Source organism: Myxocyprinus asiaticus, chromosome 1 (assembly GCF_019703515.2).
Source record: "Myxocyprinus asiaticus isolate MX2 ecotype Aquarium Trade chromosome 1, UBuf_Myxa_2, whole genome shotgun sequence".
NCBI lineage: Eukaryota > Metazoa > Chordata > Actinopteri > Cypriniformes > Catostomidae > Myxocyprinus > Myxocyprinus asiaticus.
Genome location: NC_059344.1, coordinates 62,714,829 through 62,786,917, shown reverse-complemented (window position 1 = coordinate 62,786,917; position 72,089 = coordinate 62,714,829). Strand labels below are relative to the sequence as shown.

Here is a 72,089-nt window from a genome sequence, read left to right as displayed (position 1 = left end):
TTCTAATAATAGTGGAAGGTGGGTGTTTTAACCGTGACGGCAGCACCATTAGCTACAACATTAAATCAGTTTTTCTACTGCAAGTATTTTGTTCCTGTTCCACCGACTCATTTTTAATATACAATATATACTCATTTTTAATATACAATATACAGTGTGTGTGTGTGTGTATATATATATATATATATATATATATATATATATATATATATATATATATATATATATAAAATACTACTACAAATATAAAATAACATTTTAAGATAAAAATTACTATTTGAACAAAAATAAATCAGGCACAAAGCGATTACGTGTACTCATACAGTATTATTGTATGCTGTATGTATACATATATAGTCTTGTTTTTAAAGTACATAAAGTGTATTTTAATTGCATACTTTAGACAATTTATTTTGCTTTCTCAGTTTTTGTTCAGTTTACTAATGATTGGAATTCCATTTAATGTCAAGTATATTTTGACTGATACACTGAGAGGCACATTTAAATGAGTTATTTATTTAAGGTATGCCACAATACATTTTGTGCTATTTAAAGTACAAAAGTGAAAATACAGGGGTTTGTCTAGCATGTTATATATAAATATTTCCTGATGTTTTACACAGGTGAAAAAATAAGTTACTGGCTTATTTCCTAAATGCAACATTCAAAATTGACACTGACCTATTACCACTTTTAGTATCCTCAGATGATGCCGAATTGCTTTATTATTACAGCTCAACAATAACTGCAGACACACAACAGTACTATTTAGCAAGCAGATGAACATTTTAGTACTATGAGAATCTGCTCTTCTAATAATTTAAATATAAAATGTCATGTCTAGAATGATACTGACCAACAAAATCTAGCTCTATTTACATATTCTTTGCATTTGATGTTTGCATGCTTTCAGGCATTCATTTTTAAAGTAACATCTTGGGATAACAATGGACAGTTTTGTTGTTTACAAGTATTGCCATAATATGCATAGGATTAAAGTGATCAGTTTTTGTGATTTCATCAGTTTTTCTTTCCTCAATTACTAAATCCATATAAACTTGATGAGAAATTTAATCCATAGGACACTGTTATTATAACCGTATAGACTGAATCACTTAAAAAATAAATACATTTAGCTACATTCAAAGCTTTGTACAATTTTAGTAATATAGAGTAAAGTCTGTCTACACAGATTTGGAAATGGATCTTAACTGCAAGATACAGTGAAAAACCAATTATTCACATTGATGTGAAAATGGCCCACCCACTGTTCCCAACACCAACATCATCTGTTTTTGAATCAGATGAAATGTAATCAGGATACTGATCTCCCAGAGTATTCCTCACATTTTTCCTTTTGCTCTGTAAAATTGCAATAAACATTGGTGAGACACTGGCTATGTTTGGTGAGACTGTTCTGAGACTGGAAGTGGCAAAGTTATTTTGTGTTTTGGTGTGCAAGTTCTCACCCTGCAGGAGTAGTTCCACTTCCTCGTTGTCCTCTACAGCTACTGGCCTGAGGATCATGGCGAAGAAAATTGCCACAAATATCACCTGTCATACACAACAACAAGTAGAAAAGAAAAATCACAAATAAGATCTCTTTAATATCCCAGTTGTTTGGCCTAAACAGTAATGAGAATAAATTGAGAACAAAATGAAATAGTTCACCCAAAATAAAAGAATAATTCTGCTGTCATTTTCTCACCCTTATGTCATTCCAAACCCACCTGACATTCTTTCTTCCATTTTTTTTTTTTTTTTTTTTTTTTTGTGTATAACTTTTCATTCGAGCACTTTTAATCCAATTCAAATTCAAGTCAAATTTAGCACATCACGTTCGGTGACATAACATGCAAGAACCAATGCCGTTTCGTGATATTGACATCAAACTTGACGCAACACATCTTGACAAGTCAATTTTGAATATGCATATGCAGAATGCACAGAGGAGATTTGAGAGCTACAAAGAGTTCAAAGCTTTCATATGACTCTGTTGTTATTATTCTTGGGGATTTTAACAAAGCGAACCTCACACGTGAACTGCCCAAATACAAACAGCACATTACATGCTCAACCAGAGACAGAAATATACTGGGTCACTGCTACCCAACAATAAAGGATGAATATCGCTCTGTTCCAAGAGCAGCTTTGGGACTATTTGATCACTGTCTGGTTCATCTTCTTCCAACCTACAGACAGAAATTAAAATCTGCTAAGCCTGTAGTAAGGACTGTAAAGATATGGGCCGACGAAGCAAAGCTGGAACTACAAGCCTGCTTTGACTGCACTGATTGGAGTGTTTTTGAGGCTGCAGCCACAGACCTGGAAGATCTCACAGATACTGTTACATCATATATCAGTTTCTGTGAGGATATGTGAATTCCTACTAGGACTTATTTAACATTTAACAATGACAAACCGTGCTTTACAGCGGAACTCAGGCAGCTTCGTCAGGCCAAAGAGGATGCTTACAGGGTTGGGGATAAAGTCTTGTACAATCAGGCCAGGAACACACTGAATAAGGGAATCAGAATGGCTAAAAGAAGATACTCTGAGAAGCTGAAAAACAAGTTTTCAGCTAACGACCCTGCATCAGTGTGGAGTGGCATGAAACAACTTATGAATTATAGGACTCCTACCCCCAACCCTGTGGTGGACCAACAACTGGCTGATGACCTGAATATGTTCTACAGTAGATTTGAAAGGCCCAATCTCACACCCCACTCCCACTCTGACCTTCACTTCACACAAACACCAACACTTCCTGCAACCCCCGATCTCCGCCCTCCTGCTACTCAAACTGCACTTAAGATCTGTGAAGATGATGTGAGCCGCGTCTTTCGAAAACAAAGGATAAGGAAAGCACAGTGCCCAGATGGCGTTTCACCTGCATGTCTTAGATCCTGTGCTAACCAGCTGGCCCCCATCTTCACACAGATCTTCAATAGATCACTGGAGCAGTGTGAAGTCCCATGCTGCTTTAAACGTTCCACTATCATCCCCATCCCAAAGAAGCCAAAAATCACAGGACTTAATGACTACAGACCTGTCGCCCTGACGTCTGTGGTCATGAAGTCATTTGAGAGACTGGTGTTGGCCTGAAGGACATCACTGGACCCTTTCTAGATCCCCTTCAATTTGCTTATCGATCTGTGGATGATGCAGTCAACATGGGATTGCATCATATCCTGCAACATCTGGACAGACCAGGGATATATGCAAGGATCCTTTTTGTGGTCTTCAGTTTGGCATTCAACACCACCATCCCAGCTATTCTCCGGACTAAATTACACCAACTCTCTGTTCCCATGTCTATCTGTCAGTGGATTACCAGTTTTCTGACAGACAGGCTTGTGAGACAGGGGAAATTCACTTCCAGCACCTGTACAGTCAGCACTGGTGCCCCCCAGGGATGTGTGCTCTCCCACTACTCTTCTCCCTCTACACCAACGACTGCATCACCAAGGACCCCTCTGTCAAGCTCCTGAAGTTTGCAGACAACACCACTGTCATCGGCCTCATCCGAGATGACGATGAGTCTGCATACAGAAGGGAGGTTAAACAGCTGGCTGTCTGGTGCAGTCAAAACAATCTTGAGCTGAACACGCTCAAAACGGTGGAAATGATTGTGAACCCCCCAACACTGTCCCCCCTCACCATTCTAAACAGCACTGTGGCAGCAGTGGAGTCATTCAGGTTCCTGGGCACTACCATCTCACAGGACCTGAAGTGGGAGACCCACATTGACTCCATTGTGAAAAAGGCCCAGCAGAGGTTGTACTTCCTTCGCCAGCTGAGGAAATTCAACCTGCCACAGGCGCTGCTGATACAGTTCTACTCAGCAGTCATTGAGTCTGTCCTCTGCACTTCAATAACTGTCTGGTTTGGTTCAGCTACGAAATCAGACATCAGAAGACTACAAAGGACAGTTCGGACTGCTGAGAGGATTATTGGTTGCCCCCTGCCCCCCCTTCAAGAACTATACACTTCCAGAATGAGGAAAAAGGCTGGAAAAATCACTCTGGACCCCACTCACCCTGCCCGCTACCTTTTTGAACTGTTGCCTTCTGGCCGACGCTTCAGAGCTCTGAGCACCAGAACCGTCAGGCACAGGAACAGTTTTCTCACCCAGGCTATCCATCTCATGAACAGTTAAAACTGCCCCATTGAGCAATGATTAATGTGCAATACACAGTTTAGTCTTTTTATATTATCCAACACATCCTACCTCTTCTGCCATTACATTCCCTTGCACTCTACATAACCGATTTGTATTTAGATTTGCACTACGTATGTGTATATGTATGTACACTATATTGCCAAAAGTATTCGCTCATCTGCCTTTAGACGCATATGAACTTAAGTGACATCCCATTCTTAATCCATAGGGTTTAATATCAGATTGCCAGATGGAGAAGCGTGAATCGTCACTCCAGAGAACACGTCTCCACTGCTCTAGAGTCCAGTGGCGGCGTGCTTTACACCACTGCATCCGACGCTTTGCATTGTACTTGGTGATGTATGGCTTGGATGCAGCTGCTCGGCCATGGAAGCCCATTCCATGAAGCTCTCTACGCACTGTTCTTGAGCTAATTTTAAGGCCACATGAACTTTGGAGGTCTGTAGCGATTGACTCTGCAGAAAGTTGGCGACCTCTGCGCACTATGCGCCTCAGCATCCGCTGACCCCGCTCTGTCATTTTACATGGACTACCACTTCGTGGCTGAGTTGCTGTCATTCCCAATCGCTTCCACTTTGTTATAATACCACTGACAGTTGACTGTGGAATATTTAGTAGTGAGGAAATTTCAAAACTGGACTTGTTGCACAGGTGGCATCCTATCACAGTACCACGCTGGAATTCACTGAGCTCCTGAGAGCGGCCCATTCTTTCACAAATGTTTGTAGAAGCAGTCTGCATGCCTAGGTGCTTCATTTTATACACCTGTGGTCATGGAAGTGATTGGAACACCTGAATTCAATTATTTGGATGGGTGAGCGAATACTTTTGGCAATATAGTGTATATGTACGTATATACAGTGCATCCGGAAAGTATTCACAGCGCTTCACTTTTTCCACATTTTGTTATGTTACAGCCTTATTCCAAAATGGATTAAATTCATTATTTTCCTCAAAATTCTACAAACAATACCCCATAATGACAACGTGAAAGAAGTTTGTTTGAAATCTTTGCAAATGTATTAAAAATAAAAAACGAATAAAATCACATGTACATAAGTATTCACAGCCTTTGCTCAATACTTTGTTGAAGCACCTTTGGCACCAATTACAGCCTCAAGTCTTTTTGAGTATGTTGCTACAAGCTTGGCACACCTATTTTTAGGCAGTTTCTCCCATTCTTCTTTGCAGGACCTCTAAAGCTCCATCAGGTTGGATGGGGAGCGTCGGTGCACAGCCATTTTCAGATCTCTCCAGAGATGTTCAGTCAGGTTCAAGTCTGGGCTCTGGCTGGGCCACTCAAGGACATTCACAGAGTTGTCCCGGAGCCACTCCTTTGTTATCTTGGCTGTGTGCTTAGGGTCGTTGTCCTGTTGGAAGATGAACCTTCGCCCCAGTCTGAGGTCCAGAGCGCTCTGGAGCAGGTTTTCATCAAGGATGTCTCTGTACATTGCTGCATTCATCTTTCCCTCGATCCTGACTAGTCTCCCAGTTCCTGCAGCTGAAAAACATCCCCACAGCATGATGCTGCCACCACCATGCTTCACTGTAGGGATGGTATTGGCCAGGTGATGAGCGGTGCCTGGTTTCCTCCAGACATGACGCTTGCCATTCAGGCCAAAGAGTTCAATCTTTGTTTCTCATGGTCTGAGAGTCCTTCAGGTGCCTTTTGGCAAACTCCAGGCGGGCTGTCATGTGCCTTTTACTGAGGAGTGGCTTCCGACTGGCCACTCTACCATACAGACCTGATTGGTGGAGTGCTGCAGAGATGGTTGTTCTTCTGGAAGTTTCTCCTCTCTCCACAGAGAAACGCTGGAGCTCTGTCAGAGTGACCATCGGGTTCTTGGTCACCTCCCTGACTAAGGCCCTTCTCCCCTGATCGCTCAGTTTGGCCAGGCGGCCAGCTCTAGGAAGAGTCCTGGTGGTTCCAAACTTCTTCCATTTACGGATGATGGAGGCCACTGTGCTCACTGGGACCTTCAATGCAGCAGAAATTTTTCTGTACCATTCCCCAGATCTGTGCCTCTATACAATCCTGTCTGTGAGGTCTACAGACAATTCCTTGGACTTCATGGCTTGGTTTGTGCTCTGACATGCACTGTTAACTGTGGGACCTTATATAGACAGGTGTGTGCCTTTCCAAATCATGTCCAATCAACTGAATTTACCACAGGTGGACTCCAATCAAGTTGTAGAAACATCTCAAGGATGATCAGTGGAAACAGGATGCACCTGAGCTCAATTTTGAGTGTCAAGGCAAAGGCTGTGAATACTTATGTACATGTGATTTTTTTTTTCATTTTTTATTTTTAATAAATTTGCAAAGATTCAAACAAACTTCTTTCACGTTGTCATTATGGGGTATTGTTTGTAGAATTTTGAGGAAAATAATGAATTTAATCAATTTTGGAATGAGGCTGTAACATAACAAAATGTGGAAAAAGTGAAGTGCTGTGAATACTTTCTGGATGCACTGTATATTCATGTATGTGTATATGTAGGTATGTGTAAGTGTGTGTATATATACATGTATGTATGTATGTATGTGTATATATATATATATATATATATATTTGTCTAATATGTATTCTATATATACTTTTTTCTTTTCAATGTTCATATATTTTTTATTCAATTTTAATTATTTTTTAAAAGTCTTGTTGCTGTTTTTGTATTGTTGTACACTGGAAGCTCCTGTCACCAAGACAAATTCCTTGTATGTGTAAGCATACTTGGCAATAAAGCTCAATCTGATTTTTATGTACCTCATGATACCTTCAAAGTGTTTGTTTTTTTGTTGTCCTTTGTGGGGCTTGACAGCCCAAAAAATAACAGAACATGTGTGAACATTCTTCACATTTCCTTCTGAGTTCCATAAAAGAAAGAAAGCCATGCAGATTTGAAACAACATGAGAAAATGATAGAGAATTTTCATTTATGGGTGAACAAACTCTTTAAGTCTCCTGCTATTCTGATTTTCCTCTTGTGAAATAGACCCTAGTAATGGCTGTTTCTTACCTTAAGAGGCTGCATGATGAAGATGCTCTGGATGAGTGACAGTGTAAGGGTGATCACCCACTGGATGGATGACTCCCTGCCATATTGGAAACCATACAGCAGAGTGAAGAAAGTGGAGACCCCACTCATGGCAAAGAGTAGGAACCAACCAACAAACAGGAACCACCAGGGCAACCACCAACCTTGCTTCTTCTTCTGGACCTGCACAACTGGAGTGCTGGACCAAATATACACAACCAAAAAACATTAGCTTCTTTGTCAGCAAAGTCACAGATATTTTAGAACAGACCTCTACCTTTTAAATTGTTCAAAGAACTTTCAAGTTTAAAAGCAGCAAGCCAGTTTATGCAAAATTTGTTCATATGAATTAGGAAAATGGGTTACAAACAGATAAAAAGGTTGGAAGAAAATATCAAAAGTGTGAGGTAATATCATTGAGGAATATGGAAGATTAAGACAGAAAAATAACTTCTCTTGCACTCAAAATTTTTTTTAGCCTATTTTTAAGATTTACGCATTTCAATTTCATAACTGAATTATGTAATGTTTAACTAAATTAAATTAATACAACTTAAATGTGTATATATATATATATATATATATATATATATATATATATATATATATATATATACATACACACACACACACACACACACACACACACACACATACACTGTCGGCCAAAAGTTTGGAATAATGTACAGATTTTGCTCTTATGGAAAGAAATTGGTACTTTTATTCACCAAAGTGGCATTCAACTGATCACAATGTCTAGTCAGGACATTAATAATGTAAAAAATTACTATTACAATTCGAAAACAAATGTTCAGAACTTCGTAAACTACTTCAAAGTGTTCTCATCAAAAAATCCTCCATGTGCAGCAATGACAGCTTTGCAGATCTTTGGCATTCTAGCTGTCAGATTGTCCAGATACTCAGGTGACATTTCACCCCACACTTCCTGTAGCACTTGCCATAGATGTGGCTGTCTTGTCGGGCACTTCTCACGCACCTTACAGTCTAGCTGATCCCACAAAAGCTCAATGGGCTCAATTAAGATCCATAACACTCTTTTCCAATTATCTGTTGTCCAATGTCTGTGTTTCTTTGCCCACTCTAACCTTTTCTTTTTGTTTTTCTGTTTCAAAAGTGGCTTTTTCTTTGCAATTCTTCCTATAAGGCCTGCACTCCTGAGTCTTCTCTTTACTGTTGTACATGAAACTGGTGTTGAGCGGGTAGAATTCAATGAAGCTGTCAGCTGAGGACATGTGAGGCGTCTATTTCTCAAACTAGAGACTCTGATGTACTTATCCTCTTGTTCAGTTGTACATCTGGCCTTCCACATCTCTTTCTGTCCTTGTTAGAGCCAGTTGTCCTTTGTCTTTGAAGACTGTACTGTACACCTTTGTATGAAATCTTCAGTTTATTTATTTTTTTGGCAATTTCAAGCATTGTATAGCCTTCATTCCTCAAAACAATGATTGACTGATGAGTTTTTAGAGAGTTTCTTTTTTTGCCATTTTTGACCTAATATTGACCTTAAGACATGCCAGTCTATTGCATACTGTGGCAACTCAAAAACAAACACAAAGACAATGTTAAGCTTCATTTAATGAACCAAACAGTTTTCAGCTGTGTTTGATATAATGGCAAGTGATTTTCTAGTACCAAATTAGCAATTTATCATGATTACTCAAGGATAAGGTGTTGGAGTGATGGCTGCTGTCTAGATTTGATCAAAAATGACTTTTTTCAAATAGTGATGGTGCTGTTTTTTACATCAGTAATGTCCTGACTATACTTTGTGATCAGCTGAATGCCACTTTGGTGAATTAAAGTACCAATTTCCTTCCGAAACAGCAAAATCTGTACATTATTCCAAACTTATGGCCGCCAGTGTACACACACACACACATATATATATATGAATTAAAAATATAAATATTCAACCATTATTGAAACTGTTACCTATAAAATCAATCAAAAATGTATCTGTAAATACTGCAAAAAGATATTATAACACAGTAAACACTCTGTCATTCATTCAATACATTTTAAATAATTGGCTGGTCCCTATATTAGATTACACAGTTTTCTGCTGTATTTAACTGTAGATTTTAATGTAATCACTGTTTTCTTCATATTCAATGTCTTTAAAGCTGTTTATATATATATATATATATATATATATATATATATATATATATATATATATATATATATATATATATATAAATCACACCAGATTTTCTACACATTCAAGAACTCTTGCCTCTCAGACAGTGAATACAGATATCTGACAGCTACAGGTCACTAAAGTGCCTGCAGAGGCACTAAACCCAAACTAAATCCATAACTACTGTAGATACTGTAGGCCTTATAAAATATTAAGAAAAATATCAAATGTTTAAAAAGCAGAGGAATTCACTACAGGGACATTTTTACCCACAGATTTTAAATATCTGGGGCATTTTTGTCATTTTTAGGATGTTTAAGAGTATTTGGAGCAGTGTGCTGACTTTTGGTCAGTGTGCCTGAGAGACGCTATCTCTGCCTTCTTCAGCAGAATATCTACTGTTCCCCGTGCCTGCCGAAGCTCTTCATTGAGGAAATAGCCCTTTTCTCCCACATGCTCCAGCAGACGAGCGAGGTGGCTCAGAGAGTAGAACACAAAACGGCTGCAGTAAGACCAGTGAGGGTCGCCAACAGTTTCAACTGAGTGAAAACACACAACCCGAGTTATCATGAGTCCTTGTATATTAAAAAACAAGCATGTGCAACAGATATTTAGCAATAAGTCAAGGTCAGTTACTCATATTTAAACAGGAAATAAAATAAAATACTTCTGTCTCTTTCTTATGCGCTAGCACCTAATACTACTCTAGCCACCTTGAGAGCTTGGCAATACAACCAGAGACTATTTAGCAGAGACGGGCCATTTCTATTGAAATGAATGGGAGAAACTGGAACCAAGGAGCTCTAGCACCCAACAGTCAATGGATGTAGAAAGGAAGTCCCAACTTACAGGTAAAAGAGCCAATCACCTTTTAGATACAGACATCACCTGTCAATCATCTAGAGAGCATGCGCATTAACTATACAAGCTGGGAAAATTTAGTTTTTTAGCGTAATCTGAAGTAAAAAAGCACAATTAATGATACCAGCGTTGTCAGATTTTACAGATGATTTGAAATATGTTCTTTGATCATAATCTTGACCAACCATTTTTGAGATTTCTGTGTTCTCCCCTTCAAATAGATAGGAGCTGCACTGGCATGACTGGAAATAGCCTCCGGGAGCGCTCCAAAGATGGCCGACAGTGGACTGACTTGCTAGAAAGACTTTGGTACAACAGATGTTGTTGAACTTTGTAGATGTTGTTGAACTTTGTATTACAAATTGCTTGCTATGTTCCTCATTGGTAAGATGCTTTGGATAAAAGCGTCTGCTAAATGTAAATGAAATTATACATTTTAAATATAAAGGTGCTGTGAGTTTGGGGCAGGACTCTCTGTTTGCCTGACCAACGTAAGACAGAGGAAGTGTTCAGGAAACCTGTTGAAAAACAGTCATTATTTTTGCCATTTCATTGGGCAACACTAGTGGCACAGAAATTACAAAACCGAACTATTATAAACCGAACCATTATAATGAGATGTGTCTGACTAATAGCAAGATTTAAAGGAATATGTCACACAAAACAACAATCATTTACTCACACTAATGTTGTTCCAAACCCATATGACGCCACAGCCATCAAATCTCATTCGTGCTTCAGACACCCCCCCCCCATGTAAAATCCAGGGACTATTTCTCTTCCCAGTTCGCCCCTGAAGACGGCTTCAAATTAAATAGGCATAAACTAAAAGCCAAACACATTTTTCAAGCAAACGAGATCACTTGAAATATTGAATATCCTCTTGAGTGATGAGTAACTGACTTTGACACAATGCTAAATATCAAGTACACTTTCATTAGAAATGAAATGTAATACTGATAAAGGAACCTTGCATAATCTCAATGACGTCATTCACTTTATTTAGAGCCCAGAAAATATCTCCACTTGTCTCCGGTTTAATCTCTTTGGCGGCCAGCATGTTTTTGGGGCTTTTGCTGAGGTGAGTCAACAGCCCGGTGGTTTCCTAACAGTAGGAACAGAACAGAGCACTTGTAACATAATATTCTGTCCACTGACGAGTATTATTAGAGAGAGCAATAATAATGTGACAGAACTATTGCTACAAGAACCTGAATGATTGTATTCATGGACACCACAGCAGCTGGCGCTGTGCTCTTGGAGGTCTTCTTTTTAAGGAGAATGCGTGGCTTGATGTGACGGAAGATCGTAATGATGAGGATGTTGATGGGGAACATGAAAAGGCCGCTCTCTATCGCTACCATGAGTTCCTGCCAGGTTAGCTGGAAAGAGCCTGAAAAAAGAAATAATCAGAAAATACATATTTTGTGTACAAAAATTAGCAGGAAAAAAAAGCACTCATATGATATGGAATCACTTTAAAATTATATTAATTATTACAAACATTTTTAATATTTTTTTTTTTAGTATTATACAATTGTATTTTTGCAATTATACAAGTATTATATACACAATTTTATATACGTATATTTATAAATAGCTATTTATAAACACAATTAATATAACTAAATTAAATATAATTTAATTATTTTTTTTAAATACTTGTAAATAATTCTAATCTAATAAAAATCCTAAATATAGTATCATAAATAATAAACAATAATTATTGTAATAAATTATTATTAAATAGTTACCAATAATTTTTATTTTATAATATTATGTTGAATACAGTATACACTCAGAAAAAAGTATTTAGTCCTTTAAACATTTAAATAAAACAATTAAAGTTTTATTAATTTAGTATTTTTTTTTTTTTTTTTTTTTTTGGATTGTGTGTGTGTTATGTGGGACCACAGGGGTGTTCGTTAGGGGTCAGGGTGGGATTGTATTATTAGGGTTTAAATGTAAAATGTTGATTCTTTATATATGTGTTGAGTTTTTTCCACTGTCATGTGCATATGAATCAATAAAAATGTTAATTGCAAAAAAAAAAAAAAAACTGGGATGGGACAAGTCATTTTAAAATCAGGAATAATTGACACATTGGTCTTCAGTATGCTAAAACCATTAATTTAGTTTTTTTAAAGATTACTCAATTCAATTTGATGAAAAAAAAAAAAATTATGAAACTGAAATGCATAAATCTTAAAATATTTTTTGAATAATATTTTATTCCAAAATCCACATTGAAAATCTGGGATTCAAAGTCTAATATAAACGTGGAAATGAACGTTTTAGGATTTTGAAAAGTTTAAAACAAATGTTATGATGTAAAATGATACTGCACTAAAAAAAAAAAAAAATTCAATTCAGCTTTTCATAAAAATATTTAGTCTGATAATAAAATTTGTCATTTGATTTTTTTTCTACATTAATTAGAACAATGCAATATAGAAACAATTATACAATTAGAACCCCCCCCCGTATGTTATTATAAATTAGGCTATGTTTTTATGTATTAACGTAAATTATTATATAGAATTTATATTATAAATTATATAAAAAATTATATAAATTTTAATGTCATTGTACATGCTCACATCTAATGAAAATACACTGATGTAATGTGCATGAGAGAACAAATCATATTCTACAACATGATACAAAATATCGGACTTTCTCTTGTTTAAAACATGATGCATTGCATTAAAACATCATAGTGGTGTTGAAACATCACATTTGAGTATTGCTTAATTCCAAAAGATGAAAGTCTGATGTCAGAAAGGCTCTATTTTGAAAGTGCCACAGGGAAGCCGTCCGACCTATCTTCAGGATGACAGGAGACTCTTGATCAGTGGGAAGGTTCCAGAACATGATGTTAATGGCCATGGTGCAGAGCAGCAGAGACATACAGCACGCCACTCTCTGAACACGCGTGAATGGACTGCGCCGCGGGGGGTCGACGATTGACACCCAGATGTGCTCGTCCCGGAAGCCAGAGGATGTTCGGGTCTGGAAGATATTGCTGAAATGGGGGTTTTGTAGAGAAAATACATGCATCAGTAATCACTTTTTACATCCTAGTCTCATGGAATGAACCTAACTATAACAAAAACAATTTTATAACTACTTTTACATGCCAGGTTTTACGTTTTGCTGCAGTTTTCTGGTGAAATTACCACTAGAGGCACAACAACAACTGTGCATATTATTCAATTTCACACAAATCATGAGTACAGTGGCTGATTTATAAACACTTATTTTTCACACTATTTCTCACACACTGTCATGTTATGACATCGAAACACTTACTGTAACGCATCATTTAAAAAAACGACACATTTTAACACTTATATTACTAACTGACCTACATTAACACAATTATTCCAATGTGATTAGCTTCCACGGTAGCTCACCTCATAGAGTATTGGACTATAGTATGTAGTTCGAGACCAGTCAAGTACGCAAGCTGACACGTGAGTTGAGAGTGTCATTTAAGCAGCAGGAGATAATGTGGTTGCTTCAGAAAATGTGCTTTTCAGTTTTCATTTTCTTTTTTGACACTTTTGGTTAGGTTTAGGTAAAAGTGTTAGGTAAGGGAGGTATGTTTTACTCATTAAAACCTCCATCTTATATTCACCTGAAAAACCTCATCTGATTACGACACAATTTCACTCTCTTTTGGCGCCCCCCGCTGGACATTTCACTGGGAAACTGCAGCCAAACGTGCAATAAGGCACGTAATTTCATTAGCAAAAATGTCAAGTAATTTTCATGAGATCAGGCTGATTTTAAATATTTTTAAAATATGCATTTAAGAGGATAGTTCACCTTAAAATGAAAATTCTGCAATCAAATCGCCCTTATGTTATTCCAGATTTATTTTTGTGCAAACTATCCCTTTAAGGTCAAGTACCTACCCAAAGCTTGCAATTTCATTACTCTTGGCAGCGTTAAAGGTCCGCTTGCACATCTCTCCTCTCAGCCAGGTGCGGCACAGGAAGTGTGTGACCTCCTGAGTTTGTAAATTCTGCACCGTCACTTTGTCCAGATACCTGAAGAAATACTTTGCAACGTAAGACATTTGCAACATAATTAATTCAAAAGCCTTAGTAAAATGCATTCTTTTTTTCACCCATCATTTCATCTCAGATTATTTAAAGATGATTTTTGAGAGTAAATTAGCGTATTAGATGTTCTTTGATGAATTCAACATGTTCATTATCAGATTATGAAATTTTAATATCAAACTGCCTTCAAGAACTATCAAACATAAACTGAGGGTTGGGTTTTTTAATCTAAAGTATCATTGTAATTTAAATAAATTTTAAGTTTCAATAAATGTTTATCAAAAAGTGTATTTATTAGTTTATTTGGAAAAACTCTGCAATAAGGTTGTATTCAGTTATAATAATAATAATAATAATAGTTAATTACTACATATGCAGATAAATTTTTTCCATTAAATGCTTAATATGTTAATGTTACTTAATGCAATATGAACAAACATACAAAAAATGAACAATAGTGTTTTGATAAATTAACATTAAAGAAGATTAACTCTGTAAATGCCTGTAAATGTTCATGAGTCCAAACAAGTTTACTAACGTTAGTGAATAACCTTTTTGTAAAGTGTCACCATTTATTTATTCATTGACAAATAATTTATATAAATGTCACCATTTTTAAAAAACATTTCACTATTTTAATCACTTTTTAGCTTTTAGCTTTTTGCAATTGACGTAAATAGTTCTGTGTAAGTTTTTAAAATGTTTTGGTTTTCAATTGAAAGTATCATTCACACTTCAATACATTTGAGGTTTCAATAAATTTCAGGCAAAACCTTTGAAAAAAGAATATTTGTTGATTGACAAATAATTTTTATGAATGTATGACAGTGTCTACTTTTAGGTGCTAAAACTGGTTACCATGTCTTTTAGATTTTTTTTACTGTTTTAATCACCTTTGTGCTTTTGTGCAGTTCACTTAAATAGCCCTGTGGTGTGACAAAAACATTTATTAAATTAAAAATAAATACAAAAATATCATTTATAATATTTGTATATTGAACATACACTTTTGTCACTGTAAGTCATTTTTTCATATATTATTTCACATTCAAACACACACACACACACACACACACACACACACACACACACACATATATATATATATAGATATACAGTATATACAGGCTATATACTCAAAAGTTTGCATACCCTGGCAGAAACTGTGAAATTTTGACATTGATTTTGAAAATATGACTGATCATGCAAAAAACTGTCTTTTATTTAAGGATAGTGATCATATGAAGCCATATATTATCACATAGTTGTTTGGCTCCTTTTTAAATCATAATGACTACATAAATCACCCAAATGGCCCTGATCAAAAGTTTACATACCCTTGAATGTTTGGCCTTGTTACAGACACACAAGGTGACACACACAGGTTTAAATGGCAATTATAGGTTAATTTCCCACACCTGTGGCTTTTTAAATTGCAATTAGTGTCTGTGTATAAATAGTCAATGAGTTTGTTAGCTCTCACGTCTGCACTGAGCAGGCTAGATGCTGAGCCATGGGGAGCAGAAAAGAACTGTCAAAAAACCTGCGTAACAAGGTAATGGAACTTTATAAAGATGTAAAAGGATATAAAAAGATATCCAAAGCCTTGAAAATGCCAGTCAGTACTGTTCAATCACTTATTAAGAAGTGGAAAATTCAGGGATCTCTTGATACCAAGCCAAGGTCAGGTAGACCAGGAAAGATTTCAGCCACAACTGCCAGAAGAATTGTTCGGGATACAAAGAAAAACCCACAGGTAACCTCAGGAGAAATACAGGCTGCTCTGGAAAAAGACGGTGTGGTTGTTTCAAGGAGCACAATACGACGATACTTGAACAAAAATTAGCTGCATGGTCGAGTTGCCAGAAAGAAGCCTTTTCTGTGCCAATGCCACAAAAAAGCCCGGTTACAGTATGCCCGACAACACCTTGACATGCCTCACAGCTTCTGGCACACTGTAATTTGGAGTGACAAGACCAAAATAGAGCTTTATGGTCGCAACCATAAGCGCTATGTTTGGAGAGGGGTCAACAAGGCCTATAGTGAAAAGAATACCATCCCCACTGTGAAGCATGGTGGTGGCTCACTGATGTTTTGGGGGTGTGTGAGCTCTAAAGGCACAGGGAATCTTGTGAAAATTGATGGCAAGATGAATGCAGCATGTTATCAGAAAATACTGGCAGACAATTTTCTGCACGAAAACTGTGCATGGGACGCCCTTGGACTTTCCAGCACGACAATGACCCTAAGCACAAGGCCAAGTTGACCCTCCAGTGGTTACAGCAGAAAAAGGTGAAGCTTCTGGAGTGGCCATCACAGTCTCCTGACCTTAATATCATCGAGCCACTCTGGGGAGATCTCAAACGTGTGGTTCATGCAAGACGACCAAAGACTTTGCATGACCTGGCGGCAATTTGCCAAGACGAGTGGGCAGCTATACCACCTGCAAGAATTTTGGGCCTCATAGACAACTATTACAAAAGACTGCACGCTGTCATTGATGCTAAAGGGGGCAATACACAGTATTAAGAACTAATGGTATGCAGACTTTTGAACAGGGGTCATTTCATTTTTTTCTTTGTTGCCATGTTTTGTTTTATGATTGTGCCATTCTGTTATAACCAGCAGTTGAATATGAATCCCATAAGAAATAAAAGAAATGTGTTTTGCCTGCTCACTCATGTTTTCTTTAAAAATGGTACATATATTACCAATTCTCCAAGGGTATGCAAAATTTTTAGCACAACTGTACTACTGTCTACTATGTGATTTTGTTTAGACTGGATAAAATACAAAAGGAAAATAGTAAGTGACATGACATACACAGCTCATTTTCAAGTGTACTCTGTTGCTAACTTGCTATGCAAAAATAAGAAAACGCATGCAAAAGCAAGGACATGCAAACAAACACCTACCAGTCAGGGTTTCCTCCAGAGTTGTCATGCGATATATCAATGCTCTGCAGTTCTCCGATAGAGAATGGCATGCTCAGCAGGAACACATCCACCCCTCCTCTCTCAAACACAGGCTTCTCGGGGTCAGACAGACTGCAAGTTTCACTCGCCCCTTCTGCGAACTGGAGTGTCACCATTACCTGACAAAAGAGTAAGGTTTTAATAATGCACCTTCTACATACAGATCATATCTACAGACATAGATAACCATACTATATATAAACACCATGTTTGTATCACCTTTGCAGTGGTGCCTGCCTTTCTCCTGTGACCCGTCTGCACATTTATGAGGTAGTTGTATTGGGCACATGGATGGTTGTCTTCCAAAAGAGTCATCTTCCGCTGTGGGCACAAATAATTGTCCACATTTTAGTATTCAGAGTTTGTAAACAGGAAGTGTATCAATATTTATTATGTAACTAAAATTACAGTGAATCAAGATTCCGATGGCATTGAAATTCTGTTATATTAGAAACTCTTTGGAAACACAATACATAAAGAGGATGAATGCAAATGTAATAATATGTTCAACTAGAGCGTATGTGCAACTAATCAGGGCTGCGTTTCCCAAAAGCATCGTAAGCCTAAATAGATTGTAGAAACCGCCAATGGTCTCTACGATCAACTTAATCTTGTGATGCTTTTGGGAAACGCAGCCCTGAGTGGTGCATGCTCCTAAGCATGATGCTAACATGTTGTGGATGTTTGTCAAATTGTTGCTAGCCTGTTGCTAGGGTGTTCTGGGTTGTGTTTAGTACATTGCCATGTGGTTGCTAGGGTTTTTCGAATGTTTTTAAGCTAGTGTGTTCTGGGTAGTTTTTTTAGTAATTGCAATGCGATTGCTAAGGTGTTTTGAGTAGTTTAAAGCACGTTGATATGCGGTTGCTAGGGTGTTCTGTGTTTGTTTTTGTACATTTCTATGCAGTTGCTAGGGTGTTTTGAGTGGTTTTAAGCATGTTGCTATTCGGTTGCTAGGGTGTTCTGGGTTGTTTTTAGTACAAAGCTATGCAGTTGCTAAGTTATTTTGAGTGGTTTTAAGCAAGTTGCTAAGCGGTTGCTAGGTTGTTTTGGGTTGTTTTTAGTACATTGGTATGCGGTTGCTAGGGTGTTCTGGGTTATTTTTAGTACAAAACTATGCGGTTGCTAGGATGTTTTGAGTGGTTTTAAGCATGTTGCTGTGCAGTTGCTAGGGTGTTCTGGGTTGTTTTTAGTACCAAGCTATGCAGTTGCTAGGGTACTTTGAGTGGTTTAAAGCATGTTGCTATGTGGTTGCTAGGGTGTTCTGGGTTGTTTTAAGTACAAAGCTACATGGTTGCTAAGGTGTTTTGAGTGATTTTTAGCATGTTTCTATGTGGTTGCTAGGGTGTTTTGGGTTGTTTTTAGTACCAAGCTATGCAGTTGCTCGGGTGCTTTGAGTGGTTTTAAGCATGTTGTATGCGGTTGCAAGGGTGTTCTGGGTTATCTTTAGTACAAAGCTATGCAGTTGCTAAGGTGTTTTGAGTGGTTTTAAGCATGTTGCTATACGGTTGCTAGGGTGATCTGGGTTATTTTTAGTACAAAGCTATGCGGTTGCTGAGGTGTTTTGAGTGGTTTTAAGCATGTTGCCATGCTGTTGCTAGGGTGTTCTGGGTTATTTTTAGTACAAAGCTATGCAGTTGCTAAGGTGTTTTGAGTGATTTTTAACATGTTTCTATGCGGTTGCTAGGGTGTTCTGGGTTGTTTTTAGTACTAAGCTATGTGGTTGCTAAGGTGTTTTGAGTGATTTTTAGCATGTTGCTATGCGGTTGCTAGGGTGTTCTGGGTTATTTTTAGTTCAAAACTATGTGGTTGCTAGGGTGATTTGAGTGGTTTTAAGTATGTTGCTATGCGGTTGCTAGGGTGTTCTTGGTTGTTCTTAGTACCAAGCTATGCGGTTGCTAGGGTGCTTTGAGTGGTTTTAAGCATGTTGCTATGCGGTTGCTAGGGTGTTCTGTGTTGTTTTTAGTACAAAACTATGCAGTTGCTAGGGTGTTTTTAGTGGTTTTAAGCATGTTGCAATGGTCTATTCTTAAACCAGTATAATAAACGTTAATTAAAACATTTATTAAAATGGTTACATTCATTGTGTTTGTCTTTACTACAAAGCAGGAAAAAAGAAAATGCATATTCATTGCTGTGTTTGAGCTTTAGTAATGGCTAAAATGTATTTTAAGATGAATACTGACAGTAATAAAAGTATGTCATTATATATAAAAAATGTGTTATGGATGTGGGACTGTTTATTTTGCACTCCCTTGTTTTTATTTTTTATTTTACACACTTTAATTTCATAACATAATTCCATCAAATTGAATTTAGTAATCTTTAACAAAATAAATAAAAAAATAAAAAAACAGAATATTTTAAGTTTTATTAATTTAGTTAAAAATTACACAATTCATTTATCTGGAATTTTGTTAAGTAATTAAAATCCGTATCTAAAAAATAGGCTAAAATATGTTTTGAGTGTACTGATATTACTGTTGGATTGAAATGCTATACATGTGGTAATTTCCATATCGAACAATGAGTAAACAATCATAAATAATATGTTTTATTTCTTGATAATGGCCAGCAATGTTTTTCAGTCACTGATTAAATGTCCAGGAATTTTACAGGGCCAAGGTGGCAACCCTAGTTGCTATGTGGTCGATAGTGTTTTGAGTAATTTTAAGCTAGGGTGTTCTGGGTTGTTTTTAATACATTGCTATGCGGTTACAAGTGTGTTTTGAGTGGTTTTAGGCATGTTCCTATGCTGTTGCTAAGGTGTTCTGTTTGGTTGCTAGGTGACTGCCTACTGGCCCAAGACATAAGAGCCCATGCCAAAGTATATGATTTTCTGCTCACTAGATATGGCTCGGGTGCTTCCTTCAAAGAAAGTCTACAGGATGTTTTGCCATTTTATCATTAACCAGAAAAAAAAAAAAAGTCTGTTCACCAAAAGTACTAGAACACCTCTCCTTGTCAAACTGCATGATCATTCATGTCCGTTAGGGTTGGGTTAGGGTTATTCAAACATTACATGCCAAAGTTGAATGGGGTTTGTCAAAATCCCACATCCCACTAGTGACACATACCTTAGCAAACACCACTAACAATATTAACAATGTTCAGGACGTATGGCAGTCCATGGGTTAGACGTATAATTTAGCATTGTTGGAGGTAGTTAATACATTGTTGATTATACTTCATATTATTTTGTAAGTTTGAATGCAATATGAGTGGTATGCATGCATGTTCGGTATGGTAGGTAAGCATGCACCTAAATATAAGAGTGTACCGTACCGTTCGGAGAGCTTTGCGGTCGGCATACCAGGCCCACATTATGCCCATCAGGAAGAGAGCAAAGAAGCAGCTGAGTAGAACCACCACAATATAGTTCTCATTGACTGTGGCAAACAGAGCTGCTGTCTGGGACAAATCAACCTGGTTGGGCATCACAAAGAAGGAGCTCCCAAAGAACGTTGTGTGATTGCACAAACAGTGAGTTAAAGTTGGTTTTGTAAGAGGGCCAACCTGTTTGACAGATATTAGACAGTGAGTTACAAACATTATAAAGACACTGTGCAACTCATGCACATTGCTACCAGATCATTGTCTTACCATGCAGCCCTCTCTACTCCAATCTCCAAGATCTGTGTCCCAAAACAGGCACTTGGTTACAAAAACAGAGACATTCATGGCCAGTGTGTCACTTGCTGTGTAATTCACTGGTGCTATTGCCACTTTCCACATCCCATAACCCTCCTCCCTCATCTCCGGGGTGATCAGCCAACGGTAACCCTCTATTGTGCAAATAATGCAGAGTGAAAGTGGAAAAGTGAATCTCATGAAAACATGTGCAGGTCACATTTCACCCCAAAAATACAATAAAATTAGAATTTATATTTTGAATACAGAAAATTGAGCCTACTTTTTTTATTTATTTTTTTTATCCCCTTTTCTCCCAATATTGGAATGCCCAATTTCCACTATTTAGTAGGTCCTTGTGGTGACACGGTTACTCACCTCAATCTGGGTGGCGGAGGACAAGTCTCAGTTGCCTCTGCTTCTGAGACAGTCAGTCAACGCAACTTATCACGTGGCTCGTTGTGCATGACACCGCGGAGACTCAGCATGTGGAGGCTCATGCTACTCTCTGCGATCCACGCACAACTTACCATACGCCCCATTGAGAGCGAGAACCCCTAATCCCGACCACGAGGAGGTTACCCCATGTGACTCTACCCTCCCTAGCAACTGGGCCAATTTGGTTGCTTAGGAGACCTGGCTGGAGTCACTCAGAGCCTACTTTTTTTTAAAGAATTATAGGATTGTTTGCATAGTGACATTATTTTCATGACAATTAAGCAAATTTGGCCCTCAATTACTCGTTATCGAATTGTGTCATGTTAACATTTGAGTTTTTGTAATTCCCATTGTTTGCAATGGTGATTCATATTAGATTCTCATTACTGTACTACAGTATCTATATAAAATATTATTTTTATATATTTTGTTATATTTATTATTTATGTATATATATATATATATATGAACTCAGCAAAAAAAGAAACGTCCCTTTTTCAGGACACTGTATTTTAAAGATAATTTTGTAAAAATCCAAATAACTTTACAGATCTTTATTGTAAAGGGTTTAAACAATGTTTTCCATGTTTGTTCAATTAACTATAAACAATTAATGAACATGCACCTGTGGAACAGTCGTTAAGACACTAACAGCTTACAGATGGTAGGCAATTAAGGTCACAGTTATAAAAACTTAGGACACTAAAGAGACCTTTCTACTGACTCTGAAAAACACCAAAAGAAAGATGCCCAGGGTCCCTGCTCATCTGTGTGAACGTGCCTTAGGCATGCTGCATGGAGGCATGAGGACTGCAGATGTGGCCAGGGCAATAAATTGCAATGTCTGTACTGTGAGACGCCAAAGACAGCGCTACAGGGAGACAGGAAGGACAGCTGATCGTCCTCGCAGTGGCAGACCACATGTAACAACACCTGCACAGGATCGGTACATCCAAATATGGCAGGATGGCAACAACAACTACCCGAGTTACATCAGGAACACACAATTCCTCCATCAGTGCTCAGACTGTCCACAATAGGCTGAGAGAGGCTGGACTGAGGGCTTGTAGGCCTGTTGTAAGGCAGGTCCTTACCAGACATCACCGGCAACAACGTCGCCTATGGGCACAAACCCACCTTCGCTGGACCAGACAGGACTGGCAAAAAGTGTTCTTCACTGACGAGTCACGGTTTTGTCTCACTAGGGGTGATGGTCAGACTCGCGTTTATTATCGAAGGAATGAACGTTACACCGAGGCCTGTACTCTGGTGTGGGATCAGTTTGGAGGTGGAGGGTCCATCATAGTCTGGGGCGGAATGTCACAGTATCATTGGACTGAAATTTTTGTCATTGCAGGCAATCTCAATGCTGTGCGTTACAGGGAAGACATCCTCCTCCCTCATGTGGTACCCTTCCTGTAGGCTCATCCTGACATGACCCTCCAGCATGACAATGTCACCAGCCATACTGCTCGTTCTGTGCATGATTTCCTGCAAGACAGGGAGGTCAGTGTTCTGCCATGGCCAGCGAAGAGCCCGGATCTCAATCCCATTGAGCACATCTGGGACCTGTTGGATCGGAGGGTGAGGGCTAGGGCCATTCCCCCCAGAAATGTCTGGGAACTTGCAAGTGCCTTGGTGGAAGAATGGGGTAACATCTCACAGCAAGAACTGGCAAATCTGGTGCAGTCCATGAGGAGGAGATGCACTGCAGTACTTAAAGCAGCTGGTGGCCACACCAGATACTGACTATTATTTTTGATTTTGACCCCCCCTTTGTTCAGGGACACATTATTCCATTTCTGTTAGTCACATGTCTGTGAAACTCGTTCAGTTTATGTTTTAGTTGTTGAATCTTTTTATGAGTTTATATACTGTATATATATACACTGGCGGACAAAAGTTTGAAATTCTTAAACTACTTCAAAGAGTTCTCATCCAAAAAATCCTCCACACAATGACAGCTTTGCAGATCTTTAGCATTCTAGCTGTCAGTTTGTCCAGATACTCAGGTGACATTTCACCCCACACTTCCTGTAGCACTTGCCATAGATGTGGCTGTCTTGTTGGGCACTTCTCACGCACCTTACAGTCTAGCTGATCCCACAAAAGCTCAATGGGGTTAAGATCCATAACACTCTTTTCCAATTATCTGTTGTCCAATGTCTGTTTCTTTGCCCACTCTAACCTTTTCTTTTTGTTTTTCTGTTTCAAAAGTGGCTTTTCTTTGCAATTCTTCCCATAAGTCCTGCACTGAGTCTTCTCTTTACTGTTGTACATGAAACTGGTGTTGAGCGGGTAGAATTCAATGAAGCTGTCAGCTGAGGACATGTGAGACGTCTATTTCTCAAACTAGAGACTCTGATGTACTTATCTTCTTGTTTAGTTGTACATCTGGCCTTCCACATCTCTTTCTGTCCTTGTTAGAGCCAGTTGTCCTTTGTCTTTGAAGACTGTACTGTACACCTTTGTATGAAATCTTCAGTTTTTTGGCAGTTTCAAGCATTGTATAGCCTTCATCCCTCAAAACAATGATTGACTGACGAGTTTCTAGAGAGTTTCTTTTTTTTGCCATTTTTGACCTAATATTGACCTTAAGACATGCCAGTCTATTGCATACTGTGGCAACTCAAAAACAAACACAAATACAATGTTAAGCTTCATTTAACAAACCAAATAGCTTTCAACTGTGTTTGATATAATGGCAAGTGATTTTCTAGTACCAAATTAGCAATTTATTATGATTACTCAAGGATAAGGTGTTGGAGTGATGGCTGCTGTCTAGATTTGATCATAAATGACTTTTTTCAAATAGTGATGGTGCTGTTTTTTACATCAGTAATGTCCTGACTATACTTTGTGAACAGTTGAATGCCACTTTGGTGAATTAAAGTACCAATTTCCTTACGAAACAGCAAAATCTGTATATTATTCCAAACTTTTAGTTGCCAGTGTATATACCGTGGTCTGTTCTAATACTCGATTCTGATTGACTGAAATGCATGCATTTCAAACCGTTGAATGCACAGGTAGTTCCTTTCATTCTTCTTTCAGTTATTACAATTTTGACAAGGCAGGATATAGCAGCACAAAAAAAGTTTTTCTGCATTATGGTAACAACATTTGGGGCGGGGGGGGGTGTTAACTGGCATGATTTTAATGTCACAATGCAAAAATCTTAATGGCCCTTAAATAGGTTTCATTTTATTTTAGCATTTAAACTTTAGGCATTTTTTCTTATTTCTTTCTGTTCAGATTTCTGTGAGATTTACCCGAAAATAATTTTTTTAAAGCCAGTTTCAGCCAGGTCTCCTAAGCAACCAAATTGGCCTGGTTGCTAGGGTGGGTAGAGTCATGTTGGGTTAACCTCCTCGTGGTCACTATAATGTGGTTCTCACTCTCGGTGGGGTGCATGGTGAGTTGTGCGTGGATGCCGCAGAGAACAGCATGAAGCATCCACACGTGCTACGTCTCCACGGTAACACGCTCAACAAGCCATGTGATAAGATGCACGGATTGACGGTCTCAGACGCGGAGGCAACTCAGATTCGTCCTCCACCACCTGGATGGAGGCGAGTCACTACGCCACAACGGGCATTTTTGGGCATTCCAAATTGGGCAGAAAAAAAAAGAAAGCTTTGTTTATGATTTACTCTTTATCTTTGACTAATGGTAACAATGTTCCTTTAATTTTACGGGTAAACATTATATGTTTTGTCTTTCAGATGTTACCTTTGTAGGTTACAATAGCACTTATGTTGCTGGAGTTTCTGTCTTGGGGTGGGTACAGGTTAAACTTGAGAGTTGCGTTTTTAATTGGTATTGCTGTAACAATCACAGTCACATTTGTATCTGTGATGTTGAACAATATGGTGACAGCAAACGCCTTTTTCCAGGTTATATCCACAACTTTGGGCTCAACAGCATCGGGCCGAGGCAGATATATCTGCACAAAGAGATGCAATTCAATATATATTACTGTACAACATAGTAATATAAGTACATTATAATTCATATAGTTCCAAAGCAGCTTAACAGAGAATAGTGTCTTACAACCTCCAGTGAGAAAATTAAAAGATTCTGTGTTCAGTTTTATGAAATTCAAGTTTTCACATACTTTAAAATACAGGGGTGTAAAGTAATTGAGTAACAATACTTAAGTATTATACTTAAGTATTATTTTGGGCGGATTTTTACTTTACTCAAGTGCAATTCAAACTGAATACTTGTAATTGTACTTAATTACATTTCCAAAGAAAAAATAGCACTGTTTACTCCTTACAATTTTTGGAAACTTAAAAAGTACTCATTACATTTTTGCAGATCATTTTCTTTCGTCTTACTGGACTGAAGCCACCTTTTCACTGCATCCGACAAATGACAGACCAGAGGTCAGTCATTTCAAACGGAGTATCGCACGGTGCCTGTGTGGAGTTCCGACTGATTTGAGCTTCGGGTATATTGAAATATTTGTGCGACTAGACCGTATGCGACTGAATGTGATGTATTCATTCAAAACTAGAAGCACGAAGTGAGAAACACTGACGGTTTTTGTTCTACACTTTATTCTAAATGCCTTCTCCTTCTACAGATTGGACAGTTATAAAGTCAAAAATGATCATTCACGTTGCAAATATGTATAAAAACAAAAGGCTTTTGTAATTAAATGTATAGATGTAATTTATTTCTACACTTGCCATCATATTTAAATCATATCTATGAATTTCTACTCCCTATTTGCTGATTATTATAGTTGTTGTTGTTATTATGCAACTATTAATTACAATAATAACTATAAAACCAGCAATGATAATGATGATAATCCTAATAATAATAAAAATAACATAATTTGTATTGAATTCATCTGTCTGCACAACAGCAAGGCTTGGTAACAAACCTTAGAAAACAATTCACAAAACCAACAGTATTACTAACATTCTTCAAAGCTCATTTAGATTATTATTATTATTATTTTTATTTTTTAAATCTTTCTCTATGTCTCAAGGGGCTGGGTGCTCTGACATCGCAATTTGTGAGTGCCTTCTCCAATGCAACCAAGTTAAAAACCTAATTTTAGTGCAGCGGTTGATTGATCGGTAGAACTTTTGACTAGAACTCATTGGTTTCACTTGACTCAAACAGTCAAAAATCTATCATAAAAGTCTATCTACTGTAATTTATGTACCATTATAATAGATGCTACATCCCTCAGTGCCCTAGTACTTATAAAATAAAAACAAGTATAACTGATAAAAATAGATAATGACAGAAATTTTACAGAGTGACGAATAAAGACATTTTATTGGGTAACCTCTGACCATGATGCCACACAAACATCCCTAATAATTTAATCTCAGCACAAAACACCACTAAAACGTGCACATCCACGTCAAAAAGCTCAAGTGACCGTGAAAGTAAATCACAAATAGGCAAATCTTCAAAGGGTGTGCATATTATCTCACTAACTCGAATGAACAGCATAACAAAACTAATCAAAATGACAGACTCCCAGTATATAGCAGTCATTGATATCTAATACAACCAATGAGTCAACAACACAACACCTCAACGCAATGGCATAAAATGAAATGATGAACGGTGCACTTTAACTAACCTAACCATTAGCACATTCGAACAAAAAAAAATTGCTTTTAAAACTTACCAATGAAGTTTACTATGCAGGTCTGCTCTCAAGAGTGGTAACTTCCGAGGCTCATGTCAGCTGCTGACAAACAGTAAATATGATCAAAGCTTTTGATTGGCTCAGGGGCAATGGCAAACGAGCCCCTCGGGCCATCGTAGAACGCTCGTTGCACATGTGCATGACGTTCTCCAGATCTCCGTTGATTAACATTGAGGATGAAGGGCTAGCCCCACGCATAGCAAATGAAAATGATTAAAAGGCTTTTCCGCAACAGACCTTAATAATAATAGAATAAAAAATAAAAAAATCTACTTTTTTCTTGTATAATGGACATAAAACATGTTTAAGTTGCGGAAAATATATTATTTCTTAAAATAAATGTATGATGATACCATGAAATTTGCACAACAGTGCTACCTCTGGTGGGGCTTAGCCCCACTTGCCCCAAATATAGAGACGTGGCTGGTTTAGATGTCGTAATATAGCATTGTGTGAGAAACAGAGCGAAAAGTAAGTGTTTATGAACTGATAATCTTCTGTTTTACTTGTGATTTGAGTGAAAATTGAGTCTAGAGTCTAGTCTAGAGTTGTTGTAGCACTTTTAGAGTTTATTCCACCAGGAAATTGCCGTGTTATGTGCAACAGGCCACATAAAAAATATTTGGCAAAAATGTAGTTATTGTAACATGATTCTATGACCAGGTTGCAAAAGCCACTGGGGATGAAATATGACAGTCGTTGGAGATCGTAACGACTTTAAACCAATCGAATTTAACAATATCCTCTCTCACACAAACTCCTCTCTAGGAAAAAGGCTACTTTTTACATTTTTAATACTTAAGTACAATTTAATGTGAATACTTTTTGACTTTCACTCAAGTATGTTTTTGGCTAGATACTTGGAATTTTAACTGAGTAAAATTTCCACTCAGTATCCATACTTTCTCTTAAGTATAATTTCTGAGTACTTTTTACACCCCTGTAAAACTATAATAAAATTGATTCAGTTGTCAATTGATTCTGTGTGTTTTCACCTCAATGTTCTGTGTAAGATTACTGAGTTTGAGTGAAGAGTTTGTACTGGACACAGAAAAGCTGCAGGTCACTCCAGTGATGCTTTCGTTTGACCTGTCCTCCATTGGATTCTCGTAAAATTCGAAGAGCTGCAATAACAAGGTTTTATCGTCACATAATGATGTCATGGTAATTTTGGCAAAAATGGGGCAGGTATATAGGAAGATACTTTAAAGTCAACATGAAACCCATTTCACAACCCATTTTATTTCCATAATGTGGTACATTTTCAAGTGCAATGAAACATTCAGTGAGAAGGAATTCATTGGGGCATGAAATGTCTCTTAGACAGGTGTACTGTATGGAGGAAAGGGGATTAAATATAAAAGGGCTTGGTGACGTGAGCGAAAAAGGAAAAGTTGCAGACGCAGAGCAAGTTAGTACATTTTAATGAAAGATTAGGACAAACTTGGAATAATGTGCACAGTTGAATCGTTCACAATTAATCCAGGAACATGTAGTAAGGAAGTAAAAAGAGTCCAATTTAATTTCACGTTGACTTTAAGCTATCTTATTTATCTTTGAAACATCAGTGCATCAAGCATACCTGAACACTGACATTCCCAGTAGGCACTAGTTTATTCAAAGCAGGAAGATCAGGCAACTTGCACGATGTTCCACTCGCTGAGCTAATTGTGTTTCCGGACAGCATTTTGGAGTCATAGCTATTGTTGACAGAGAGAACCAGCTTTATGAATGCGGAGGGCATTGCATCAAAGACAAATTATTTTATATAATACATTTACCCAGTAATCATTCATTTAATGACCTGTTGACAACAATGGTGCCTGTTGGAACTTCCATGGCGATGTTCCCTGAATTGGGCAGAGCCTTTGTGTAAATGTGACCGGCAAGAATAATGAGTTTCTCAAGCTGTTTGATGGATAAAAAAAATTTCCACCGATGAAAAGCTGTTACAGTGTAAAACATTCATCTATTTGGAGAGGTACAATCAGCCTCCCATTGACCCATTGATATGTTAACTTCACTTACATCACCCATGTCCTTAGGTGCACATTCTTGCGAGTACAGAAGCATGGCCGAAGTGCTGTTGATAATTTCCTCAATCTGGGTTTGACTAGGAATGGATCTAGCAGAGATCTGTGCTACATGATTGTATATAGTTTGCAGGTATGCCAACTAACAGGTTAAAAAGTAAAAGAAATGGAGTTACGGTATGTCTGGGAATGAAGAACAAAGTTTAACTGTATGCTTACAGTAAGACAAACAGAACTTGGTATTGGTAGACAAGCTTTTGAAGCAATGAGAATGTGGTCAGTATCATTATGATTCTTTCAATTCATTATTATATGCATTATATACATTACCCTGTAACTCTCTGACATGTAATCTGTTGTCATCTCCAAATCCTTCAATATACTTCTGGTTTTCTGCAAGATTCACAAGAAGGTTGTTGAATTGTTCTTGAGATTGTAATTTGTTGCTGTACGTCTACTCTTGAAAAGAGTTTTAAACATTTAAACAACTCATCAAGACCTGCAGTAGCTTCTATTACAATCTTTGTGATTGCGATAGAAATGTCAATGCCAAATTAAATAAATAATTTAAAAAAAAGAAATGCATTTTTGCTTTTTTTGTTTTTATTTAAAATGTTTAAAATTAAAACTCAAAATGTAATAGTCATTAAATAAATTATTCATTATACTGGGTAAAAGGATAGGATATTGCATAAAATCTCAGGACGAATATTTTAGAGATCATAAGGGTTTAACTGACAAAAACATTTGGGAATGTACTATTTACTATCTCTGTACTTGAATGATTAGATTTTGAACATCTATGTGTCTTTTGTTCTCTAGTAGGATGATGGTAGTATTGTGAGACCTGAGCTGGTAGCGCTATTTTGGAACAGGCAATCAGGCGCTGAGATCTCATACAGTATCTCCATTGTGCTTTTGGAGGCACCACTTTCAGGGAATGTTTAGTCAGTGCACTATACATTGCTTTAGATCAAAAGTCTACCAAACTATGAACTAACATAGGCCTACCTTTAGGTAAAAGTTTTTTTGTTTTTACTGATTTCAGTTCATTTAAGCCATGTTTAGACAGTGTTTGACTAAAATTGGTTTTTTACTTAGGAAATATCTTCACTTAATGCAAAGAAAGACATTGAAGCTGCGGGGCTTTTTTCTTTTCTTTTTTTTTTTCCATTTTATGTTATACTGTATCTCTTCAAAAAACAGTTTTGTTTGAAAATAAAGGTATAAGTCTCTCACTTTCATCTTAACTTGTCATTACATTTATTACATTCTTAAACCAGTATAATGGGCAATTTACTGTGTTTGAATTGTGGCAGCTCTTTTGGGAGAGGTTCCTAATCCTTACCCCTAATAGAGGGATAGTATCGTATATAGAATTTATGAACAACCATAATCAACAAGTTGCTTCCGAATGTTCAGTACCCTGACATTGACCCCCATTCTGCCGAATTACTGACAAGCGGCATCATTTTTGCATTAGTTCAAATGTGTTTACCTTTTCTTGTGGCATAACCCATAGCGCACTGTCATTGTCAGCAGCCTCAGAGACACGTCTTGTGTCCGAAATCATGTACTGTCAGAGTCTGTGTATTTAATAAAGGACGCGCTCGGTCGGTTAAAACAGTACAAACTTTAGGTATGCATGCGAGTAGTATGAAAAGATTTCGGACATACTTCATCCTGGGATGTTGGTATTGACACGTGTACTGAATATATGACATAATAATAACAACAACAGAAATAATACTCTGCTTTTGTTAAACAAGTTAATCTCAATCGTCAGCATTTGTGGCATAATGATGATTACCACAAAAATTTATTTAGACTCGTCCCTCCTTTTCATTAGAAAAAGCAAAAATCGAAGTTACAGTGAGGCACTTACAATGAAAGTGAATGGGGGCCAATTTTTGGACATTAAAATACTTTTTTAAAAGTATAGCCACAAGTGTTTTTTACTGTGATAAAATCACTTACAAACCTTTTCTGTGTAAAGTTATAGCCAATTTTACAACTTCGTTACCATGAAGATGTAATGCCAACAAACCCTAAAACAACTGTGAAAATGACAATATAAACAACTTTACAGCTCAAATAATACATGAGTTTTATCAGAAGAACTAATGTAACATCTTGCATTAGAACATGCTTTTGATGGCCCTCTTTGGAAATTTCATCCGGAAACTGGAGCTCACACTAGCCCATATGTTCAACAACACTTCCAGCTACGGCCACTGGGGGCAGTCCTTTGAATTTCAGTAAGCACAGACCGATTTCATCTGAAGAACTTTCGACCTACTGTCACCTAATTCACAGTGAGATCAGTCCGGTGATGAACAGGATGGCTAATGTCAGTCCCACACGAAACGCTTCACAAAACGTCAATGGAACAGCTCATCCACTCTGTCATCATTTACTCACCCTCCTATTGTAACAAACCCATATCACTTTCCTTCACCTGTGGAACAAAAAGCCTCAGTCTCAAACACCTTTAAATTTCACTGCATCTACTTTTCCTACAATGAAAGAGGATTGAACTCCTTTAGATTTCAATGAAAGAATAAGAGTCATATGGGTTTGGAACAACATGAGGGTCAGTAAATGATTGCAGAATTGTTATTTCTGGGAGAACTATCCCTATAACCCCTTAAAGACCACCTTGCTGAAGAAAATACAACTGAAATAAGATTCTCTTAAAAATGTGTAATCTCACAAACCTCCAACAGTTGGACAGTATCTCCTATTAATGAATTCAGTGAATTTATTGTACCAGTCAGATCTCTGCGGCTCCTTTTCTTTGCCTCTTTTGGAATCACATGTGTGTTTACATCTGTAATGGCAGAACTACAGTATTACATTCTATTCTCTTAAAGGTTTAGAAAAAGTTTACAAAAGAGATTTCACTGATCTGTGTGTTAATGCAATATAATTCTAATACTCTGATTCAAATCATCAAACAATATTGTTTTATGCAACTGTTGTGTTAAGAGGTGTTTTTTTGTTTGTTTTTTTACCTAGTGTGCAGATTGAACCAAAGCTCATGTTGCAGTTGGGTGTGGTCACCAGCTGAAATGGATCTGTGACCATGTAGGTGCAATCAAGGTGATCCGGATTGTTGACTTCACGATCATCACTTTTAACTGGGGAATCTGAGACATGTTTTGTCAACTCAGAGTCTGTGAACACACCCAAACTCATATTTCAAAAACTGTCCTCAAATTCCATAACTCTATATACCAGAACACAAAATATCAAATTCACATTTCTCCAATATGCCTTCTTCAGTGGTTCTTTGCATCACCGTAGGTTCTTATGATCAAGAACCATTCTGAACTCAACAGTGTTCTTAAGTTGACTGTATGGTTCTTTGGAGATTGAAACAGCTCTTGAGGTTACAAACTAGGTACTTCAGATCATCGTATTGGTTTCTGGGTTACTTAAATGTTCTTTTTGGAACTTAGGGCACTTAATTTCACTACATTTATGGCTAGACTGTGCCAGAATGCCCTTGTCCTCCACTGAAAATGGAGTGTTTCGGAAACACTCTCCGTTACCGCATACTTTGGAAAACTGAGTCTTCAAATGAAAATGGATTAGTGTGAATGTGGCTTAAAAAATTCTCAACAAAAAAACATTTTGGTTCTAATTGGAAATTTTAAGAGAAAACAATATGGTATATACAGAACAACATATGAAGACATGCATCCAGACTTGACCAACTACTGCACTCATTTCAATTTGTCCTGTTTGACGATCAAAAAAATCAATTTCTCCATGCAAACTGTTGAAATGAGATGAGAATACAACTTAAACATAAAAAAACATAGTTGACAATTTAATTATTAAAGCTATGATAGTCCAAGTCACATCTTCTAACATGAAAGTTAAAAAGCCTTTATTTCATTTCCTTTAAATTTTTCCCTCTAAAGAAAGTTCAACCACCCAAATGCATTAATGACAATTTATTTATTCACTTTCCATTTGCATTAAGGCATAATGAAAAATTACCTTAAAAGTTTTAAATCAGAAGATGCGCTTTGGACTAGTCCAAATCACATCTTCTGATTTATAAATGTTTAAGTTAATTCTTCATTTTGCCTTAATACAAATGGAAATGAGAAAAGTAAATATATATATATATATATATATATATATATATATATATATATATATATATATATATATATATATATATATATATATATTAGAGAGAGAGAGAGAGAGAGAGAGAGAGAAAATCAGTGTTTGATTGAAATACAGTCAAATAGAACATTCTGCATTTTTTCACGACAATAAGAAATGGCCCTTTCAGAAAGTATCCTCTTAGCGTTTTCAGATTGGATTCTGCTTGTTGCTGGAATTGCTGAACTCAGGTCTGAATTTTCCTGTCATAACGTATAGAAGTACCGAGGCTCTACAGATGGAAATTTGTGGACTGTACTCACCACTGATGGAATGTTTATTCATCAAACCGTGACCGACCCACAATGGTCCAGTTCCTGTGGACAAGCTCTGTAAGCACTCCGTAATCTCCTTCATATCTCTCAGAAGATGACCCCCTTGATTTTCACAGCTCTTTTGTGCCTGAGCCCAGGGCATAAACTCTGGATTAATCTTACATGCCATTCCCCTATTGACATTCTCCTGAACTCTCCTGCCATAACCATTATGCTGGAGTCCATTTTCCTCTTTTTCATCCCCACAAGTAACAGGTGGCAACAAAGCAATTGAAATCCAACAAAAAACGAGCACCTGCTTTGAGACAGCCATGGCTGACGATAGCTGACAATGACCTGCACTTCAGTGAAGTTTGAGTGGACTGGAAAACAGGGAGACTACGTATATCTTAGGCAAATCCAGGATCTCACTTTGTGAAAACAGTGAATGTGAACTAATTTCATTAGGGAAATGGCAGCAGGCACTGAAATACATGCAAAATCTGACTTTAAGGCAAGACTCTCCATTCCAGAAGCCTCTCCTACATTGTTATCCATAAGATTTCACAGATTTCTGAAATAAAGACACCTTATTTTGAAACCAAAGACAAATACAATGTCTTTTGTTTTGTTTGTCTTTTGAGATTTATTTGTTCCCTTTCTATTTTGTTGATTTATGTATTAGTATTTATGGTTGTTAATGCTTTCTATGTCTTTTTATCTGTGTATTAATGTACAGCACATTGGTCAGATATCTGTTGTTTTTAACTGTGCTTTAAAAATACATTGCCTTGCCTTTTGTGCTCTTATGAAGATGAGATTCACTTTCATTCTCTGTTTTATTGTTCAGTTGGAGTTATGTAAAAGAAAAGAGAAGGACAAGTACTGTGAATGTACCATGGAACAGTGATGGTATCAGATGGCAATACTTTGATACATACAGTATTATGGGATTGAATAATTGCCATACTTATGTACTATTGTATTTACATGGTGCTCCAATGGTACTACTACCATTACATATCCAAACAACCATGCTTTTGGTACTTTTTTAAACTTACTTTCCTTAGTTACCCATTTGAAAGGTATAGTTCACCCAAAAATTTAAATTCTCTCATAATTTACTCACCCTCATGCCATCCCAGATGTGTATGACTTTCTTTAATCTGCAGAACAAAAACAAAGATTTTTAGAAGAATATTTCAGCTCTGTTGGTCCATAAAATGCAAGTGAACGGTGACTAAAATGTTGAAGCTCCAAAAAGCACATAAAGGCATCATTAAAATAATCCATATGACTCCAGTGGTTTAATCCATGTCTTCAGAAGCGATCATATCATTTTTGGGTGAGAACAGACCAAAATGTAACTCCATTTTCATTGTACACCTTGCCATGGCAGTCTCTAGGCACAATCATGATTTCAAGCTCAAATACACTTCCTAGTGCATGATGCATGTGCAGAGGGCTAGATGGCGTTAGGAAGTGTAATCGAACTTGAAATCATGATCACCAAAGAGACTACTGTCAAGATTTACAGTGAAAAATAAGTAATATTTTGGTCTGTTCTCATCCAAAATCGATTGAATTGCTTCAGAAGACATTGATTAAACCACTGGAGTCGTATGGATTACTTTCATGCTGCCTTTATGTGCTTTTTGAAGCTTCAAAGTTTTGGTCACCATTCACTTGCATTGAATGGACCCACAGAGCTGAGATTTTCAGTAAAACTTTCTATGAAGCCCATGTTTATAGAGCATTGTAAAGGCCATATAAATGCATTCTAATGCATTAGTAATGCCTTATACACCTTAAAATATGTTATAACTGCTCATAAATAACTGTAACCACAAATATAATACATTATAATACAAATCTATTCATAGTTTAGTACCTAAGAGTGTGATGCATTGTAATACAATCAACATCTAATTTTATCTGCAGAAGTTATAATTTACTATATTTGTATTATACATTTTAGGTCTGCTTTAAGTGCCAAAAGCACTTGCCAAATGTCTTATAAATATCCAAACGATATTTTTAAGTTGTTAAAAGACATTACAAGTCAAGCTTGTAAAATAGAAGTTGTATACAGTGTAATATGTTTTATAAACAATGTCAAATTTGAGACATTAAGAATAACAGTTTTAAAGCTACAAAGTTCAATCATATCAGTAACTCTCCTTCGAGAACAAAAATTTGCATGTTGATCACACATGTAGCCAAATCTTTGTCACATCCAAAACACACCCAAGAATAAATAAAAAATCAAACTGATTTTATACTGGACATAACTTAAATGATTAAGTATCTTATTTGGAGACTTTTTTTTTTTTTAAACAACTTCCATTATACAAGTTGGACTTGTTATATAACGTATTGTATTGTATGTTACAGGTTTATGTTATGGCTGTCTGAAAGAAGAGCTTCCTTTTGTAACTTTACTTAAAGCAGGCAAAGACCACTTATAATGGTGCATGATCATGTCATAAAGCCTTATGACTGTGGCACTATGCTGCTTTTGCATGACAGCACTTAGGCCTATACGATGAACTTTTTTACTTCTGCTGCATTAAAATTGTGCTATAATGCACTATACTTTAAGGTATAACTATAGGTAAAGTATTAAAATGAATTATAACTGCAGTTACAATTCTTTATGAGAAGTTTTAAGGTGTATTATGAGACATTATGAATGCAGTATAATGCATTTTGAATGCCTTTACAATGCATGATAAATATGGGCTTCATAGAAATTGTTACCAGATTTTCTTCTAAAAATCTTTGTTTGTGTTCTGCAGAAGAAAGTCTTACGAGTTTGAGACGGCAAGAGGGTGAGTAAATGGTGAGAGAATTTTCATTTTTGGGTGAACTATCCCTTTAAATCAGTTGCAACCTAATCCTACATTTTGAGGGGAAAATAGCTTTATAAAGGCTATGTAATACCAGCATCAGCTACATAACATAATAATCCTATTATCAGTATAATTCAAATATATTATTATTTGTATTTTCTCCCCAATTTTGGAATGCCCAATTCCCACTACTTAGTAGGTCCTCGTGGCGGCGCGGTTCCTCACCTCAATCCGGGTGGCGGAGGACAAGTCTCAGTTGCCTCTGCTTCTGAGACAGTCAATCCGTGCATCTTATCACGTGACTCGTTGTGCATGACACCGCGGAGACTCACTACATGTGGAGGCTTATGCTACTCTCCGCGATCTATGCACAACTTACCACGCGCCACATTGAGAGCGAGAACCACTAATCGCGACCACGACTCTACCCTCCCTAGCAACTGGGCCAATTTGGTTGCTTAAGAGACCTGGCTGGCATCACTCAGCATGCCCTGGATTCGACCTCGCGACTCCAGGGGTAGTAGCAAATGTATTATTAATTTATTATTATTTATACTTATTGTTATTTTGTATCATAAATATAATAATGTCATAGGTCACATTTAAGGGAAAAATCACAGTTCTTCCACACAAATTGTAACATATTTAGATTTGAGTTTAGCATATAGGACGGTAATCATGCATCAACCAATATATTATTATGGAAATAATTTGAAATTTGTGGTAATTTAGTTATTATAGCACAAAATCAGAAATCATTTTGCCTCGCTAATTGTAAAGAAAGAGAAAAATAACAATATAGTACTAAAAATATTGTATAATTATTTTGATAATAATAATATTTATTTAAATAATTATATATACTGTACATACGTAAATATACAGTATGTATTTATATATATATATATATATATATATATATATATATATATATATATATATATATAAGTTTGGACATCTTACCCCGTCTTCCCCTGTATCTCTGTATTTAACCAGCGCAGCACAAACTTTGTGTTTTATTAATAGAATCTTTCATTTGTCTCGCGTCTTTGCAGCGCATCGGCTGTTCTCGCGAGAGTTCGACCAGGAAGTGCGTCGCACACGTGCTGCACGTTTGTTTGCTGTGATACAACACTGATGGCGGGACGACTGAAGGTGAAGTGCTTAGAAGAATTTTTTTGTGGTTTTACAAGAACCATCACCTCGTATATTCACTGCATTCATAACTGGCACTTCTGTCATTGTTTTGCGTCTCACGTGTAATGAATCTGCTCCTTACTAATTTACCCGTGTGAATATCTGGAAACTCTTTATAACTTCAGTATTCATCTGTATATGCAATCTCAAAACCAGAAGTCAAACTGTATTCTCTTATCTGGGTTCATTTGATTGTTGTGTTTTTTTAATGCATGAAATGCATTATGGCATTTGTCAATGTTTGACATCAATAACAGTTGTAAGTCAAATTGTTATTGATGACGTATCTAACAAAATACCAAGATACAGTATATGAATATAGCAATCATTCATTTGTATGTACCATGGTACTGCCACAGTACCTTTTTCCTGTAAAGATAGGCTTTATTCTGGTATCAGAATATTTGTTTATTTTAGTGATAAGTAATCAAATCTCATATAGCCTTTAATAAGTGTAGAAAATTATTGAAAATTAAAACAATTGCAGCAAAAAGTTTAATGAGCCTACATATTATATTCAGTTTTGAGTAGTGATTGACCAGTATATCGGCCAGGCTGATTAATCGGTGGATATTTGGCCATATTGAGATTATCAGAGTGGGCCAATAGTGCCTGACTGGCCGAAAAGCTTCCAAAATGTAACAACAGCCTTGTGGATTGATTATTTTCAAATTATTTTGAATAAATATGGCTAAAAAAAATTAAATATTTGAATTAATAAGAAATAAGAATTTCAGCAATCATTTACGCACAGCTAATTTCTTCTTCAGAATTTAAATTCTGTCTAATTTGAGCAATTCCAGTTTTATATAATTTATTTTGGTATTATATTGGACTGTTCTCTGGATATTGCCATTGATAAACTCATAATAGTTGGCCTCTAGTTTTGACCCTAAATGCACATTTTATGATCTGTTCATGGAATCCTTTAAAGGGAAAGTTCATCCAGAAATGAAAATTCTCTCATCATTTACTCACCCTCATGCTATCCCAAATGTGTATGACTTTATTTCTTCTGCAGAACACAAACATTTTTAGAAGAATATCTCAGCTCTGTAGGTCCATACAATGCAAGTGAATGGTGACCAGAAATGTACAGCTCCAAGAAGCACATAAAGGCAGCATAAAAGTAATCCAAATGACTCCAGTGGTTTAATCCATGACTTCTGAAGCAATTCAATTGATTTGGGGTGAGAACAGACCAAAATGTGACTTCTTTTTCACTGCACAACTTGCCATTGCAGTCTCTAGGCACAATCGTAATTTCAAGCTTGATTACACTCTTAGATTGTGACACACCCACAGAGTGCTAGATGCCGCTAGTAAGTGTAATCGATCTTGCAATCATGATCGCCAAGGAGACAGCTGATGTCAAGATATATAGTGGGAAAGGTAGCTATATTTCTGTTTGTTCTCACCCAAAACCAATTGGATCGCTTCAGAAGACATGGATTAAACCACTGGAGTCGTATGGATTAATGTTATGTTTCCTTTATGTGCTTTTTGGAGCTTCAAAGTTTTGGTCACCTTTCACTTGCATTGTATGGACCTACAGAGCTGAAATATTCTTGTAAAATTCTGTGTTCTGCAGAAGAAAGTCATACACATCTGGGATGGCATGAGGGTGAGTAAATGAGAGAATTTTCATTTTGGGGTGAACTATCCCTTTAATTTGAAAAGGAAAAATACTGTCATTTTGTGAGTTCATCTGTAAGATGGAAGAATAATCATTACTCTCATGTTATTCAAGCTACTCTACTGATCTTTGCAGAAACAAGCGAAGGAAGCGATAAAGATCATCGGATGTGGCAGTGCTCTGTTCCTGGGCTACCTCACGGCCTCTGGAGATGAACACTTCTATGCCAGTGCTCTGATGCCAGTGTTGCAGAGGTTTGTGGGAGCAGAGACAGCTCATGTCATGGCTGTGCGACTGATTGGTCTTGGACTTGTGCCTCGCAACAGCTACAAGGACCCAACCTCGCTGGTCAGTGTGTTAAATACTAGTCATAGACCTTACCAGCAGGCCCTGATGGAAATTGCTTTGGAGAAAACTCCACAGATTTCCGAAGAATTGCGACATCTGTTATTCATATATGTTCTAAGCATTCCCCACACCTTGCATGTTTGTTTATTAAATTTTTTAGCTAATTTCAAGATGTTTTCAGCTACCAATTAGAGAGTAGAACTCTCAGCTCCATTTAACAAATGTTTGCTGTTTAAATCCCTTTCGCAGAGTTCCGCAGATTTTTTTTGGCCTCAAAATCAGATTCAGCAGATTCTGCCTGGGCCTGCTAATTAGTCAATATTTGGCTATTTTAAAATAATAGGCCAATAATTGTGCATGTTTGGCCAATTTACAGTAGCATGCAAAACATTTATATTTTTGAATAAAATTTTTAGTATGGCTTTCAAATGATTAAAATTTATAATCGAATTAATTACATGGCGTGCCAAAAAAAATTATTCGCAATTCATTGCAAATATAAATATTTGCTGAGAAAGGCCCTCAAATAACAATAATTAAATATATAATGTTTAAATAGTTCTATTTAAATAATTATTAACATAAGATACACTCACCAAACACTTCATTAGGTACACTGATCTACCAATCGTGTTGCATCTCAGAATGCGCAACCACAAACCTCAATTTTCTGTTCTTGGCTGACAGAAGTGGAAACTGACGTGGTGTTCTGCTGTTTTAGCCCGTCCGCTTCAAGGTTCGACGTGTTGTGCATTCTGAGATGCTATTCTGCTCACCACAATTGTACAGAGCGGTTATCTGAGTCTGGCCATTCTCTGCTGACAATCTGCATCAACAAGGCATTTCCGTCCGCAGAACTGCCACTCACTGGATGTTTTTGTTTTTTGGCACCGTTCTGAGTAAACTCTAGAGACTGTTGTGTGTGAAAATCCCAGGAGATCAGCAGTTACAGAAATACTCAAATCAGCCCCTCTGGCACCAACAATCATGCCATGCTCCAAATCACTGAGATCACATTTTTTCCCCATTCTGATGGTTGATGTGATCATTAATTGAAGCTCCTGACCCGTGTCTGCATGATTTTGCACATTGCACTGCTGCGACACGATTGGTTGATTAGATAATTGCATAAAGTGGTCAGTGAGTGTATTATAAATACAATATTTCACATTATAAAAATTGCATTACATCATTGTGGCAGATGAGTAAAGCATTGCTAAGACAATACAAAAAGTGCCTTTAGAATACAATATATTGTTTAGTTCCATATTGTTGAACATAAGCCTTTCATTGGCCTACAGGCCACAGCAGTCCATTTTGCAATTGAATTCATGAATCTGTCTGAGATAGATTTATAAAAAGGGCTTTTCAAAGGGCATGATTTGATCAGATTTTCTCACTTTTGTTGCTTCACGTCATAAACACACTGTGGTAAACACACGTCGCTGTGTCAAGTTAAACGTAGATTAAAACTTAGAAAAACACGTCTCGAAATATCTGCATTAGGAATTGTGCTCCGTCCAGCTGTATAAATGTAAGAACGCATTCTCATCTTGTGCTGTCGCTATTGTAAAGCAAGCCTGAGTGTGGTTTGTTGTCTGTAAAGCTGCTTATACAGCTGGAGTTTTGCTGACTGCCCCCTACTGAAAACACATGGTACTTCAGCTTGAATTGCTCAAAGTTGGAAACTCTTAAAATATTTCATTTGACCATTGTGACATCATGTATGTCAAATTTTTTTATTTGACTATTGTGACATCATGTAAAAAGAACAGAAAACCTCTACATATTTTATCATTTAATTTGCCATTTTATTATTGCCACTGTTCTTAAATGTTTGGCAAGAAAATACAAATTTAAGTGATTTAAGGTAGTATTTTGCTGTCACACAATAAAGCCACTTATGGATCTGCTGTGAGTGTTGCCATAGAAACAAATAATTTCTGAATTAGAGAATGTGGACCTCCAAGTGTCTATTGAATTCCGACACAGTGGTGTGCGCTACTAAGTGCTAGCATTAAGATGGAACAGCAAGTTGGGTCCAAAGGTGACCAGCTGGAAGGGAGACGGCAAAAATGAAACTAGGGAGGCATAAGACGATTTCACTGGATGAAGAGGCCATCCCTTAAAGAGTTAAGGGGAGCAGAAACTGTATAAAAATGCATGATTCTGAATTGTAACTTCAGATGCTCCATGGACCATCTTGGCTTTATGTTTTTAATAAAGTCTTATCTTATTGCATCAAAACCCAAGACTTTGAGAATGAGTCTTTTTATTAGAGGTAAAGGTTCCACGACCTAGATTGTATTTTTTGAGAGTGAGTCTTTATATTGGAGGTAAAGGTTCCACGACAGTGGTTGAAGACTTTTTGTTTCATTAATATTTATGGGGAAGTCAAATTTATTGTCTCTTTCACATATATTTTCACTAGGAAGTGCACGTGATGGGTCGAAAGTTCCAGAATCCGGTTGGGATAGCAGCAGGCTTTGACAAGCATGGCGAGGCAGTGGATGGTCTCTATAAACTGGGCTTTGGTTTCGTGGAGGTGGGGACCGTCACCCCAAAGGCACAGGAAGGAAACCCAAAGCCACGTGTGTTCAGACTAGAGGCCGACCAGGCAGTCATTAACAGGTATGGATTAGGTATGTTTGAGCTACAGAGAAAAAGCACTCAAAAAATTAACTGTTTGGCTGAGCTTGATTCAGTCATGGGCTGTGGTTTTACATGTTTGAAATGAGTTTTCTTAAATTAAAATTTCCATGTAATTTCAACTGAAATATTTCAAGTAGAGTAAACCTAATTAAATCGAGTAAACCCAACAAAATTTAACATGTCAAAATAACTCAAAATGAAACTCTGTTAGTGATGGGGGAAGCACTACTGAGTGCAACTTGGTCATGTGGTTAGCACAGCAATTGCTCAATGGAAAACTGACAATAGTGAATGTTCATTTTATGGAGTGCATCCGTTACATGTCTCAGAATTGTGCTATTACTTTTCCAAGTGATCAGAATAATGGTTTTGGCCTAGTGGAAGATAAAATGGGGCAAAACGTCCCATAAGATGAGTACTATTTCTTTAGACATTTACCTCTTCAGCTCAATTTGTCTCTGTAAGGCAAGTTGTATAAACTAGTTGTGAAAAGACTGCACACATAACTTTGGATTAGATGGCATTTGCATCTCTGTCACACCACCTGTTTACTTTGACCATGGAATGTGTGGAAATGAGCAGGAGAGCTCCGCCCTCTTAAAGGAAGCTTACAGTGTAACATTCACTCATTATTGATGCACTTTGTTTCAATATCTCTTCAGTTCAGCTGTTAGCTATTTGCCCAGTCAACTTTTGGTATTTTAAACTTCTGCTATGTAACTCATGCACACTACCTAGAATAAATATTGTAAATGTGCTTTTTCATGCACACAGTGTAACATTTATTGCAAATGAAACAAGCTATTTAAATGAGTGTGTAGTTTGCTCATGAATATGCACAATGTAATCAGAATTTCTGAAAGGAGCAGGTTTTCTGTTTTAAAGTGAATATCAAAATGAATGTCTGAGCATGCTGATGTTAAATGTAAAAAATACAAATGTCTTTAATATGAATGTCTATACAGGTTCTTAACAGACATTCAAAAAAGGGTGGCATCCATTAAATGAGTGGTGTTTGTTCATGTTGCAGGTTTTGAATGCCAAATCTAGACTTTCTCCTTCGTGTCCTGAAAATACTTCTTTGTGTATATATAGTCTGAAGGACTTTCATGGATTGCTTTCATTTCAATCATTCATTTGGTTTTGGTTTTCATTTAATTGTCAATTCCTCAGTTGCTACATTAGATACACTAAAGTGGAATAAGGATTTGAACAAACCCCTAAACCTCCATATTAAACTTTAGTATGAAACTCAGTACCCAAGCCAATTCTAGAGACCTTATCATAGAGACTTTGGGGTGGGCCAGTAAACCACCCGGAACACCTTAGCAACAGCATAGCAATGCCTTAGCAACCACCCAGAACACCCTAGCATCGAGGCAGTGAGTTTTGCATGGGCAAACACCCCTCAAGTTTTCTTCAGAAAATGTAAAAATCTTTTTTTTTGTGTAAAATCTGTCAAGTGTAGAGGTATTACAATGTCCACAAAAGTTTACCTGATATTTTGGTAGTTTTCCCCTTACAAAAAGTATCGTAGTGGTACCATGGTACAGTGGTGGCATATGGTAATACCAAGGTACTTTGATGCATAACATGGTACTGTATGATTATTAATATTATATATCATAATTTCACAGTGTACTCCTCAAAGAATAACATGGTATTACTATGGTAGTGTCTGAAAACTGATATTACCATGGTACTTTTTTGTGTAGCAGGTTCACCCAGAAATGAAAATTCTGTCACAGTTTACTTAAATTTCAGTTATAAAATCTATTGTTTGCCTTAAGAAGACTTGGAATATGATGGACTCCATTCTTAAAGGAATAGTTCACCCAAAAATGAAGATTCTCTCATCATTTACTCACCCTCATGCCATCCCAGATGTGTTCAACTTTCTTCTGCTGAACACAAAGATTTTTAGAATAATCTTTCAAATTTTGAAATTCTTTCAAAATCTTTTAAAGCAGATAAAGGCAGCATAAAAATAATCCATAAAACTCTGGTGGTTTAATCCATGTCTTCAGAAGTGTTCAATCGGTTTTGGGTGAGAACAGACCAAAACGTAACTGTTTTTTCACTGTGCATCTTGCCTTTGCAGTCTCTAGGCATGATCATGATTTCAAGCTTGATTACACTTTCTACACTTTCTCTCTTCAAGCACTAGGAAGTTTAATCAAGCTTGAAATCATGATCATGCCTAGAGACAGCAATGGCAAGATGCACAGTGAAAAATGTATTACATTTTGGTCTGTTCTCACCCAAAACCAACTGGATCACTTCAGAACCACCCAGGTCATTTTGATTACTTTTATGCTGCCTTTGTGCTTTTTGGAGCTTCAAAGTTTTGGTCACCATTCACTTACATTGTATGGACCTACAGAGCTGAGATATTCTTCTAAGAATCTTCATTTGTGTTCAGCAGAAGAACGTCATACACATCTGGGATGGCATGAGGTGAGCAAATTAAGTCAGAATTTTCATTTCTGGGTGAACTATTCCTTTAACGTAGAGTTCAACATTTGTCTTTATATTTTTTCTCTCTTTATTTGTATAGATACTTATCAATTTGACCCTGTAATGTGTTGTTTTGTGTATGTTTCAGATATGGATTCAATAGTTGTGGTTTAACTGCAGTGTTCGAGAGGTTGAAAGCCAGAGAGCACACGCAATCACAGCTGACGAAAGGTAATCAACAAAACAAAAATGCCTCATATTTGCTCTGTTAATCAAGTTTTGGAGGCATGATGAATGTCAATTTGTTTAGGGTTAAAACAATATAGCCGTTATGGTTTTGCTTAAAACATAAGGCTTCAAAAGAAACAGAGACACTGCATTTGCATCAATTATGCACAGTGCTTTTTCCTATTTATTTGAATGTACTGCTCTGTGGATTTTCCAGGGAGGTAATGCTGCTGTGTACAGGCCCTTTCACATGACTCAAGTCAGCATTGCTCACTGCATTGAACTCTATGGAGTGAAGCAGCCATGTTACGGTCAAGTGTTGTAAAGCAGCCAATTTCAACTTCGACCAAGCTTTTCAAAGCACAGCCAGTAATTACTGGATAACTCACAATAATTGCAATGTCTGTATTAGCAACGACAGATCCCTGGCACAAGACATGTGAAAGGGTCTTAAAGGGATAGTTCACCCAAACATTAATATGCTGTCATCATTTACTCACCCTCATCTGAAGCACAGAAGGAGAGGTTAGGGAGAATGCCAGCCTCAGTCACCATTCAATTTCATTGCAACTTTTTACAATGAACGTGAATGGTGACTGAGGCTGTCATTCTGCCTAACATCTCTTGTGTTTCACTGAAGAAGGGAGATCATGAGGGTGAGTAAATGATGATAGAATTTTCATTTTTGGGTGAACTGTCTCTTTAAAGGCATCCACTCTCAGCAGGGAAACCCCTCGGCATCAACCTCGGAAAGAACAAGCTTTCTTCAGATGCGGTGGCAGATTATGTGCAAGGAGTGCAAACCCTCGGCCCTCTCGCTGACTACCTGGTAGTGAATGTGAGCAGCCCAAACACACCTGACCTTAGAGACCTGCAGAGCAAGGAAAAACTGCGCCACCTGCTCGACAAGGTAGTGCAATGTCTGCGTGTGTAGCTTGGCACACTATTAGCCCTGTTTCAATTGGCAGGGCACTTGAAGTGAAAAGAATCATGGTAGGCATACTGTAGGATCGTTCCAAACAGAATTTCCAATCAAAAATGACTTTTAAAAAGTTGTAATATAGAATGAGCGATCACAGGTGTACGTTTACAGCCATTTTAACAACGGCTTCAAACGCGGCTCATCCAATCAGAATATAGAACTGTCTGTTTTATAATAATGGTTTGCATATGTTCATGGATATTTAGGTGCTTAAAGCACGAGATTCTCTGCAAGAGGACAACCGGCCACCAGTGTTGGTGAAAATTGCCCCCGATCTCTCTACACAGGACAAGCGAGATGTTGCTGAGGTTATCATGGAGGTCTGTCTTACAAATAATTCACAGTTCAAATGATTGTTTCTGATTCATTTAGAACCAGTTGAGTAATACAGCAAATTTCTGTTTGCCTTTGTCTATTATTTTAGGTTGGCGTTGATGGTTTAATGGTTTGCAACACCACCGTTGACAGACCAAAGACTTTGAAAGACCCTCAAAAAGAAGAGAAAGGAGGACTCAGTGGTCAGCCTCTCAAACAGATGTCCACTGACACAGTGCGGGAGATGTACACCTTGACCCAAGGTACCCTTATATACTGAAAGGTCAAAGCCTTACTTTTACATGTCTGATTCATATGTGTGTTAGGGTTTGGCAGTATATAGAATATTTACAATACAGTCACATTGATTCCAATATAAAATTGAGCAGCATTGTGAATATTACAGGGATAGTAATTGCTGTTCTTTGCAATGTATTGTTATATACATTTTATTAACTGTTCTTCCTTGTGTTGTACAGTATTTGTGAAAAACATGCCTTGATTATTTTTTAGTTCTTGCATTAAACATTCTGAAACATTTACTGAAAGGTCAAAGCCTTACTTTTCTAATTACATGTTTAATTTATGTGCCGAATGCAAAAACGCAAGTAAAGGCCTTTTCAATCCGGAGTTGACGCGGTTATGCGAAAGCAAATCACAGACGAATGGCCCTTTCACATAGAATGCAACGTGAATGATCATCGTTAACACATTCACACCTTTACAATAGATGCCGCTAATCGACAAGCAATTTTACCCCGGTACAGTGGGTGGCGCCAAAGTCTTTCTAGCTAGTCAGTCCACAGTCGGCCATCTTTGGAACGCTCTCGGGAGGCTATTTCCAGTTATGCCAGTGCAGCTCCTATTTACTTGAATGGAGAAAGACCAAAATCTCAAAAATGGTTGGTCAAGATTTTGATTAAAGTACATATTTCAAATCAGCAATAAAATTGGACAATACTGGAATCATGAATTGTGATCCTTTACCTTATATAACACTAAAAATGCAATTTTCCCTGCTTGTATAGCTAATGCGCATACACGTTCTAGAGTTGATTGACAGGTGATGTCTGTATCTAAAAGGTGATTGGCTCTTTTCTACAATCCGTTGGGCGCTTAGAGCTCTTTGGTTGAGCGTTCCAAATTCTCCCATTCATTTTAATAGAAGTGGCCCATCTCTGCTAAATAATCTCTGGTGGCACAAAGCACCTTTCAGCTGGTGTGCCCTCCACCAATGATGGAAGAACAACTACCTGACAAGTTTGCGAAACAACTAGGACAAGCAAACGAGTTCTCTAGCGAGCAGATCGAAATAAAGAAAACCGATTTCTCTACCAGCTGCAGCAGCGATGACAAGTTTGGTGTTGATTTACTCAATGAGAAAGAAAACATTCGAAACACTTCTCAAACTATTTCAGTTCACCTGTTGGACAAGTTGACTGGCAGTATTATCATTTCTTAATTAACATGTTTTAACCATTAATATTATCATTTGGAACAATAGTGAATATATGCCATTGCCATGCATACTATATGTAGTTGTGTTAAGTACATTTGTTTGCCATGTACATCTACTTGTGTTATACATTTGCATGTTACTAATTAAACATGACATTTAAACAAATCCCATCTTCAGTCTGACCCATTAATAAATACTTAGCACAGCTGTTAATGATTTAACAATAGAATAGCAATAACGATTACATAATTTTGTGGAGAAACCACCACGTTTTTGGTATACAAAGGCACACTAAGTGTACTGACAGTCACAGAAATAGTGTTACTGTTATTAATATTTGGCGAAGAAAAACACTTCTGTAAAGTTGTTTATTATAAAAGTGATATAAAGGCAAAGAAGCCATGATATGTATTATATTAGAGATGTAAGAGAACTCACATAAGATTAAATGCAAAAGTAGTGATGCAGCAATATCATTAACATGTTAGGAGAACCCATACGAAAAAATATGTTTACGTTTTAAGACATTTGATGAAAATGAAATACACATCCTCACTGCTGGAACAGCGGCTGGGTTTGGAATGGCATGCTACTTATGGCCGTCTCTGGCAGAAATAGTAATAGTATGCCATTCCGAACACGGCCAAGATTCCTTGAGTTCCCTCAGCATTTAATGTCTGTGGCCAAAACAGATTTCTGCGCTTTAGATTAGATTCAACTTTATTGTCATTGTGCAGAGTACAGGTACAGAGCCAATTAAATGCAGTTAGCATCTAACCAGAAGTGCAAATAGCAATATATATATATATATATATATATATATATATATATATATATATATATATATATACAATAAAGATTTTTATGGAGTGCAAAGTTATGAGGTAGAGAAGCAGAGACCAGCTCAATGCAAATGTCTATGAATACAATACAAGGTGCAAATGAAGAAGTATAAACACTGAAGGTGCATTGTACAGAAAGTATAAATATGTAAATAAATGTATGCCCGGTGACCATAACGGTGCAAGTGGCATCAAGAGGTAGAAATTATGAGCAAAGAAATGAGCAAGGGAATGTGCAATAAAATATGTAGTCTGAGTGGGATGTAGAGTTCAGTAGGCTGACAGCTGAGGGAAGGAAACTTTTCTTGAGTCTGCTGGTGCGACAGCGAGGACTCCTATAGCGTCTCCCAGATGGGAGAGGAGTAAACAGGCTATGGTTGGGGTGAGAGGTGTCTTTGATAATGCTTCTCACCCTACTTAGGCAGCGTTTGTGGTGAATGTCTTTGATGGAGTGTAACTGGACACCAGTGATGTATTGGGCAGTTTTCACCACCCGCTGGAGGGCCTTCTGGTCTGAGACAGTGCAGTTTCCATACCACACTGTGATGCAGTTTGTTAGTATACTTTCAATAGTGCAGTGGGATGTGGGGGGACAGGTGAGCTTTCCTTAGCTTCCTAAGGAGGTAAAGGCGCTGTTGCGCCTTTTTGATCAGAGTAGTTTAGTGCCACCTGTTGCACTGGTTTTGGAGCTGCAGCAGCTTCTGACAAGTGATTAAAAGCTCATATTTTATTGGTCAAGGCATTTCATCACCAGGTGAAGAAAATGTGTTTTTTACACTCACTGTAACAAAAAAACTTGGTCAGTGTGCGAAAGTTCGCTCTGGGTGTGAATGGCTTAATAGGAATCCATTGTTTCGATTCAAAATGGTAATTGCGATGAGACATCGTGGCAAAAATTCACGTTTGGTGTGCAAAGGCCTTAAGACACCGTTAAGACTTGGATAGTAAATTCTGTGTTGCATTCATTTTGAATTGTCCATTTCAATGAATCGGTTCAAAACAAATATAACTGAGAAATATAACTTCTTCAACTGTGTTGCCAAGCCTTATTTGTGTATAAATGTTCACTATAATGTGAAATTTGTAAATTCTTGGACTGATAGATTGATCTCTGCCAAGTGAATTTGGTAATAAGGAAGGGAGGATGTCTTTATATTTGTGCTGTTATTTGTGTGCGTGTGTGTTTGTAGGTAAGGTACCCATCATTGGAGTTGGTGGAGTGGCCAGCGGTCAGGATGCTCTAGATAAGATCTGTGCGGGAGCTTCTCTAGTTCAGCTCTACACGGCTCTAGTATACCAGGGACCACCTGTAGTCAACAAGATCAAAAGAGAATTGGATGATCTTTTGAAGTGAGCATACTAATGTTTTACAGATTAAATCACAATTTCTTTAGACATTATTAAGCATAATGATATTAAAGGGATAGTTCTCCCAAAAATGAAAATGAAACAACATGAGGGTGAGTAAATGATGACCTCCTTTCAAACATTTCTTTAAGCACAGATTTTCTGTTTTGTCTCCCTTTTATGTAGGGCACAAGGTTTTACATGTGTAGCAGAGGCAGTAGGTGCTGGTCATAGGACCACTGTGAACATCACACAACCACAGACCCAAGAGAAAGAAAAAGAGTCATAACATCATTGTACATTCATTTACAACACAAGATGGAAACCACTCATATGAAAACGTGTTACATTTAAGGCATGTGATGGTGGCATGCCTTCTTGGTGTGATAAATGAATTCCTGGTCATGTGAAAAGACTGCCACACATACTTGTTATTTTATCTCTTGGAGTTATGAATTTGAATACTTGTCTACACTAAGATTTGTATATATGTAAAATGTGATGGAAATCACACTGATCATGCATTTAAATTAAGGAATTGAATTTCTGAAGTGCCTGATGATGTCCAAATGATGCGTAGGCCCATGCTGTTCGTTTATATCTCATACTCTTGAGATCTGAAGACTGAATGCAACCTTTTGAATTTAAAATGTATTGTGTTGTCAGTTTCTGTCGTCATTATTCTTTTTTTTTTATATATACTTTTCAGCCCTTTTATTGACAGGTATATAGTCGAGAGATTACATGAAACAAAGGGGGAATGGGGTTTGGTAAATTATGAGACTTAAGATACACATCAGATTTCAAACCAGAAAATTCAAACCATCATGCCAAGTTTGAAATCTCTAGAATTTACGGTTTCTGACATCCAGACACTTAGGGCAGAAAAAGCATTCGTACAAATACAGTACAATGGGATTACAGCATGTTTTGGTGTTTGGACCCTAATTATGCATTCAAGAGCTTTGCAGATGTACATTTCTAAAATCCAGAAATTACATATTGCATAAACAGAAGAGCCACATGTGTCACTTATTTTTAATAATAGCGTATTTCTCTCAAAAAATAATATTTTGACTTATGTACATGTTTCAGCATTATTTGTACTACAGAACTTTGTGTTGTTGAACAAAAGAAAAGCTAGCTATGTACAATACCATGTGACCCACATTTTTGTTTTTCGACCATTGAAAATAGGCAAAATGAACAATTTACAGATGGAGCCACACTGAGAGCGCCATATCTCTGGGACGTAATCATATAGGGCCTTAAAAGTCAAGATACATAAGGGAAAGTTTGTTCTGAACCAGAGTATAAAAGAATAGTCAGCTATCTGTAATACCTCTGGAGTTACAGGCACTCCAATTTAGGAAAAACAACACAAAAAAGCATTGTCTCCCATTTTTGAACTCACCACTTACATACACTGATCAGCCACAACATTAAAACCACTGACAGGTGAAGTGAATAACATTTATTATCTTGTTACAATTGCACCTGTCAAGGAGTGGGATATATTAGGTGGGATATATTAGGCAGCAAGTGAACAGTCACAGAAAAATGGGCAAGAGTAATGCGACTTTGACAAGGTCCAGATTGTAATGGATAGACGACTGGGTCAGATCATCTCTAAAACGGCAGATCTTGTGAGGTGTTCCCGGTATGCAGTTGTTAGTACCTACCAAAACTGGTCCAAGGAAGGACAACCGGTGAACCGGCGACAGGGTCAGGGGCACCCAAGGCTCATTGATGCGCTTGGGGAGCAAAAGTTAGCCCGTCTGTTACAATCCCACAGAAGAGCTACTGTAGCACAAATTGCTGAAAAACTTTATGCTGGCCATGATAGAAAGGTGTCAGAACACACAGTGCATCGCAGCTTGCTGCGTATGGGGCTGCATAGCAGCAGACCGGTCAGAGTGCCCATGCTGACCCCTGTCCACCGCTGAAAGCACCTAAAATGGACACGTGAGCATCAGAACTGGACCATGGAGCAATGGAAGAAGGTGGCCTGGTCTGATGAATCACGTTTTCTTTTAGATCATATGGATGGCCTGGTGCTTGTGTGTCATTTACCTGGGGAAGAGAAGGCAGCAGGATGCACTATAGGAAGAAGGCAGGCCAGTGGAGGCAGTGTGATGCTCTGGGCAATGTACTGCTAGGAAAACGTGGGTCCTGGCATTCATGTGGATGTTACTTTGACATGTACCACCTACCTAAAGATTGTTGCAGACCATATACACCCCTTCAAGGCAACAGTATTCCCTGATGATAGTGACCTCTTTCAGCAGGATAATGCGCCCTGCCACACTGCAAAAACTGTTCAGGAATGGTTTGTGGAACGACAAGGAGTTCAAGGTGTTGACTTGACCTCCAAATTACCCAGATCTCAATCTGATTGAGCATCTATGGGATGTGCTGGACCAACAAGTCCGATCCATGGAGGCCCCACCTCACAACTTACAGGACTTAAAGGATCTGCTGCTAACATCTTGGTGCCAGATACCACAGGACACCTTTAGAGGTCTTGTGGAGTCCATGCCTTGATGGGTCAGAGATGTTTTGGCGGCACGAGGGGGACCTACACGATATTAGGCAGGTTTTAATGTTGTGGCTGATCGGTGTATAATGCAACAAGTGGTGCTGAAGTGATGCGATTTTAGTAACAGAACTGTCTATGACTGAGTTTGGAATTGCATAATAGACACATGGCAGAAGTAAGAGTAGTATGAGTAGTATGCCCAACTCATTCTATCTCTGTGTAAAGATACAATTATGACATTTCCAACTTTTCTAAGGTTGTTGTTTGACTGTTAAGTTTGTTTAAAAATACTGATCCATGGAATTTAATATTTAGGCTTTCATTATCATTTATGTTGTCTTTCATCAGTAAAAAAAAAAAAAATGATCAAAAGCTACATTTTTAACCTGAGGACCTCTGGTTGAGTTGACACTGAATGACCCTGTAATTTTAAGAAGCCCGCATTTGGGCAGCATACATTTCACACCTTGCAAATAGACTCTGCAACAACACGCTCTAAACAAATCACATTAACCTTCACCTCATGGAAAGAAAGACTGTTTCCATGAGGCACTACACCCTTGTCTTTAATCCTTGATCTGAAAGGTAACAAAATGTGAAAAGGATTTAGCATTTTTCACCAATATCAGTTTCCATATACAAACCTGTAGATATAGTTGTTCAATATGTAGATATATTAACATACAACTAATAGAATGATAGATTCTGACTCTCCTGAGCATAATCATGTACTCAAAAAAATAAGTAATTACCCTTAATTAAATTGTAGAATGCTATCACAAGCAATTTAATGTCTTTCATTCAGATTAATTCAGTTTTATTAAGACAACATCATTTAGTTGGATTAGGCCAAATTAATGTACTATAGTAGAATTAACTTCATTAGTGTGCCAAACTCAATTTATAACATTTTCTTATGTTGGACCAACTTAATTTATTTTGTTAATTGCTGACAAAACTGAAACTAAACACTGACAGAGAGCAGCCGACACACATACCTACCTACAACAAGCCCCAAGGGGTAAAATACACAGAGCACACACAGACAGATACCCGTAGATGGGGTAAAGTCACTTGGAATCAAATAATAAATCACATCTTTTAAATTCGCCACCCTGCATTAGCATAATCATGGAAGTGAACTCACATTGAACACATTGATGTGACCAAGTGTAAATGGAATGTGCTTATTCAGTCGGATAGCCATCTGATCAGTAAAAACACATGAAGTGACCAAGTGTACATACCCACAACACCTTAAAAAGTATAAATGTAGTCCCAACTCAAATGGATTAAGTAAACTTTCATTTTACAAATTTAAATGGATAGAGCACAATGAAATGAAGTTGTGACAAAATGTTCTAGAATTGTTGCTTTAGCTTATTTTAAGTAAATTCAACAAGCAACAAAAATCCTTTTTTTTTTTTTTTTAAGTGTGTAATGATTTTTTATTTTTATTTTTTTCATTTTTATTTTTCTCCACGTTGTGCAAGGGCGTAGGTTTGGTTTTAAAGTTGGTAGGGACATATTGCAAGGAGGACATTATTCAAAATGTTGGTATTAAGACTGCGAGAACGTATAGTGTCTATAGGCTTAATATTTCCTCATATAACAAGTCTCATTTTCTATTCCTCTGCCCCACGGTATTACATTTTAGTCATTTTATTTACTAGCACTATTTTTTTTTTTCTCTCCCCTTTTCTCCCCAATTTGGAATGCCCAATTCCCAATGCACACTAAGTGCTCAAGGTGGTGTAGTGACTCGCCTCAATCCGGGTGGCGGAGGACGAATCTCAGTTGCCTCCGCGTCTGAGACCATCAATCCACGCATCTTATCACATGGCATGTTTGGCGCGTTACCGCGGAGACAGCGCATGTGGAGGCTTCACGCTATTCTCCGCGGCATCCACGCACAACTCACCACACGCCCCATCTAGAGCGAGAACCACATTATAGCGACCACGAGGAGGTTACCCCATGTGACTCTACCCTCCCTAGCAACTGGGCCAATTTGGTTGCTTAGGAGACCTGGCTGGAGTCACTCAGCACACCCTGGATTCGAACTTGTGACTCCAGATGTGGTATACTAGCACTATTTTAATCACAACAGTCTAATTTTATTTCATGTATTTTATTGACAAAACATGGTTTTCCTTTTTACCCCAATGTGCAAAATAAAATATGTATTGGCTAAATGTATGCCACGGTGTGCAGAAAATATGAAATATTAATGCACAATTCAAAATGCAAACATCCTTGCGCTGATATTAAAATCATGCTGCAAGTTAATTTGTATTCTGCAAAAATTCTATATATTATGCAGCCCCACTGGCCACCACTAAATTCTTCATTTGGAAAGGCAATCTGTTGTCTCTGCAGTTATACTAGCATCTTAAAATCCTGCATCTTTAATCCACCCCCTTACTTGGCTCAAATGCTGCGCTCAAATTCAATAATTCATATAGGGAGCGTTTGTCCATGAAAACCATGCTCGTTTAAATCTATAAGTTTAAAGGATTGAGCCTAAGATACAAATGGAAATCCACTCCATGTACTCTCCAGGGAATGATAAAAAAAAGCCCTTATACAGTACACACAAAGACTGTGTTTGATGCATCCTGAACTGTACTGAGAAAAGTAACAGGTGCTACATGAAAATGTTGTTTATGTGCCGCTTCACAAGATGTCGGACAATAAATAATGTTACTGAGAATTTGTTATAGTCATTAAAATTAAAATAAAAACATACTATAAAGTATTTTCTAAGTGGTAAAATTACCCAAATGTTGGTTGGGACATTTTCTATTTTCTAAAAGTTGGTAAGGTCATGACGTGACATATTCATGTGCATCGATTATTTGCTTATTACGATCTTCTCACTGGCTGTTATTAATTATTTAATTACTTAATTTTAAAAGTATCATAGGGAGTTTCTTCAACTTCAGACACTTTCATGTCCCAGACTCAGACTTTACAAAATTAATGACACTGTGATGCAAATTTTCATGACTTTCAGAAAAAATGACAAAACTAACATAAATCTCCTGTGATGCATATGCATACACTGTTTGACATTATAAGTAGACCAATAAAAAAAGAGAGAGCATAAAAAATAACTGTGAAAAAATGACTTTCTCCACAGTGCTAAAAGTGCCAGAAGTTGAAGGAACACTCCAACATTTGCCAAACAATTAAAGTAATTAGGCTAATAAATGAATCAAATAAAGAAAATTGGGATTTGCTCCCCCCAGCTGAGTCTGGTTCCTCCCAGGCTTTTTCTCCCTCCAGTACTTAGCATCTTATAACATCTTATGGAGTTTCCACCTTTCAATAACTAGCCAAAAAAAACAAAAACTTGGGGACTGGGGGGATATCATTGCAGTTAAATGTGATACCTGCCTGGTATGGTTACATACTGACACATTTTCTAAAGCACTCCCTGCCCTTGTCCCTTAATGGCTGGTGAACAGTTCAGCACTCATAATCATAAACAGATCTCTGTGTACACCAGCTGTTGAGTCATCTGTCTTCAGAACCCTGGATTCACAGATATCAAAGCATTAACATGCAGCTCACATCTCATACAGTTATGTGAAATTTTACTTGTCTCTCACAAGTTGTGGATTACTCTTATATTGAGGATTTAACACCAAACTGTTCTCCAAGCCATCTACTGTATATACTGATTCTCTCTTTTTCACACACGCATAAATATGCAAAGCTTGTAAACAAAAAATGTTGCATAAATTCAGCAACTGCTTGCACCTCAAGAGAAGTAAAAATGATGAAATCCTTAATTGATCATTAGTTAATTAGTGGGTTGCGTCAACACGTCTCAATAGTTCCATCTCAGACTTTCTTTCTGAATAAATGTAAATTTCTGGCACAGCTTGGCAAACAGACAGAAGCTCCACCCTCATTGTCTATGTCATCATGAGCTCACAGTCCAGCGAGTGTAGGCGGGTCATTTTCAGACATCAGTACCATTTGAGCCAGTAAATTTGTGGTTACATTTGCAAAGTATGAATCGTTTTATTGTAATGTATTGGTAGGAAACTTAAGTCTTACCTAAGTTAATACTGAACCTAATATTGAAATAATTTAAACTTACATTAGCTACATTATTTAAATTCTGTCATAGTATAATTAATAATTATATTTATTTATCACACATATACAGTGAAATTCTTTTTTTCACATATCCCAGCTAAGCTGGGGTCAGAGTGCAGGGTCAGCCATGATGCAGCGCCCCTGGAGCAGATAGGGTCAAGGGCCTTGCTCAAGGGCCCAACAGTGGCAACTTGGCAGTGCTGGGGCTTGAACCCTTGACCTTCTGATCAGTAACCCAGAGCCTTAGCTGCTGAGCCACCACTGCCCCCATTGGAATCCTTATACTTCCAGTATAAGGATTCCAATTGTACATTGGAATCCTTATACTTTTCATACACTTTGAACAGATAACTAAGTGAATTCTGGTTGTATCACATATTCATTTTTAAAAAATTATAAAATGAATAACCCGTAGCACTTTACAATAACGTTCCATTTTTTAAGTAAGGTATAATGTACAGTCAGCCGGTTGTTATTGCACAATAAACCCCGACAGGGTGATCAGGACCTGACACAAAGCGGAACTACTAAATAAATAAATAAATAAATGCACATGAAACATTGACATGAGTTTAAATTATTTTATTGGCTCACTTGTAGAGATCGCACAGAGAGCCGAGAAGCAGGAGAGACTACTCGCAGAACCCGGATGAGCGGCCTGATACGTTTAAATCCCCGGATGTGTGGTTGTTACAGACAATCCCTGTGTCTCAATCAGCTCCCTATGTCGTGAATCAGTATATCGTGAACACAAATTCGGGCACTGGTAAGGGTACTGATCCACTGAACATTGGGACACTTACGACTCAATCACCTGCGACATGTTAACGGGCTCACCATTGAAGGGCAGCTGTTATTAATCAGCACCATCGCTGTATACACCCTTGTCATTATTGACACTATTGTTCATTTTCCTTGAAGATATTCAAACGTACAGTGTTATAACAGATAAATGGCGTAAATAAAAAAATAAAAATATATAGGAGTGTATTTTAAACCTTCTTTTAACAACTCAAATATTTAAAAGATTGTTTCACTTTCATAGTAATTATGAATGAAAGACATTACTTTTCAACATCTCTTTTAAAGATAAAATAAGGCTTGGACTTCATAGTTTTACACTTGTGCTCATCATCTAACGACTTGAAAGACTTCAGAAGACATGATGACGTTTCCAGTAAAGGAACATAGTGAGCAACAATGCTCCCTGATTTTTTTCAGTGCACTGGGATGATTTTGTGAATGAGACAGCCCTAAAAATGGCCAACTCACTGATCAGTGCCATGACTACTGAACTACGGAACTGACTGAGATGCACCCGGCTACATCCGAAACCAGGAAAATGTTGCCTCCGGAGGCTGTATACGGAGGTAGGAAGTTATCAAGGCACGTCCGAATCCAATGTTTGTGATACATCCTGTCTACTGAGATACCTTCATCTGATCGATTTTTGAAGGCAGCATAGATGTATCCTTCGCTGCCTATCAAATCCCACAATACTGTGCGTGCGAATCCATGGCTGTTGAGCTGAAAGAAAAAATGGCAGCCGAAGAGGCAGTTGATGGCCAATTTGTGTATAAATGTATGTTTTTATTCACTTTTACCAAATTTTGATTCTATTTCTTGCAAGAAAGTAGTATTGCAGTTATTAAATATACACTTGGTTATCGTCAAAACTCTCTTGATTTTGTTCTAGATTATTAGACCATTGCGGTTCAGTTGGATGAATGAAGCAGACGCGTTATCTTTAGTGGACGCCAGATGGCGTTAATCAGTTGCTGGTATCCTAGCAACAATGTGACATTATGCTGCCTCAGGCCTGATTGTTTCCCCCACCCATATTCTGGTAGGTCCCGCCTCCTGCGTTCGAATTGGCTACTAAGTGCTACTTGAAAGCATTCTGTGATTGGCCAGTTGAGAAGTCTTTCATATCAACTTTTTCCTGAGTGCGGAAGTGTTCCACGATTCGACTGTTTTCAGTTTCCTGTCTCTAGTGTTCTCACTTGTATCGGCATATATTCTTAGCGGGTAATGAAATGTTTAAGGTATTACATTTGTAAAAATCTTCAAAAAACATGCCGATACTTCACAGAGTCAAGATGATCGTTTTTTTTATAGACAGTGCCTCATCTGTCATGAAAATGTCATGAAGCAATGGTCCGAGCTTAGTTACGTTGATATCATTAATTATTCTGAGCTGTAATGCGAACAACTGCACAAGTTGAGCCTAAAATGAATTTTTACACCAAGTAACACTTCACTGGTTGTTCGCTTGTTTTGGCCGTTTTTACGTGGCGTCTTGAGACCAGAAACAGAAAACAGGTAATTAGAATCAACATTGCGCCGCCCAGCGATTGCTCAGGAAAACTGTGGATAGCCTTAGTAACCATAGTAAACAGAGGGTTGCAGAAAAACAAACAACCACTAAGTTCAAAGTTCAATACAAACTTTAATTGGTCAACATTAGACAAGACAAAAGTATCACATGCATGTATAAATTTTCCAGTGTATCAATGTGTGTTACAACAGCTTTACTCTCTTCTGTCCTATACAGCTGATAGACCTATTTACCATTCAGTATATTCCATACAGCTCAATATATGATGTAACATCATTTATCACTTCTTTTCTACAACTTCTTATTAAATAATTCACAATTCGTTTTTAATAATTTAGTACATTTAACTATAGGTAGAGTGCTTAAACTTATATATATATATATATATATATATATATATATATATATATATATATATATCAATTATCAGTTTATTTATTTATTTATTTTTTTATTAACATTTTTATTGATTCGAACAAACAGGATTACACAAACAGAGCATACACACACTGAATCAATTTATAAAATTGTATGTCCCTTCCCCTAAACACCCCCCCGCTACACACAACCAGTGGTCCGACACAAAATGAAAATAACCACACAGATATACACAGACAAAAAAAAAAAACATTTAAAAGAAACCCTTAAGAATAAATATATATATATATATATAAAAAAATAATCTAATTTAACAAATATATATCCAAACCTAACAAAATGTCTCTCTCCACAGCCCGTCACCGAGCATCCCCCAAAAAGGCCAAAAACATGCCCCATTTCTTATCATATGCAGCCAAATTGCCAAGCCGTCTATATGACATCTCTTCAAATGACGCTACCTTGCCCAATTCGGTGCACCATTCATAAAAAGAGGGAGAGCCCATTGACTTCCATCCCCTCACAATTATCTGTCTCCCGATCATCACGCTCTTTACATACCCATTGGCTATATCCATAACCGCCCCATCACCCAACACACAAAGTCTTTGTCTCGGAAACAAAATTCTGGACTCTCAACCAAAACTCCTGAATCCTCAAACAAGACCAGAAGGCATGTATTAAATCTCCATCCTCCAACTGGCATCGCCAACAGGTGGGTGTGTCTTTTAAACCCAGCCTGTACAACCTAGAGGGGGTCCAATATAATCTATGCACAATCTTAAATTGCATCAGACGGACCCTTGCATCTCTATATGTAGACTTGATGTTTTTTAGAATCCTATTCCACACTCCCTCCTCCAATACCAAATTCAAATCTTTCTCCCACAATCTCTTGAGAAAAGTCGAAGTTCCGTCCCCCAGACTCTGAATTAACAGGGAGTAATACACTGATGCCTCATGACCTTTTCCAAAAGTAGAAATCACCTCTTCCAGAGTATCTGCTGCTTTAGGTGGGTGTATGCTACTCCCAAAAATAGTACAGAGCAAGTGGCGTAACTGAAGATACCTAAAAAACTGAGATCTGGGGATCCCAAAATATTGAACCAAATTTTCAAAGGATCTCATCACACCACTCTCATAAAGATCACCGAGTGTATTAAGCCCCCTCGCAATCCACTCTGTCCAGCAGAAAGGGGACTTATTAATGCATAGTTTGGGGTTTAGCCATAGGCTCGAGGCAACATTTAGATAAATATCTGAATTAAACACTCTGGATACTTTTGTCCATACTGAGTGCAAATGTGAAGTAACGGGGTGTGATTTAACTTCTCTGGTTAGTTTGATCGAAAGGCTTTACAATGGCAAAATAGGGGCAAGCAGTTCTTGTTCAATGCAGAATCAGGGAGGGGCTCTTTCAGGTGGAAGCGGCCAATGAGCCAAATGTCTGAGACCGAATGCATAATAATAAAACAAAATCTTGGGTAAGCCTAGCCCACCTTTGTCAATCGGCCTATGTAACTTACTGAAGTGTAATCTGGGATGTTTATCATTCCAAATGAAGGACTTCACTATGTTATCAAATTGCTTGAAATAAGAGAGGGGGACATCTGTAGCAGGTAGTTAAATTTTGGAATACAGTTCATTTCAATAACATTAACCTTCCCAATCATCGATAAATGTATTGAAGCCCACCTGCCTACATCGCTCGAAAATCTTTTTATCAAAGGGTCAAAATTAACACTAACTAAATCAGACAAATTTGCTGGGAATAAAATCTCCAAATACTTAATGCCCTGTTTGGGCCATTGGAAGGAGTCCGGCTGGAAAGCCATTACGGGACAATACGCTGTCAGAGCCAAAGCTTTGGATTTAGACCAATTAACTTTGTATCCTGAGAACTTGGAAAAGGAATTAATAATTCTGTGGAGGCAAGGCATAGATCTAGTAGGTTCAGAGACAAATGATAAAATATAATCTGCGTAAAGCAGAAGCTTATGTGCCACACCTCCCGCCACCTCCCCTGGAAAATAATCCTCCCCCCTTATCGCGGCTGCTAATGGTTCCAGGGCAAGTAAGAACAATAAAGGGGAAAGAGGGCAGCCCTGCCGAGTGCCCCTATCCAGAGTAAAATAATCTGAAATTAATCCATTTGTTTGTACCGCTGATACAGGGTGTCTATAAAGTAACTTAATCCAACCAATAAAAGTACTCCCGAACCCATACATTTCCAAAATCTTAAAAAGATAATCCCATTCTACCATATCAAACGTCAAGTGAGATGGCAGCGACCGGAGATTGGTCATTCGCTACTGACCACATGATATTGATAAGACACCTGATGTTATCAGAAAAGCTACGGCCTCGAATAAATCCCACCTGATCTATATGTATAAGAGATGTCATAACCTTACTTAAATGGTTAGCCAAAATTTTGACAATATTTTTACATCTAGTTGGATCAGGGTGATTGGACAGTAACTTTTACACTCGCTTGGATCTTTGTCCTTTTTAAGAATCAGACTGATCCGGGCTTGTGTCATGGTTGGAGGAAGCTTTCCATTCTTTAATGATTCAGTATAAACTTCTAACAAAAGTGGAGCCAGTTTTGTAGCATAGGATCTAAAAAATTCTGCAGCAAAACCATCTGTCCCCGGAGCCTTGCCAGTAGGTAGGGACTTAATTAACTCGTCAAGCTCCTCCAAGGTTATCTCAGAATCATGAGAGTTTTTTTGCTCAATTGTTAGTTTAGGAAGATCTAATGGTTCCACAAAGTTTCTAATATCTTCATCAGTAGATGAAGATGTGGAACTATAAAGATCAAGACAGAACTCTTTAAAAGCATTATTAATATCAATGGCTGAGGTAAAAATTTCACCACCAGTAGATTTCACTGAGGGAATGGTAGAAAGAGAATCTCTCTGCTTTATATATCTAGCCAAAAGCTTCCCTGCTTTGTCACCTGACTCAAAGTATGACTGTCTTGCCCTGAATAACCAAAACTCCACTTTCCTCGACAAAATAGTATTGTATCTATATTTCAATTGGGTCAAATCTCTGAGGCCATCAGATGACATTCGGCACTTCAGCTCTGCCTCTGCACTTTTATGGTGGTCGAGTCAATTCACTCGGAGGCCGCATAAAAGTATATACCATGACTTACACAATCCGTCAGCTTTATAAAAGACATCCTTTGTGTGAGCATGTAGATATTTTGCGGTCATCCGTAGTGTCCACTCTCAAACTGGCTGGGAACTTCAATGCAAAATTAATCTTTCGTCAGTGCAAAAGTTTCTTTAAGGAAAAGTGTTATTCACAAAACAAACTCCAGCAAAAAGAAAAAAGAAACCAAAATGACACCCAGCTTCCTCAAAAGCCAGAGTAAGTACAGCGAGTCGACCCACTCACATGAGAAACACCCAATGGATTACTCACCCATTGATTCAATAAAAGACATTGCCTGATTGGGACATGTAAATACTTTGTGACCGTCCTTCGTTTCTATTCTCAGTTTGGCCGGAAACATCAGAGCAAATGAGATCTTTTGCCGATGTAAGAGTTTCTTACATTCCTTAAACCGATAGCGTTTCTCTCTTGTCGAACTCGCAAAGTCCGGGAACAAGAAAATATTATGGTTCTTCCAAGAAAGCTTCCCTTTGCTCCTCGCCTGGCGCAACACAAGATCTTTATCGGATGATCTCAGAAATCTGGCCAGAATCGATCGGGGCCTGTCTCCCTCAGCAAATCTGTGAGCTGGGTTTCTGTGAGCTCGCTCGATTTCCAGCTTGTGGCCTGTTATGTCGAGCAGACTCGGGCTCGTCAAGCTCGTCTAGGAATTTCACCATATCTCTGCCCTCCTCATGCTCAGGAATTCCAACAATTCGAACGTTATCCTGCGGCTTCTATTCTCAAGATCTTCAAGCTTTTCAAGGAGATGTTCCAAATCAACTTTGGTCACAGGCGGATTAGCGGTTAATTCCCTCTCCGAAGATTCCAGACAATCAATTCTTCTCTCAGCATCAGTCACTCTTGTAACTAACTCAGAGAATTTTATTTCCATCACCGTAATCGAGCGACGTATTACATCGAGATCCTCCAAATCAGCAAGAACCTTCGTCAACATCACCAACATGTTGGACAACTGACGCTGGATCACCTCTCCTGCCGCGCCATCCAAATCGAGTCCCGGGTCTGTAGGCCCGTCGGGCTTTCGTCCTGAACACGTAAGTGTCTTTTAATGTCTCCAGAGCCCGAGGATTTTGACTTCTGTGCCATGTTTTGCCTCAAAGAGCAAATGTGTAACTGGTGTATCAAATTTCAGCAAATTATAACATGAAAATAATAAAAAATTTAGCAAAGTGCACAGAGCTTGTCACTCACACGTCTGCTTCTTGCATGGCATCACGTGACCTCTAAATTATCAGTTTATATATTAAGATGCCCCAAGTGTCAGAAGTTATGGAATCACCCTAATGACTTATCTTGAAGGTGGCTACTTTTTTCTGTATGGAGCTATCAATTATGAAATTACCAACAAAGTGATTTACCTGTTTTGTCCATCTTTCCCCTGCTGCATCTTCTTCCACTGTTTTCGTTCTTAACCTCGTAAGATAACCATCCAATCAGAAGGCGTCGTCAAGCTGGTGACGTATAGACAACTTTCGTCCAATCATTTGACGTCTAATTAGCGGGAGTTGCCGGAATACGGGTGGGGAAAAAAATAATGCCTGCCTCAGTAGCCTGTCCAAAACCATTTTTGGAGGTACTTTCATACTCAAACGCTGTCTGTTGAGTCATAGAGTGATAGAACAGCTAGGCAACAAGACAGCTACCTTTGAATGGGGGAACATCGAAATCTCAAATACGGTTGGTAAAGGTTACGATCATAGAGCATATGACCTCATATAACGCTAAAAAACAACATTTTCCCGGCTTGTATAGCTAATGCGCATGCACATTCTCGAGATGATTGACAGGCGATGTCTGTATCTAAAAGGTGATTGGCTCTTTTACCCTTCTACGTCCGATGACTGTTGGGCACTCAGAGCTCCTTGTTTGGGCATTCCAATTTCTCCCATTTATTTTAATAGAAGCGGCCCGTCTCTGCTAAATATTCTCTGTTACAGAGCAACATCAGAAAGCTGGATGGCACCACTGACCAGTCAGAATCGAGTATTCCAGAGAGCCGTGTAATAACGTGAGTTAACATCATTAGTTAACATGAACTAACAATGAACAATACTTTTACAGCATACAATAATCTTAATAAATGTTCATTTTTAACATATGGTAATACATTTTTAAAATATAAAAAGGATCACTATGATTTTTTTTTCATAACAGAGTTGAACTGTTGAGCTTAAAAATACTAATATTCTGTTAGTGTAAACATAATGAAATGACACCAAGAAAATTAACTTTCTTTGGACCATTTGGTCAAAATATAATGTCAGAAAGATCAAACTATAATTCTGGGGAAATGTCACAGCATGATTGAAGAGGACAAATACAGCAACACTTGTTGGAGAAAATTATTGAAAAAAACAAAACAAAACAAAAACAACAACAACAACAAACCCTGACACGTTTCGGCACACAAGCCTTCATCAGGGATGTCACAGCATAACAGGATTGAAAAAAGTGCAAATTCTGTATTTGTTCAGTTAATGCATAAAGCATTTTGTAGAAATCTACAGAGACAGTGAAAGTTCAATCAATTCGATAAATCACTCATCATTCAGTAAAACAAAACTTTTTTGACCTATTCATTGATTCATATATATATATATATATATATATATATATATATATATATATATATATATATATATATATATGACATCGGACATGACACACGTGGGCGTTAAAATAAGAGGAACAAACAAGGGGCAGGTGTCGCTCACAGCTGAAGGTTGTAATGATCAGCGTTCCCATGGAAACAATCAGAGTTCCCATGGAAATGCTGATTCAGCATGCCAGCGACACCTGAAACACATAAGGGCAAAATGTAAACAACAAAATGTGTGCCACGGTCCTCATCAGGCGAACATGCAACCTGGCAAGGTGCCATGACCGTGACATCACCGGAGGGCAAATCACGCACAGCAATAACCCACCGCCAGACCCAGACAGATCGGGGATGATGATGTCTTGGTCCTCGTCAGACAAAGCCCAACCTGACTGGTTGACAGGACCATGGCATCACCTGAGAGAGCACGGCGGTGACAGTCGCACGGCGGTCCCAAACAGCCGGATCTGTGCGCTCACACAAAGGGGGGACAGAAAACACAGGAGCAGGCCGATACTGCCACGGTCCTGTCAGGTAGAACCTCAACCGGACAAGGTGACCGGACCGTGACAATGCCCAGATAGTGAAAAATGTTAAAGACACTTTCAAGACAATGAAAAAGAATAGAATAGAATATATTCTGTTATATTTTAATGTTTTATTTTTCATATTAAAAATAGATAATGCAAGAAATGATAGAACAGGATTAATTACTTCCACACTGAAATTTCATGAGATACAACTGGCTGTCAAATACATATTGAGCTGCACATATCACAGAAGATACACATATGTATTTTCTCAAGCACTTATTGAGTCTAAATAGATGCACAACTAACATAATTTCAGTATTACACTCAAATGACAATAGTCAAATCACACTGTTCATGTGTTATACTTGCTATAGTTTACTTCCATGTTACTTCTTCATCAAATAGCAATATCAAATGTAAATCAAGTCAATCACTTATACATCAGTGCCACCTTGAGTAATAAATAACATTTATAATATGTCTGTGTACACGCAAATGGGATACTGATAATTCACCAATGTTGTGCAGAACATGATGTAGTGGCAATTTGTATAGAACTCATTTGTCTTGTAATAAACAAAGAAATAGATACACTATATTGCCAAAAGTATTCGCTCATCTGCCAACAAAATTTACATTGATATTCACTGAAAATATAACCTCCTGTAAAAATGTTTTATGGTTTAAAATAGGTTTAAATCTTATAAGAAGCATGGCAAAACATGATTTATTTTTTTATCAATGTATAAAAAACCTCATAGACTTACATGGAGGGACCCAAACCATTTGGAACAGTGTCTGTATTACAAAAACTCATATCTTAAGTCTTAGACCACGTCCACATTAATCCACATTACGTTTTAAATTTGAAAACTCTGTTTTTAGTTTCCTAATGGCATCATTGTCCAAAAATGTGTTTATGAAGAGCATTTTTGAAAAACTCTGGTGCATTCTAGTGTGGATGGGATGAGAGGCAGAAATTTACCAAAATCTATGCGTTTTCAAATGAACAAATGTGAACATGATGTTAAGTTAAGATCTAACTAGAACTGAAATCGTCATGGTTACTAACATATAGAATCTAATGCTGCATTCCATTCAAAGTCGGATGTGGGATATTCCTACTTGACATCTCCGATCACGACCATGACAGGCATTCCATGCCTGATGCTCGGAAGAAGACGTGTAAGGTAACAAAACTACAACACCCCCGTTAGCTTAGCAGGTGTTCAGTTGTCACCAGAGGCATCTCCTAGCAACCCAATTGATAAACAATGCTGCAACGCAAGCAATTGTGCTACAGGTGTATAATTATTAAAAGAGATTATTATTTACCATTATTACCTGTCTCTGTAAAAGTTTGTTAAACAAGTTTTAATATCATGCAATGTAGGAACTTTGACTTATTCATGGATTTTATTTAATAAAAGTCAATGTTTATCACTAACTTTGAACATCTTCCTGGGTGCCAACATGTTTGTGTGATGTCATGTACCTGCATCTCGGTGAAATCAGAGTTGAAGATTTCCAAGTTGGAAGTCCGGCTTCAAGTGGCATCCCATTGTACTTTTCTAAGTAGGGAGTTGGAAAACAGCATAAGATGCATTCCAAATTACATATTTCTGCATTTACTACTATTCTACTGCATTTTGTAGTGTATGTTGTGAAAGTTGTGTTCACTCTGAAAATGCATCGAAAAGAAAAGTACTATGTGTACCTGGATGATATACATTTTCAATCAAAATAATGGAGTGTGGACTATTAGACACTTCATGCACTCAGCGGTCGCGGCTTGTCCTATGTAGCGGAAGGGTCACACCCTGCCTACACTGGGCGTGGCCGTTGATGCCAGCGTGTGCAGCGCAAAATGGTATACGACACCCGTTTTCTGTCAGCGTGACGGACGTGTCGCAACGGATGCTTCCAGTGTAGATAGGGTCTTTGATTATAATGGGATCTATTGCTTTTGACACGCCATGCCGCTCAGGTCCAGTGTAGACAAGGTGTAAGGGTTACATGGCCGCAGTATTATAATTGAAGGTAAATGTGGAAACTAGCTTTACCATTAAAGGAATATTCCGCTACCACCCCTGGAGTCGCGAGTTCGAATCCAGGGTGTACTGAGTGACTCCAGCCAGGTCACCCAAGCAACCAAATTGGCCCGGTTGCTAGGGAGGGTAGAGTCACATGGGGTAACCTCCTCATGGTCACTGTAATGTGGTTTGCTCTCGGTGGGACGCGTGGTGAGTTGTGCGTGGATGCCGCGGAGATTAGCGTGAAGCCTCCATATGCGCTATGTCTCCGCGGTAACACGCTCAATAAGCCACGTGATAAGATGTGTGAATGGATGGTCTCAGACATGGAGGCAACTGAGATTCATCCTCCGCCACCCGGATTGAGGCGAGTCACTACGCCAACATCGAGGACCTATATCGCATTGGGAAGTGGGCATTTCAAACTGGGGAGAAAAAATGGGAAGAAAAAACAAGAAAATGAATATTCCGGGTTAAGCTCAATTGACAGCATTTGTGGCATAATTTTGATTACCACAAAATTCGTCCCTCCTTTTCTTAAAAAAGCAAAAATCTGGTTGTGTTCCATTTAAAATGGCTGAGTACATAGTGAATAGTGTAAGTGCACAGTGTATAGTGTGTCATTTGGGACACAGCTACAGCGTTAGGATGTTTCTGTATTTCAACTTCTGAAAATAGAGACTTGGGGGTGGCCTCTTTTGAAATTGCCCAGAAAGCAACCACCTACCAACGCAACTTCCTAGAACATCCTAGCAATGCTCCAGCAACATTCCAGAAAAGTGAGGAAAATTTCAGAAAAAATGTGTGCATATCCATTCTGAGTTGGGCACAGGTGCAAGACACAACACAGTCAACAAAGTAAAATGGTAAATTATCAAAATGTTGTAAGCAAGTGTGAGCTAATAAAAGTATTTTTGGGTGCAATAAATCATTGTGCAGACACTTACCATTTTTTCTTTGTTTACCATCCAGTAAACCACATATTTTCTTCTTCACTGCTCCCAAATTGACCGAGGAGTGATATTGATAGGCTTTGGTGGACTTGTCAAATGTAAAACGAATGTACCCAGAGAAGGACCCAACGGCAAGAGAAACCCTTAAATGGCCATGTTCCACCAAGATCAGACCAAGCCTATGAGGAGAACCACTTTAAGATTTCATTTTCAGTACCACAGCCCAACTATTCCACGTGGCTTTGCCGCACAGCATGAACATGTGTGTGAAAGATGCTGTCCTGAGGATATTTTACTCTTGCGTAATCGCACGTCCTTACAGAAAGGCTAAACTTACACAGCACAGAGGGGCTGCATTATAGCCATATGGGATATGAGCTTTCATCAGCCTAAAATAGTGTAAAACAGCTGAGACTGAACATATGAAAGAAAAAGCTAGTAAATGACAGTCTTCCCTTCTGTGACAAGGTTCATTTCTACTCAGATCAGCAGCATTTGATGTTTGGATGTAGGGGAGCTGTTTCATTATCAACTGAAACCCCATGTGGCAGAAAACGCAATTCAAAGCTGCAGATGTGAGAGCAGAGTGAGACTCACAATGGTATGATTAAGTTAGTAGGTACATGTATCCCACCTAGCATTTTATTACATGTTGCAACATGTTCCTTTGCAATAAAATCTCGTATTGTCATCAACAGCACTAAACTATGAAGTGTATACATTTTTGTAACCTCAGAAAAAAAGGACTATCATTTTAGACAAAAAAAAAAAAAAAAAAAACACACTTCTACTAGTCATTTACATTACATTTTGCAGACACTTTTATCCAAAGTGACTTACAGTGCCCTTATTACAGGGACAATACCCTGGAGCAACCTGGAGTTTAGTGCCTTGCTCAAGGACACAATGGGGTTGGCTGTGGGATTGAACCAACAACCTTCTGCTTACCAGTTCAGTGCTTTAGTCCACTACACCACCATTATTTTTCTCTATTGGAGTAAAAGTTGTTAGGGTTAGGGTTAGGGTTAGGGTTTTTGTGCAAGCCAACTCGTACAGTACTTAGAATTATTTCGGCTTCTCATGACTACACCCTTTAAAGAAACATTCTAGCAAAGGAAATTGAAACTAAGACAATGCATTACTAAAAAAACTCTATTAGATTTTTTTACTGTATGTATGTTACTGTATGTTGGCACCATAAAGTACCTAAGACACTCAAGTCACATTTATGTTAATGTTATTGCATCAATAACAAAATATCAAAACAAGTGGGATGTATTTTTAAGGAAGCTCAAATACAATCACAAGTACACTTTTCAAATAAATAAATAAATAAATTGGGTTTAGAAAAGGTCTAGCATGATTTGTTTCAAGATTACACTTAATTAGATGTTTTTTTCTTTGTAATTGCATGACATTTATACATTTCTTAAGTGCTTAAGAGACCAAATACTTTCCATTATTTCCCCTACAAAACATTTCTTTTGTGGTAACATAGGACAGTGATGGTATCAGATGGTAATTCCATGGTACTGGTACTGTTGGTAATGTTTGATTACCCCATTCATATATCATGGTATTTAAATGGTACTTTAAGTTACATCAAAAATTACCATCATGATAGTGATAAAAAAAAAAAAAATCTGTATAGATATTGAATAGATGTATTTTATGGTAATAAAGTGCTACTGTTTTGTGAGGTTTCTCACTAACACTTAATGTTCAATTGACCTCTTCTTAGATTGCATAGCTGGCAGTTTTGTCTGGATTTTTCCACTCTAAGATGTTTGCCATCCCTGTGCTGATTTTAGTTGGTGTCTGTGAGTCGATGGCCTAGAGAATAATACATGTGGCAGCTGTAGGTGGGAGGGAGATGAAGATGTGAGAAAGTACCAGTTCTTTCTGAGGACATTCAGTTCCTGCATACTCAGCTCTGATCATACTCTCATTACAACACCAATCTCTCCTTCTAACTGCAAATGTTTTAAAGTGATGTGCATTAAATTCAAGATATCCTTGGATTGTCCTGTTTCCATAGTTTCTGTATCTATAAACAGCTGTCTTTGTTTATTAAACATGAAGCAATACCACACCATTTATTGGTGATCTATCTTAATGGGTTAGTTCACCCAAAAATGAAAATTCTCTTATCAGTTACTCACCCTCATGCCGTCCCAGATGTGTATGACTTTCTTTCATCTGCTGAACACAAACAAAGATTTTTAGAAGTATTTCTCAGCTCTGTAGGTGCATACAATGCAAGTGAATGGGTGCCAAAATGTTGAAGCTTCAAAATCCACACAAGGGCAACATAATCTTTTTCTGAAGCGATATGATAGGTGTGGGTGAAAAACAGATCAATATTTAAGTCCTTTTTTACTATAAATTCTCCTCCCTACTCAGTCAATCTCCACTTCACTTTCACTTTCTCCTTTTTCTGTTTTTGTTGATTCACATTCTTTGTGCATATCACCCCTTACTGGGCAAGGAGGAGAATTTATTATAAAAATGACTTAAATGTTGATGTGTTTCTCACCCACACCTATCATGTCTGAACACATGGATTAAACCACTGGAGTCATATGGATTACTTTTATGTTTCCTTTATGTGGATTTTGGTGCTTCAAACTTTTGGCACCCATTCACTTCCATTGTGAGGACCAACAGAGCTGAAATATTACTCTAAAAATCTTATTTTGTGTTCAGCAGATGAAAGAAAGCCATACACATCTGGGATGCCAGGAGGGTGAGTAAATGATGAGAGTCTCACAAAAACTATTTAAAAACATATCCAGGTCATATTTCACCCTAAAATCACAAGAACGAAGAAAAAAAAAAAAAAACGTTACTTGCCTTGCCTATTAGAAAACATTTTTATTTTATTTTACAAAAATAAAAAAAAAAAAAAAAATGTACATTATTTTTATAATATATATGAAAATGTTTATGTTACTGTAAGGGGGTTCAGTGGAAAGGAAGAGGCGAGAACCGGCGTCCCCGGCTGCCTTTATCCCTCGCGCGCCCCATCAGGCTGATTGGGGACCAGGTGTGTCTCATTCCAGCCCGGCCCCGCCCTCCTCGGCTCTACAGTTACGTTTTTTTTTTGTTTTTTTTTGCATCGGCTCCAGCATGTTTGCCATCCTCTGTAGTGCAACCGAAAGTGTGTTGCTTTATCAGCTTGGGAGACCAGGGTTCATATCCCGTGTTGAAACCGGGAAGTAATTGTGTTCACATAATCATTAATGAGCATAATTTGGAGGTTGCATTTTTCCCTCTAACATTACATTTTTACTCCACTAATGGTTATATTTAGCTTTGGGGTTTTGGTTGGGGATACAGTTTATAAATTATGCATTCCTCCTCACTGTATTACAGACTGTACAGCTGAAAACAACTTGCTTCACTTCTCACTTTTGGCGCCCCTCCATGGACATTACACCTGAAAAATGGAGAAGGGTATAGCTGCAGACAGAGCTCCAAAAAGGGATGGGAGCTCCAAATCACCAGCAAAGATACAGGGAGCCCCTTACCTGACCCTTTCCCTAACCCTAACCGTCTGTGGAGGTGTCACCCCCTTTTGGAGTTGGCACAACTCTCTT

At 37.7% G+C, this 72,089-nt stretch overlaps 2 protein-coding genes across 3 annotated transcripts; one reads left to right on the top strand and one right to left on the bottom strand.

Moving 5' to 3' along the window:
• Positions 1 to 288: 288 nt before the first annotated feature.
• Positions 289 to 33,839, bottom strand: LOC127447331 (polycystic kidney disease protein 1-like 2). Its single transcript, XM_051709147.1, has 21 exons — positions 33,513 to 33,839; positions 32,082 to 32,243; positions 31,785 to 31,897; positions 29,398 to 29,460; positions 29,063 to 29,209; positions 28,839 to 28,942; positions 28,617 to 28,734; positions 28,030 to 28,158; positions 25,084 to 25,297; positions 20,887 to 21,068; positions 20,569 to 20,799; positions 17,506 to 17,607; positions 17,227 to 17,405; positions 14,162 to 14,296; positions 13,064 to 13,266; positions 11,453 to 11,634; positions 11,211 to 11,346; positions 9,724 to 9,919; positions 7,202 to 7,418; positions 1,470 to 1,554; positions 289 to 1,362 (listed from the first exon to the last, which is right to left on the bottom strand). The coding sequence occupies exons 1-21, from the start codon at positions 33,835 to 33,837 to the stop codon at positions 1,316 to 1,318; spliced, it is 3,270 nt and encodes a 1,089-aa protein (XP_051565107.1). The 5' UTR covers positions 33,838 to 33,839; the 3' UTR covers positions 289 to 1,315.
• A 3,605-nt stretch (positions 33,840 to 37,444) lies between these two features.
• dhodh (dihydroorotate dehydrogenase) lies at positions 37,445 to 50,483 on the top strand. Of its 2 annotated transcripts, none has more exons than XM_051709269.1 (9): positions 37,445 to 37,510; positions 39,324 to 39,536; positions 41,968 to 42,167; positions 44,794 to 44,876; positions 45,599 to 45,783; positions 46,062 to 46,175; positions 46,280 to 46,433; positions 49,662 to 49,821; positions 50,005 to 50,483. In XM_051709269.1, the coding sequence occupies exons 1-9, from the start codon at positions 37,493 to 37,495 to the stop codon at positions 50,105 to 50,107; spliced, it is 1,230 nt and encodes a 409-aa protein (XP_051565229.1). In that variant the 5' UTR covers positions 37,445 to 37,492; the 3' UTR covers positions 50,108 to 50,483. The 2 variants fall into 2 exon arrangements, with proteins under 2 accessions (XP_051565229.1, XP_051565220.1); XM_051709260.1 differs by having other exon boundaries at positions 45,596 to 45,783.
• The last annotated feature ends 21,606 nt before the right edge of the window (positions 50,484 to 72,089 follow it).

Excerpts from the sequence above, each read along its gene's own strand:
- dhodh (XM_051709260.1), top strand. Across the intron at positions 42,168-44,793 it reads GACCAGGCAGTCATTAACAG|ATATGGATTCAATAGTTGTG; the intron begins GTATGGATTAGG and ends TGTATGTTTCAG. Across the intron at positions 46,176-46,279 it reads TTGCTGAGGTTATCATGGAG|GTTGGCGTTGATGGTTTAAT; the intron begins GTCTGTCTTACA and ends CTATTATTTTAG.
- LOC127447331 (XM_051709147.1), bottom strand. The coding sequence starts at position 33,837 with ATGGCTGTCTCAAAGCAGGTGCTCGTTTTTTGTTGGATTTCAATTGCT. Across the intron at positions 20,800-20,886 it reads GGAGTAGAGAGGGCTGCATG|GTTGGCCCTCTTACAAAACC; the intron begins GTAAGACAATGA and ends TCTGTCAAACAG. Across the intron at positions 14,297-17,226 it reads TCTGGAGGAAACCCTGACTG|GTATCTGGACAAAGTGACGG; the intron begins GTAGGTGTTTGT and ends GTATTTCTTCAG.